This window comes from Narcine bancroftii, chromosome 4 (genome assembly GCF_036971445.1).
Source record: "Narcine bancroftii isolate sNarBan1 chromosome 4, sNarBan1.hap1, whole genome shotgun sequence".
In the NCBI taxonomy this organism is placed as follows: Eukaryota; Metazoa; Chordata; class Chondrichthyes; order Torpediniformes; family Narcinidae; genus Narcine; species Narcine bancroftii.
In genome coordinates, this window is record NC_091472.1 from 150,115,580 (window position 1) to 150,187,668 (window position 72,089).

The following is a 72,089-nucleotide window of genomic DNA, read 5'->3' on the forward strand; positions in this document are numbered from 1 at the left end:
AGCTCTGATACCCCGCCTCAGATTCCCCGCGTCTGATTCCCTGCCTGTGATTCCCCGCCTCTGATTCCCCATCTCTGATTCCCCACCTCTGATTCCCCGTGTCTAATTCCCTGCCTCTGATTCCCCGCATCTGATTCCCCGCCTCTGATTCCCCGCCTCTGTTTCCCCATATCTAATTTCCCACCTCTGATGCCCCAACTCTGATTCCCCGCCTCTGATTCCCCATCTCTGATTCCCCTCCTCTAATTCGCCAGCTATGATTCCCCGCCTCTGATTCCCTGCATCTGATTTCCCGCCTCTGATTCCCCGCCTCTGTTTCCCCATATCTGATTCCCCGCCTCTGATTCCCCAGCTCTGATACCCTGCCTCTGATTCCCCGCGTTCTATTCCCTGCCTCTGATTCCCCGCCTGTGATTCCCCATCTCTGATTCACCACCTCTGATTCCCCATATATGATTCCCCGCCTCTCATTCCCCAACTCTGATTCCCTGCGTCTGATTCCCTGCCTCTGATTCCCAGCCTCTGATTCCCCTTCTCTGATTCACCACCTCTGAATCCCCACCTCTGATTCCCCATCTCTGATTCCGCACATCCAATTCCCTGCCTCTGATTCCCCGCCTCTGATTCCCCGCCTCTGATTCCCCGCCTCTGATTCCCCGCGTCTGATTCCCTGCCACTGATTCCCTGCCCCTGATTCCCCACCTCTGATTCCCCATATCTGATTCCCCGCCTCTGTTTCAACACCTCTGATTCCCCACCTCTGATTCCCCAGCTCTGATTCCCTGCCACTGATTCCCCACCCCTGATTCCCCACCTCTGATTCCCCATATCTGATTCCCGGCCTCTGTTTCCCCAGCTGTGATTCCCTGCCTCTGATTCCCTGCCCTGATTCCCCATCTCTGTTTCACCGCCTTTGATTCGCCACCTCTGATTCCCCATATCTGATTCCCCGCCTCTGTTTCCCCGCCTCTGATTCCCTGCCTCTGATTCCCAACCTCTGATTCCACACCTCTGATTCCCCATATCTGATTCCCCGCCTCTATTACCCCATATCTGATTCCCCGCCTCTGATTCCCCAACTCTGATTCCCCGCCTCTGATTCCCCAGCTCTGATTCCCCGCCTCTGATTCCCGGCGTCTGATTCCCTGCCTCTGATTCCCCGCCTCTGATTCCCCATCTCTGATTCCCCGCCTCTGATTCCCCGTGTCTGATTCCCTGCCTCTGATTCCCCGCCTCTGATTCCCCGCCTCTGATTCCCTGCCACTGATTCCCTGCCCCTGATTCCCCACCTCTGATTCCCCATATCTGATTCCCCGCCTCTGTTTCCCCGCCTCTGATTCCCCGCCTCTGATTCCCCATATCTGATTCCCTGCCTCTGATTCCCCAACTCTGATTCCCCGCCTCTGATTCCCCAGCTCTGAATCCCCGCCTCTGATTCCCCGCGTCTGATTCCCTGCCTCTGATTCCCCGCCTTGATTCCCCATCTCTGATTCACAACCTCTGATTCCCCACCTCTGATTCCCCAACTCTGATTCCCTGCGTCTGATTCCCTGCCTCTGATTCCCAGCCTCTGATTCCCCTTCTCTGATTCACCACCTCTGAATCCCCACCTCTGATTCCCCATCTCTGATTCCGCACATCCGATTCCCTGCCTCTGATTCCCCGCCTCTGATTCCCCGCCTCTGATTCCCCGCGTCTGATTCCCTGCCACTGATTCCCTGCCCCTGATTCCCCACCTCTGATTCCCCATATCTGATTCCCCGCCTCTGTTTCAACACCTCTGATTCCCCGCCTCTGTTTCCCCATATCTGATTCCCCGCCTCTGATTCCCCAACTCTGATTCCCCTCCTCTAATTCGCCAGCTATGATTCCCCGCCTCTGATTCCCTGCATCTGATTCCCTGACTCTGATTCCCAGCCTCTGATTCCCCTTCACTGATTCACCACCTCTGAATCCCCACCTCTGATTCCCCATCTCTGATTCCGCACATCCGATTCCCTGCCTCTGATTCCCCGCCTCTGATTCCCCGCCTCTGATTCGCAACCTCTAATTCCCCACCTCTGATTCCCCATATCTGATTCCCCGCCTCTGTTTCCCTGCCTCTGATTCCCGGTCTCTGTTTCCCCATATCTGATTCCCCTCCTCTGATTCCCCAACTCTGATTCCCCGCCTCTGATTCCCCAGCTCTGATTCCCCGCCTTTTATTCCCGGCCTCTGATTCCCTGCCACTGATTCCCCGCCCCTGATTCCCCACCTCTGATTCCCAATATCTGATTCCCCGCCTCTGTTTCCCCAGCTCTGATTCCCCACCTCTGATTCCCCAGCTCTGATTCCCTGCCACTGATTCCCCGCCCCTGATTCCCCACCTCTGATTCCCCATATCTGATTCCCCGCCTCTGTTTCCCCAGCTGTGATTCCCTGCCTCTGATTCCCTGCCCTGATTCCCCATCTCTGTTTCACCGCCTTTGATTCGCCACCTCTGATTCCCCATATCTGATTCCCCGCCTCTGTTTCCCCGCCTCTGATTCCCTGCCTCTGATTCCCAACCTCTGATTCCACACCTCTGATTCCCCATATCTGATTCCCCGCCTCTATTACCCCATATCTGATTCCCCGCCTCTGATTCCCCAACTCTGATTCCCCGCCTCTGATTCCCCAGCTCTGATTCCCCGCCTCTGATTCCCCAGCTCTGAATCCCCGCCTCTGATTCCCCGCGTCTGATTCCCTGCCTCTGATTCCCCGCCTTGATTCCCCATCTCTGATTCACAACCTCTGATTCCCCACCTCTGATTCCCCAACTCTGATTCCCTGCGTCTGATTCCCTGCCTCTGATTCCCAGCCTCTGATTCCCCTTCTCTGATTCACCACCTCTGAATCCCCACCTCTGATTCCCCATCTCTGATTCCGCACATCCGATTCCCTGCCTCTGATTCCCCGCCTCTGATTCCCCGCCTCTGATTCCCCGCCTCTGATTCCCCGCGTCTGATTCCCTGCCACTGATTCCCTGCCCCTGATTCCCCACCTCTGATTCCCCATATCTGATTCCCCGCCTCTGTTTCAACACCTCTGATTCCCCGCCTCTGTTTCCCCATATCTGATTCCCCGCCTCTGATTCCCCAACTCTGATTCCCCTCCTCTAATTCGCCAGCTATGATTCCCCGCCTCTGATTCCCTGCATCTGATTCCCTGACTCTGATTCCCAGCCTCTGATTCCCCTTCACTGATTCACCACCTCTGAATCCCCACCTCTGATTCCCCATCTCTGATTCCGCACATCCGATTCCCTGCCTCTGATTCCCCGCCTCTGATTCCCCGCCTCTGATTCGCAACCTCTAATTCCCCACCTCTGATTCCCCATATCTGATTCCCCGCCTCTGTTTCCCTGCCTCTGATTCCCGGTCTCTGTTTCCCCATATCTGATTCCCCTCCTCTGATTCCCCAACTCTGATTCCCCGCCTCTGATTCCCCAGCTCTGATTCCCCGCCTTTTATTCCCGGCCTCTGATTCCCTGCCACTGATTCCCCGCCCCTGATTCCCCACCTCCGATTCCCCATATCTGATTCCCCGCCTCTGTTTCCCCAGCTCTGATTCCCCACCTCTGATTCCCCAGCTCTGATTCCCTGCCACTGATTCCCCGCCCCTGATTCCCCACCTCTGATTCCCCATATCTGATTCCCCGCCTCTGTTTCCCCAGCTGTGATTCCCTGCCTCTGATTCCCTGCCCTGATTCCCCATCTCTGTTTCACCGCCTTTGATTCGCCACCTCTGATTCCCCATATCTGATTCCCCGCCTCTGTTTCCCCGCCTCTGATTCCCTGCCTCTGATTCCCAACCTCTGATTCCACACCTCTGATTCCCCATATCTGATTCCCCGCCTCTATTACCCCATATCTGATTCCCCGCCTCTGATTCCCCAACTCTGATTCCCCGCCTCTGATTCCCCAGCTCTGATTCCCCGCCTCTGATTCCCGGCGTCTGATTCCCTGCCTCTGATTCCCCGCCTCTGATTCCCCATCTCTGATTCCCCGCCTCTGATTCCCCGTGTCTGATTCCCTGCCTCTGATTCCCCGCCTCTGATTCCCCGCCTCTGATTCCCTGCCACAGATTCCCTGCCCCTGATTCCCCACCTCTGATTCCCCATATCTGATTCCCCGCCTCTGTTACCCCGCCTCTGATTCCCCGCCTCTGATTCCCCATATCTGATTCCCTGCCTCTGATTCCCCAACTCTGATTCCCCGCCTCTGATTCCCCAGCTCTGAATCCCCGCCTCTGATTCCCCGCGTCTGATTCCCTGCCTCTGATTCCCCGCCTTGATTCCCCATCTCTGATTCACAACCTCTGATTCCCCACCTCTGATTCCCCATATCTGATTCCCCGCCTCTGTTTCCCCGCCTCTGATTCCCCGCCTCTGATTCCCCATATCTGATTCCCCGGCTCTGATTGCCCACCTCTGATTCCCCGCCTCTGATTCGCCAGCTCTGATTCCCCGTCTCTGAATCCCCGCATCTGATTCCCTGCCTCTGATTCCCCGCCTCTGATTCCACATCTCTGATTCACCGCCTTTGATTCGCCACCTCTGATTCCCCATATCTGATTCCCCACCTCTGTTTCCCCGCCTCTGATTCCCCGCCTCTGATTCTCCATATCTCATTCTCCGCCTCTGAATCCCCATCTCTGATTCCCGGACTCTGATGCCCCACCTCTGATTCCCGGCCTCTTATTCCAAGCATCTGATTCCCGGCCTCTGATTCCCGGCCTCTGATTCCCCGCTTCTGATTCTGATTCCCTGCCTCTGATTCCCCATCTCTGATTCCCCATATCTGATTCCCCGCCTCTGTTTCCCCGCCTCTGATTCCCCGCCTCTGTTTCCCCATATCTAATTCCCCACCTCTGATGCCCCAACTCTGATTCCCCGCCTCTGATTCCCCAGCTCTGATTCCCCACCTCTGATTCCCGGCATCCGATTCCCCATGTCTGATTACCCGCCTCTGATTCCCCATCTCTGATTCCCCACCTCTGATTCCCCGTGTCTAATTCCCTGCCTCTGATTCCCCGCATCTGATTCCCCGCCTCTGATTCCCCGCCTCTGTTTCCCCATATCTAATTCACCACCTCTGATGCCCCAACTCTGATTCCCCGCCTCTGATTCCCCATCTCTGATTCCCCGCCTCTGATTCCCCGCATCCGATTCCCCATGTCTGATTACCCGCCTCTGTTTCCCCGCCTCTGATTCCCCGCCTCTGTTTCCCCATATCTGATTCCCCGCCTCTGATTCCCCGGCTCCGATACCCTGCCTCTGATTCCCCACGTTCTATTCCCTGCCTCTGATTCCCCGCCTGTGATTCCCCATCTCTGATTCACCACCTCTGATTCCCCACCTCTGATTCCCCATATCTAATTCCCCGCCTCTGTTTGCCCGCCTCTGATTCCCCGCCTCTGTTTCCCCACCTCTGATTCCCCAGCTCTGATACCCCGCCTCAGATTCCCCGCGTCTGATTCCCTGCCTGTGATTCCCCGCCTCTGATTCCCCATCTCTGATTCCCCACCTCTGATTCCCCGTGTCTAATTCCCTGCCTCTGATTCCCCGCATCTGATTCCCCGCCTCTGATTCCCCGCCTCTGTTTCCCCATATCTAATTCCCCACCTCTGATGCCCCAACTCTGATTCCCCGCCTCTGATTCCCCATCTCTGATTCCCCGCCTCTGATTCCCCGCATCCGATTCCCCATGTCTGATTACCCGCCTCTGATTCCCCGCCTCTGATTCCCCGCCTCTGTTTCCCCATATCTGATTCCCCGCCTCTGATTCCCCAGCTCTGATTCCCTGCCTCTGATTCCCCGCATTCTATTCCCTGCCTCTGATTCCCCGCCTCTGATTCCCCATCTCTGATTCACTGCCTCTGATTCCCCACCTCTGATTCCCCATCTCTGATTCCGCACATCCGATTCCCTGCCTCTGATTCCCCGACTCTGATTCCCCACCTCTGATTCCCCAGCTCTGATACCCCGCCTCTGATTCACCGCGTCTGATTCCCTGCCTGTGATTCCCCGCCTCTGATTCCCCATCTCTGATTCCCCACCTCTGATTCCCCGTGTCTAATTCCCTGCCTCTGATTCCCCGCATCTGATTCCCCGCCTCTGATTCCCTGCCACTGATTCCCCGCCCCTGATTCCCCACCTCTGATTCCCCATATCTTATTCCCCGCCTCTGTTTCCCCCCCTCTGATTCCCAGCCTCTGATTCCCCATATCTGATTCCACGCCTCTGATTCCCCATATCTGATTCCCCGCCTCTATTTCCCCATATCTGCTTCGCCGCCTCTGATTCCCCAACTCTGATTCCCCGCCTCTGATTCCCCAGCTCTGATTTCCCGCCTCTGATTCCCGGCATCCGATTCCCTGCCTCTGATTCCCCGCCTCTGATTCCCCATCTCTGATTCCCCGCCTCTGATTCCCCGTGTCTGATTCCCTGCCTCTGATTCCCCGCCTCTGATTCCCCATATCTGATTCCCCGCCTCTGTTTTCCCGCCTCTGATTCCCTGCCTCTGATTCCCCATATCTGATTCCCCGCCTCTGATTCCCCAACTCTGATTCCCCACCTCTGATTCACCAGCTCTGAATCCCCGCCTCTGATTCCCCGCGTCTGATTCCCTGCCTCTCATTCCCCGCCTCTGATTCCCCATCTGTGATTCACAACCTCTGATGCCCCACCTCTGATTCCCCATATCTGATTCCCGGCCTCTGTTTCCCCGCCTCTGATTCCCCGCCTCTGATTCCCCATATCTGATTCCCCGCCTCTGATTGCCCACCTCTGATTCCCCACGTCTGATTCCCTGCCTCTGATTCCCCGCCTCTGATTCCCCATCTCTGATTCACCACCTCTGATTCCCGGCCTCTGATTCCCCATCTCTGATTCCGCACATCCGATTCCCTGCCTATGATTCCCCACCTCTGAATCCCCGCCTCTGATTCCCCATATCTGATTCCCTGCCTCTGTTTCCCCGCCTCTGATTCCCCATCTCTGATTCCCCACCTCTGATTCCCCGTGTCTGATTCCCTGCCTCTGAATCCCCGCCTCTGATTCCCCGCCTCTGATTCCCTGCCACTGATTACCCGCCACTGATTCCCCACCTCTGATTCCCCATATCTTATTCCCCGCCTCTGTTTCCCCCCCTCTAATTCCCAGCCTCTGATTCCCCATATCTGATTCCCCGCCCCTGATTCCCCATATCTGATTCCCCGCCTCTATTTCCCCATATCGGCTTCGCCGCCTCTGATTCCCCAACTCTGATTCCCCGCCTCTGATTCCCCAGCTCTGATTTCCCGCCTCTGATTTCCGGCATCCGATTCCCTGTCTCTGATTCCCCGCCTCTGATTCCCCATCTCTGATTCCCCTCCTCTGATTCCCCGTGTCTGACTCCCTGCCTCTGATTCCCCGCCTCTGATTCCCCGCGTCTGATTCCCTGCCACTGATTCCCTGCCCCTGATTCCCCACCTCTGATTCCCCATATCTGATTCCCCGCCTCTGTTTCCCCAACTCTGATTCCCCTCCTCTAATTCGCCAGCTATGATTCCCCGCCTCTGGATCCCTGCCACTGATTAATTGCCCCTGATTCCCCACCTCTGATTCCCCATATATGATTCCCCGCCTCTCATTCCCCAACTCTGATTCCCTGCGTCTGATTCCCTGCCTCTGATTCCCAGCCTCTGATTCCCCTTCTCTGATTCACCACCTCTGAATCCCCACCTCTGATTCCCCATCTCTGATTCCGCACATCCGATTCCCTGCCTCTGATTCCCCGCCTCTGATTCCCCGCCTCTGATTCCCCGCCTCTGATTCCCCGCGTCTGATTCCCTGCCACTGATTCCCTGCCCCTGATTCCCCACCTCTGATTCCCCATATCTGATTCCCCGCCTCTGTTTCAACACCTCTGATTCCCCGCCTCTGTTTCCCCATATCTGATTCCCCGCCTCTGATTCCCCAACTCTGATTCCCCTCCTCTAATTCGCCAGCTATGATTCCCCGCCTCTGATTCCCTGCATCTGATTCCCTGCCTCTGATTCCCAGCCTCTGATTCCCCTTCTCTGATTCACCACCTCTGAATCCCCACCTCTGATTCCCCATCTCTGATTCCGCACATCCGATTCCCTGCCTCTGATTCCCCGCCTCTGATTCCCCGCCTCTGATTCGCAACCTCTAATTCCCCACCTCTGATTCCCCATATCTGATTCCCCGCCCCTGATTCCCCACCTCTGATTCCCCATATCTGATTCCCCGTGTCTGATACCCTGCCTCTGATTCCCCGCCTCTGATTCCCCATATCTGATTCCCCGCCTCTGTTTTCCCGCCTCTGATTCCCTGCCTCTGATTCCCCATATCTGATTCCCCGCCTCTGATTCCCCAACTCTGATTCCCCACCTCTGATTCCCCAGCTCTGAATCCCCGCCTCTGATTCCCCACGTCTGATTCCCTGCCTCTCATTCCCCGCCTCTGATTCCCCATCTGTGATTCACAACCTCTGATGCCCCACCTCTGATTCCCCATATCTGATTCCCGGCCTCTGTTTCCCCGCCTCTGATTCCCCGCCTCTGATTCCCCATATCTGATTCCCCGCCTCTGATTGCCCACCTCTGATTCCCCACGTCTGATTCCCTGCCTCTGATTCCCCGCCTCTGATTCCCCATCTCTGATTCACCACCTCTGATTCCCGGCCTCTGATTCCCCATCTCTGATTCCGCACATCCGATTCCCTGCCTATGATTCCCCACCTCTGAATCTCCGCCTCTGATTCCCCATATCTGATTCCCTGCCTCTGTTTCCCCGCCTCTGATTCCCCACCTCTGTTTCCCCATATCTGATTCCCTGCCTCTGATTCCCCAACTCTAATACCCCGCCTCTGATTCGCCAGCTCTGATTCCCCGCCTCTGATTCCCCGCATCTGATTCCCTGCCTCTGATTCCCCGCCTCTGATTCCAGGCCTCTGATTCCCAGCATCTGATTCCGGCCTCTGATTCCCGGCATCTGATTCCCTGCTTCTGATTCTGATTCCCTGCCTCTGATTCCCCATCTCTGATTCCGCAAATCTGATTCCCTTCCTCTGATTCCCCAACTCTGATTCCCCATATCTGAATCCCCGCCTCTGTTTCCCCGCCTCTGATTCCTCGCCTCTGTTTCCCAATATCTAAGTCCCCGCCTCTGATTCCCCAAATCTGATTCCCCACCTCTGATTCCCCAGCTCTGATTCCCCGCCTCTGATTCCCCGCATCTGATTCCCTGCATCTGATTCCAAGCCTCTGATTCCCTGCCTCTGATTCCCAACCTCTGATTCCCCACCTCTGTTTCCCCATATCTGATTCCCCGCCTCTGATTCCCCAGCTCTGATACCCTGCCTCTGATTCCCCGCGTTCTATTCCCTGCCTCTGATTCCCCGCCTGTGATTCCCCATCTCTGATTCACCACCTCTGATTCCCCACCTCTGATTCCCCATATCTTATTCCCCGCCTCTGTTTGCCCGCCTCTGATTCCCCGCCTCTGTTTCCCCACCTCTGATTCCCCAGCTCTGATACCCCGCCTCTGATTCCCCGCGTCTGATTCCCTGCCTGTGATTCCCCGCCTCTGATTCCCCATCTCTGATTCCCCACCTCTGATTCCCCGTGTCTAATTCCCTGCCTCTGATTCCCCGCATCTGATTCCCCGCCTCTGATTCCCCGCCTCTGTTTCCCCATATCTAATTCCCCACCTCTGATGCCCCAACTCTGATTCCCCGCCTCTGATTCCCCAGCTCTGATTCCCCGCCTCTGATTCCCCGCATCCGATTCCCCATGTCTGTGTACCCGCCTCTGTTTCCCCGCCTCTGATTCCCCGCCTCTGTTTCCCCATATCTGATTCCCAGCCTCTGATTCCCCAGCTCTGATTCCCTGCCTCTGATTCCCCGCATTCTATTCCCTGCCTCTGATTCCCCGCCTCTGATTCCCCATCTCTGATTCACTGCCTCTGATTCCCCACCTCTGATTCCCCATCTCTGATTCCGCACATCCGATTCCCTGCCTCTGATTCCCCGACTCTGATTCCCCACCTCTGATTCCCCAGCTCTGATACCCCGCCTCTGATTCCCCGCGTCCGATTCCCTGCCTGTGATTCCCCGCCTCTGATTCCCCATCTCTGATTCCCCACCTCTGATTCCCCGTGTCTAATTCCCTGCCTCTGATTCCCCGCATCTGATTCCCCGCCTCTGATTCCCTGCCACTGATTCCCCGCCCCTGATTCCCCACCTCTGATTCCCCATATCTTATTCCCCGCATCTGTTTCCCCCCCTCTGATTCCCAGCCTCTGATTCCCCATATCTGATTCCACGCCTCTGATTCCCCATATCTGATTCCCCGCCTCTATTTCCCCATATCTGCTTCGCCGCCTCTGATTCCCCAACTCTGATTCCCCGCCTCTGATTCCCCAGCTCTGATTTCCCGCCTCTGATTCCCGGCATCCGATTCCCTGCCTCTGATTCCCCGCCTCTGATTCCCCATCTCTGATTCCCCGCCTCTGATTCCCCGTGTCTGATACCCTGCCTCTGATTCCCCGCCTCTGATTCCCCATATCTGATTCCCCGCCTCTGTTTTCCCGCCTCTGATTCCCTGCCTCTGATTCCCCATATCTGATTCCCCGCCTCTGATTCCCCAACTCTGATTCCCCACCTCTGATTCCCCAGCTCTGAATCCCCGCCTCTGATTCCCCACGTCTGATTCCCTGCCTCTCATTCCCCGCCTCTGATTCCCCATCTGTGATTCACAACCTCTGATGCCCCACCTCTGATTCCCCATATCTGATTCCCGGCCTCTGTTTCCCCGCCTCTGATTCCCCGCCTCTGATTCCCCATATCTGATTCCCCGCCTCTGATTGCCCACCTCTGATTCCCCACGTCTGATTCCCTGCCTCTGATTCCCCGCCTCTGATTCCCCATCTCTGATTCACCACCTCTGATTCCCGGCCTCTGATTCCCCATCTCTGATTCCGCACATCCGATTCCCTGCCTATGATTCCCCACCTCTGAATCTCCGCCTCTGATTCCCCATATCTGATTCCCTGCCTCTGTTTCCCCGCCTCTGATTCCCCACCTCTGTTTCACCATATCTGATTCCCTGCCTCTGATTCCCCAACTCTAATACCCCGCCTCTGATTCGCCAGCTCTGATTCCCCGCCTCTGATTCCCCGCATCTGATTCCCTGCCTCTGATTCCCCGCCTCTGATTCCAGGCCTCTGATTCCCAGCATCTGATTCCGGCCTCTGATTCCCGGCATCTGATTCCCTGCTTCTGATTCTGATTCCCTGCCTCTGATTCCCCATCTCTGATTCCGCAAATCTGATTCCCTTCCTCTGATTCCCCAACTCTGATTCCCCATATCTGAATCCCCGCCTCTGTTTCCCCGCCTCTGATTCCCCGCCTCTGTTTCCCAATATCTAAGTCCCCGCCTCTGATTCCCCAAATCTGATTCCCCACCTCTGATTCCCCAGCTCTGATCCCCCGCCTCTGATTCCCCGCATCTGATTCCCTGCATCTGATTCCAAGCCTCTGATTCCCTGCCTCTGATTCCCAACCTCTGATTCCCCACCTCTGATTCCCCATATCTGATTCCCCGCCTCTGTTTCCCCGCCTCGGATTCCCCGCCTCTGTTTCCCCATATCTGATTCCCGGCCTCTGATTCCCCGCCTCTGATTCCCCGCCTCTGATTCCCTGCCTCTGATTCCCCATCTCCGATTCAGCAATCTGATTCCCTTCCTCTGATTCTCCGCCTCTGATTCCCCGCCTCTGATTCCCTGCCTCAGATTCCCAACCTCTGATTCCACACCTCTGATTCCCCATATCCGATTCCCCGCCTCTATTTCCCCATATCTGATTCCCCGCCTCTGATTCCCCAACTCTGATTCCCCGCCTCTGATTCCCCAGCTCTGATTCCCCGACTCTGATTCCCGGCATCCGATTCCCTGCCTCTGATTCCCCGCCTCTGATTCCCCATCTCTGATTCCCCGCCTCTGATTCCCCGTGTCTGATTCCCTGCCTCTGATTCCCCGCCTCTGATTCCCCGCCTCTGATTCCCTGCCACTGATTCCCTGCCCCTGATTCCCCACCTCTGATTCCCCATATCTGATTCCCCGCCTCTGTTACCCCGCCTCTGATTCCCCGCCTCTGATTCCCCATATCTGATTCCCTGCCTCTGATTCCCCAACTCTGAATCCCCGCCTCTGATTCCCCAGCTCTGAATCCCCGCCTCTGATTCCCCGCGTCTGATTCCCTGCCTCTGATTCCCCGCCTTGATTCCCCATCTCTGATTCACAACCACTGATTCCCCACCTCTGATTCCCTATATTTGATTCCCCGCCTCTGTTTCCCCGCCTCTGATTCCCCGCCTCTGATTCCCCATATCTGATTCCCCGCCTCTGATTGCCCACCTCTGATTCCCCGCCTCTGATTCGCCAGCTCTGATTCCCCGCCTCTGATTCCCCGCATCTGATTCCCTGCCTCTGATTCCCCGCCTCTGATTCCCCATCTCTGATTCACCGCCTTTGATTCGCCACCTCTGATTCCCCATATCTGATTCCCCACCTCTGTTTCCCCGCCTCTGATTCCCCGCCTCTGATTCTCCATATCTCATTCCCCGCCTCTGAATCCCCATCTCTGATTCCCGGACTCTAATTCCCCACCTCTGGTTCCCGGCCTCTTATTCCCAGCATCTGATTCCCGGCCTCTGATTCCCGGCCTCTGATTCCCCGCTTCTGATTCTGATTCCCTGCCTCTGATTCCCCATCTCTGATTCCGCACATCTGATTCCCTGCCTCTGATTCCCCACCTCTGATTCCCCATATCTGATTCCCCGCCTCTGTTTCCCCGCCTCTGATTCCCCGCCTCTGTTTCCCTATATCTAATTCCCCACCTCTGATGCCCCAACTCTGATTCCCCGCCTCTGATTCCCCAGCTCTGATTCCCCGCCTCTGATTCCCTGCATCCGATTCCCCATATCTGATTCCCCGCCTCTGTTTCCCCGCCACTGATTCCCCGCCTCTGTTTCCCCATATCTGATTCCCCGCCTCTGATTCCCAACAATGATTCCCCGCCTCTGATTCCCCAGCTCTGATTCCCTGCCTCTGATTCCCCGCGTTCTATTCCCTGCCTCTGATTCCCCGCCTGTGATTCCCCATCACTGATTCAGCACCTCTGATTCCCCACCTCTGATTCCCCATATCTAATTCCCCGCCTCTGATTTCCCACCTCTGATTCCCCGCCTCTGTTTCCCCATATCTGATTCCCCGCCTCTGAATCCCCAACTCTGATTCCCTGCCTCAGATTCCCCAGCTCTGATTCCCCGCCTTTGATTCCCACCGTCTGATTCCCAGCCTCTGAATCCCCGTGTCTGATTTCCTGCCTCTGATTCCCCGCCTCTGATTCCCCATTTCTGATTCACCGCCTCTGATTCCCCACCTCTGATTCCCCATCTCTGATTCCGCACATCCAATTCCCTGCCTCTGATTCCCCAACCCTGATTCCCCACCTCTGATTCCCCAGCTCTGATTCCCCGCCTCAGATTCCCCGCGTCTGATTCCCTGCCTCTGATTCCCCGCCTCTGATTCCCTGCCTCTGATTCCCCATATCTGATTCGCCGCCTCTGATTCCCCAACTCTGATTCCCCGCTTCTGATTCCCCAGCTCAGAATCCCCGCCTCTGATTCCCCGCGTCTGATTCCCTGCCTCTGATTCCCAGCCTCTAATTCCCCATCTGTGATTCACAACCTCTGATGCCCCACCTCTGATTCCCCATATCTGATTCCCCGCCTCTGTTTCCCCGCCTCTGATTCCCCACCACTGATTCCCCATATCTGATTCCCCGCCTCTGATTGCCCACCTCTGATTCCCCGCGTCTGATTCCCTTCCTCTGATTCCCCGCCTCTGATTCCCCTTATCTGATTCACCACCTCTGATTCCCGGCCTCTGATTCCCCATCTCTGATTCCGCACATCCGATTCCCTGCCTATGATTCCCCACCTCTGATTCCCCGCCTCTGATTCCCCATATCTGATTCCCTGCCTCTGTTTCCCCGCCTCTGATTCCCCACCTCTGTTTCCCCATATCTGATTCCCCGCCTCTGATTCCCCAACTCTAATACCCTGCCTCTGATTCCCCAGCTCTGATTCCCCGCCTCTGATTCCCCGCATCTGATTCCCTGCCTCTGATTCCCCGCCTCTGATTCCAGGCCTCTGATTCCCAGCATCTGATTCCGGCCTCTGATTCCCGGCCTCTGATTCCCTGCTTCTGATTCTGATTCCCTGCCTCTGATTCCCCATCTCTGATTCCGCACATCTGATTCCCTGCCTCTGATTCCCCACCTCTGATTCCCCATATCTGATTCCCCGCCTCTGTTTCAACACCTCTGATTCCCCGCCTCTGTTTCCCCATATCTGATTCCCCGCCTCTGATTCCCCAACTCTGATTCCCCTCCTCTAATTCGCCAGCTATGATTCCCCGCCTCTGATTCCCTGCGTCTGATTCCCTGCCTCTGATTCCCAGCCTCTGATTCCCCTTCTCTGATTCACCACCTCTGAATCCCCACCTCTGATTCCCCATCTCTGATTCCGCACATCCGATTCCCTGCCTCTGATTCCCCGCCTCTGATTCCCCGCCTCTGATACGCAACCTCTAATTCCCCACCTCTGATTCCCCATATCTGATTCCCCGCCTCTGTTTCCCTGCCTCTGATTCCCGGCCTCTGTTTCCCCATATCTGATTCCCCTCCTCTGATTCCCCAACTCTGATTCCCCGCCTCTGATTCCCCAGCTCTGATTCCCCGCCTTTTATTCCCGGCCTCTGATTCCCTGCCACTGATTCCCCGCCCCTGATTCCCCACCTCTGATTCCCCATATCTGATTCCCCGCCTCTGTTTCCCCACCTCTGATTCCCGGCCTCTTATTCCCAGCATCTGATTCCCGGCCTCTGATTCCCTGCCTCTGATTCCCCGCCTCTGATTACCCGCCTCTGATTCCCCAGCTCTGATTCCCCGACTCTGATTCCCGGCATCCGATTCCCTGCCTCTGATTCCCCGCCTCTGCTTCCCCATCTCTGATTCCCCGCCTCTGATTCCCCGTGTCTTATTCCCTGCCTCTGATTCCCCGCCTCTGATTCCCCGCCTCTGATTCCCTGCCACTGATTCCCTGCCCCTGATTCCCCACCTCTGATTCCCCATATCTGATTCCCCGCCTCTGTTTCCCCGCCTCTGATTCCCCGCCTCTGATTCCCCATATCTGATTCCCTGCCTCTGATTCCCCAACTCTGATTCCCCGCCTCTGATTCCCCAGCTCTGAATCCCCGCCTCTGATTCCCCGCGTCTGATTCCCTGCCTCTGATTCCCCGCCTTGATTCCCCATCTCTGATTCACAACCTCTGATTCCCCACCTCTGATTCCCTATATTTGATTCCCCGCCTCTGATTCCCCACCTCTGATTCCCTATATTTGATTCCCCGCCTCTGTTTCCCCGCCTCTGATTGCCCACCTCTGATTCCCCGCGTCTGATTCCCTGCCTCTGATTCCCCGCCTCTGATTCCCCATATCTGAATCACCACCTCTGATTCCCGGCCTCTGATTCCCCATCTCTGATTCCGCACATCCGATTCCCTGCCTATGATTCCCCACCTCTGATTCCCCGCCTCTGATTCCCCATATTTGATTCCCTGCCTCTGTTTCCCCGCCTCTGATTACCCACCTCTGTTTCCCCATATCTGATTCCCCGCCTCTGATTCCCCAACTCTAATACCCTGCCTCTGATTCCCCAGCTCTGATTCCCCGCCTCTGATTCCCCGCATCTGATTCCCTGCCTCTGATTCCCCGCCTCTGATTCCAGGCCTCTGATTCCCAGCATCTGATTCCGGCCTCTGATTCCCGGCCTCTGATTCCCTGCTTCTGATTCTGATTCCCTGCCTCTGATTCCCCATCTCTGATTCCGCACATCTGATTCCCTGCCTCTGATTCCCCACCTCAGATTCCCCATATCTGATTCCCCGCCTCTGTTTCCCCGCCTCTGATTCCCCGCCTCTGTTTCCCCATATCTGATTCCCCGCCTCTGATTCCCCAACTCTGATTCCCCTCCTCTAATTCGCCAGCTATGATTCCCCACCTCTGATTCCCTGCGTCTGATTCCCTGCCTCTGATTCCCAGCCTCTGATTCCCCTTCTCTGATTCACCACCTCTGAATCCCCACCTCTGATTCCCCATCTCTGATTCCGCACATCCGATTCCCTGCCTCTGATTCCCCGCCTCTGATTCCCCGCCTCTGATTCGCAACCTCTAATTCCCCACCTCTGATTCCCCATATCTGATTCCCCGCCTCTGTTTCCCTGCCTCTGATTCCCGGCCTCTGTTTCCCCATATCTGATTCCCCTCCTCTGATTCCCCAACTCTGATTCCCCGCCTCTGATTCCCCAGCTCTGATTCCCCGCCTTTTATTCCCGGCCTCTGATTCCCTGCCACTGATTCCCCGCCCCTGATTCCCCACCTCTGATTCCCCATATCTGATTCCCCGCCTCTGTTTCCCCACCTCTGATTCCCGGCCTCTTATTCCCAGCATCTGATTCCCGGCCTCTGATTCCCTTCCTCTGATTCCCCGCCTCTGATTCCCCGCCTCTGATTCCCCAGCTCTGATTCCCCGACTCTGATTCCCGGCATCCGATTCCCTGCCTCTGATTCCCCGCCTCTGATTCCCCATCTCTGATTCCCCGCCTCTGATTCCCCGTGTCATATTCCCTGCCTCTGATTCCCCGCCTCTGATTCCCCGCCTCTGATTCCCTGCCACTGATTCCCTGCCCCTGATTCCCCACATCTGATTCCCCACCTCTGTTTCCCCGCCTCTGATTCCCCACCTCTGATTCCCCATATCTGATTCCCTGCCTCTGATTCCCCAACTCTGATTCCCCGCCTCTGATTCCCCAGCTCTGAATCCCCGCCTCTGATTCCCCGCGTCTGATTCCCTGCCTCTGATTCCCCGCCTTGATTCCCCATCTCTGATTCACAACCTCTGATTCCCCACCTCTGATTCCCTATATTTGATTCCCCGCCTCTGTTTCCCCGCCTCTGATACCCCGCCTCTGATTCCCCATATCTGATTCCCCGCCTCTGATTGCCCACCTCTGATTCCCCGCCTGTGATTCGCCAGCTCCGATTCCCCGCCTCTGATTCCCCGCATCTGATTCCCTGCCTCTGATTCCCCGCCTCTGATTCTCCATATCTCATTCCCCGCCTCTGAATCCCCATCTCTGATTCCCGGACTCTAATTCCCCACCTCTGGTTCCCGGCCTCTTATTCCCAGCATCTGATTCCCGGCCTCTGATTCCCGGCCTCTGATTCCCCGCTTCTGATTCTGATTCCCTGCCTCTGATTCCCCATCTCTGATTCCGCACATCTGATTCCCTGCCTCTGATTCCCCACCTCTGATTCCCCATATCTGATTCCCCGCCTCTGTTTCCCCGCCTCTGATTCCCCGCCTCTGTTTCCCTATATCTAATTCCCCACCTCTGATGCCCCAACTCTGATTCCCCGCCTCTGATTCCCCAGCTCTGATTCCCCGCCTCTGATTCCCTGCATCCGATTCCCCATATCTGATTCCCCGCCTCTGTTTCCCCGCCACTGATTCCCCGCCTCTGTTTCCCCATATCTGATTCCCCGCCTCTGATTCCCAACAATGATTCCCCGCCTCTGATTCCCCAGCTCTGATTCCCTGCCTCTGATTCCCCGCGTTCTATTCCCTGCCTCTGATTCCCCGCCTGTGATTCCCCATCACTGATTCAGCACCTCTGATTCCCCACCTCTGATTCCCCATATCTAATTCCCCGCCTCTGATTTCCCACCTCTGATTCCCCGCCTCTGTTTCCCCATATCTGATTCCCCGCCTCTGAATCCCCAACTCTGATTCCCTGCCTCAGATTCCCCAGCTCTGATTCCCCGCCTTTGATTCCCACCGTCTGATTCCCAGCCTCTGAATCCCCGTGTCTGATTTCCTGCCTCTGATTCCCCGCCTCTGATTCCCCATTTCTGATTCACCGCCTCTGATTCCCCACCTCTGATTCCCCATCTCTGATTCCGCACATCCAATTCCCTGCCTCTGATTCCCCAACCCTGATTCCCCACCTCTGATTCCCCAGCTCTGATTCCCCGCCTCAGATTCCCCGCGTCTGATTCCCTGCCTCTGATTCCCCGCCTCTGATTCCCTGCCTCTGATTCCCCATATCTGATTCGCCGCCTCTGATTCCCCAACTCTGATTCCCCGCTTCTGATTCCCCAGCTCAGAATCCCCGCCTCTGATTCCCCGCGTCTGATTCCCTGCCTCTGATTCCCAGCCTCTAATTCCCCATCTGTGATTCACAACCTCTGATGCCCCACCTCTGATTCCCCATATCTGATTCCCCGCCTCTGTTTCCCCGCCTCTGATTCCCCACCACTGATTCCCCATATCTGATTCCCCGCCTCTGATTGCCCACCTCTGATTCCCCGCGTCTGATTCCCTTCCTCTGATTCCCCGCCTCTGATTCCCCTTATCTGATTCACCACCTCTGATTCCCGGCCTCTGATTCCCCATCTCTGATTCCGCACATCCGATTCCCTGCCTATGATTCCCCACCTCTGATTCCCCGCCTCTGATTCCCCATATCTGATTCCCTGCCTCTGTTTCCCCGCCTCTGATTCCCCACCTCTGTTTCCCCATATCTGATTCCCCGCCTCTGATTCCCCAACTCTAATACCCTGCCTCTGATTCCCCAGCTCTGATTCCCCGCCTCTGATTCCCCGCATCTGATTCCCTGCCTCTGATTCCCCGCCTCTGATTCCAGGCCTCTGATTCCCAGCATCTGATTCCGGCCTCTGATTCCCGGCCTCTGATTCCCTGCTTCTGATTCTGATTCCCTGCCTCTGATTCCCCATCTCTGATTCCGCACATCTGATTCCCTGCCTCTGATTCCCCACCTCTGATTCCCCATATCTGATTCCCCGCCTCTGTTTCAACACCTCTGATTCCCCGCCTCTGTTTCCCCATATCTGATTCCCCGCCTCTGATTCCCCAACTCTGATTCCCCTCCTCTAATTCGCCAGCTATGATTCCCCGCCTCTGATTCCCTGCGTCTGATTCCCTGCCTCTGATTCCCAGCCTCTGATTCCCCTTCTCTGATTCACCACCTCTGAATCCCCACCTCTGATTCCCCATCTCTGATTCCGCACATCCGATTCCCTGCCTCTGATTCCCCGCCTCTGATTCCCCGCCTCTGATACGCAACCTCTAATTCCCCACCTCTGATTCCCCATATCTGATTCCCCGCCTCTGTTTCCCTGCCTCTGATTCCCGGCCTCTGTTTCCCCATATCTGATTCCCCTCCTCTGATTCCCCAACTCTGATTCCCCGCCTCTGATTCCCCAGCTCTGATTCCCCGCCTTTTATTCCCGGCCTCTGATTCCCTGCCACTGATTCCCCGCCCCTGATTCCCCACCTCTGATTCCCCATATCTGATTCCCCGCCTCTGTTTCCCCACCTCTGATTCCCGGCCTCTTATTCCCAGCATCTGATTCCCGGCCTCTGATTCCCTGCCTCTGATTCCCCGCCTCTGATTACCCGCCTCTGATTCCCCAGCTCTGATTCCCCGACTCTGATTCCCGGCATCCGATTCCCTGCCTCTGATTCCCCGCCTCTGCTTCCCCATCTCTGATTCCCCGCCTCTGATTCCCCGTGTCTTATTCCCTGCCTCTGATTCCCCGCCTCTGATTCCCCGCCTCTGATTCCCTGCCACTGATTCCCTGCCCCTGATTCCCCACCTCTGATTCCCCATATCTGATTCCCCGCCTCTGTTTCCCCGCCTCTGATTCCCCGCCTCTGATTCCCCATATCTGATTCCCTGCCTCTGATTCCCCAACTCTGATTCCCCGCCTCTGATTCCCCAGCTCTGAATCCCCGCCTCTGATTCCCCGCGTCTGATTCCCTGCCTCTGATTCCCCGCCTTGATTCCCCATCTCTGATTCACAACCTCTGATTCCCCACCTCTGATTCCCTATATTTGATTCCCCGCCTCTGATTCCCCACCTCTGATTCCCTATATTTGATTCCCCGCCTCTGTTTCCCCGCCTCTGATTGCCCACCTCTGATTCCCCGCGTCTGATTCCCTGCCTCTGATTCCCCGCCTCTGATTCCCCATATCTGAATCACCACCTCTGATTCCCGGCCTCTGATTCCCCATCTCTGATTCCGCACATCCGATTCCCTGCCTATGATTCCCCACCTCTGATTCCCCGCCTCTGATTCCCCATATTTGATTCCCTGCCTCTGTTTCCCCGCCTCTGATTACCCACCTCTGTTTCCCCATATCTGATTCCCCGCCTCTGATTCCCCAACTCTAATACCCTGCCTCTGATTCCCCAGCTCTGATTCCCCGCCTCTGATTCCCCGCATCTGATTCCCTGCCTCTGATTCCCCGCCTCTGATTCCAGGCCTCTGATTCCCAGCATCTGATTCCGGCCTCTGATTCCCGGCCTCTGATTCCCTGCTTCTGATTCTGATTCCCTGCCTCTGATTCCCCATCTCTGATTCCGCACATCTGATTCCCTGCCTCTGATTCCCCACCTCAGATTCCCCATATCTGATTCCCCGCCTCTGTTTCCCCGCCTCTGATTCCCCGCCTCTGTTTCCCCATATCTGATTCCCCGCCTCTGATTCCCCAACTCTGATTCCCCTCCTCTAATTCGCCAGCTATGATTCCCCACCTCTGATTCCCTGCGTCTGATTCCCTGCCTCTGATTCCCAGCCTCTGATTCCCCTTCTCTGATTCACCACCTCTGAATCCCCACCTCTGATTCCCCATCTCTGATTCCGCACATCCGATTCCCTGCCTCTGATTCCCCGCCTCTGATTCCCCGCCTCTGATTCGCAACCTCTAATTCCCCACCTCTGATTCCCCATATCTGATTCCCCGCCTCTGTTTCCCTGCCTCTGATTCCCGGCCTCTGTTTCCCCATATCTGATTCCCCTCCTCTGATTCCCCAACTCTGATTCCCCGCCTCTGATTCCCCAGCTCTGATTCCCCGCCTTTTATTCCCGGCCTCTGATTCCCTGCCACTGATTCCCCGCCCCTGATTCCCCACCTCTGATTCCCCATATCTGATTCCCCGCCTCTGTTTCCCCACCTCTGATTCCCGGCCTCTTATTCCCAGCATCTGATTCCCGGCCTCTGATTCCCTTCCTCTGATTCCCCGCCTCTGATTCCCCGCCTCTGATTCCCCAGCTCTGATTCCCCGACTCTGATTCCCGGCATCCGATTCCCTGCCTCTGATTCCCCGCCTCTGATTCCCCATCTCTGATTCCCCGCCTCTGATTCCCCGTGTCATATTCCCTGCCTCTGATTCCCCGCCTCTGATTCCCCGCCTCTGATTCCCTGCCACTGATTCCCTGCCCCTGATTCCCCACATCTGATTCCCCACCTCTGTTTCCCCGCCTCTGATTCCCCACCTCTGATTCCCCATATCTGATTCCCTGCCTCTGATTCCCCAACTCTGATTCCCCGCCTCTGATTCCCCAGCTCTGAATCCCCGCCTCTGATTCCCCGCGTCTGATTCCCTGCCTCTGATTCCCCGCCTTGATTCCCCATCTCTGATTCACAACCTCTGATTCCCCACCTCTGATTCCCTATATTTGATTCCCCGCCTCTGTTTCCCCGCCTCTGATACCCCGCCTCTGATTCCCCATATCTGATTCCCCGCCTCTGATTGCCCACCTCTGATTCCCCGCCTGTGATTCGCCAGCTCCGATTCCCCGCCTCTGATTCCCCGCATCTGATTCCCTGCCTCTGATTCCCCGCCTCTGATTCCCCATCTCTGATTCACCGCCTTTGATTCGCCACCTCTGATTCCCCATATCTGATTCCACACCTCTGTTTCCCCGCCTCTGATTCCCCGCCTCTGATTCTCCATATCTTATTCCCTGCCTCTGAATCCCCATCTCTGATTCCCGGACTCTGATTCCCCACCTCTGATTCCCGGCCTCTTATTCCCAGCATCTGATTCCCGGCCTCTGATTCCCGGCCTCTGATTCCCTGCGTCTGATTCTGATTCCCTGCCTCTGATTCCCCATCTCTGATTCCGCACATCTGATTCCCTGCCTCTGATTCCCCACCTCTGATTCCCCATATCTGATTCCCCGCCTCTGTTTCCCCGCCTCTGATTCCCCGCCTCTGTTTCCCTATATCTAATTCCCCACCTCTGATGCCCCAACTCTGATTCCCCGCCTCTGATTCCCCAGCTCTGTTTCCCCGCCTCTGATTCCCTGCATCCGATTCCCCATATCTGATTCCCCGCCTCTGTTTCCCCGCCTCTGATTCCCCGCCTCTTTTTCCCCATATCTGATTCCCCGCCTCTGATTCCCAACTATGATTCCCCGCCTCTGATTCCCCAGATCTGATTCCCTGCCTCTGATTCCCCGCGTTCTATTCCCTGCCTCTGATTCCCCGCCTGTGATTCCCCATCACTGATTCACCACCTCTGATTCCCCACCTCTGATTCCCCATATCTAATTCCCCGCCTCTGTTTTCCCGCCGCTGATTCCCCGCCTCTGTTTCCCCATATCTGATTCCCCGCCTCTGAATCCCCAACTCTGATTCCCTGCCTCAGATTCCCCAGCTCTGATTCCCCGCCTTTGATTCCCACCGTCTGATTCCCACCCTCTGAATCCCCGTGTCTGATTTCCTGCCTCTGATTCCCCGCCTCTGATTCCCCATCTCCGATTCCCTGCCTATGATTCCCCACCTCTGATTCCCCGCCTCTGATTCCCCATATCTGATTCCCTGCCTCTGTTTCCCCGCCTCTGATTCCCCACCTCTGTTTCCCCATATCTGATTCCCCGCCTCTGATTCCCCAACTCTAATACCCTGCCTCTGATTCCCCAGCTCTGATTCCCTGCCTCTGATTCCCCGCCTCTGATTCCAGGCCTCTGATTCCCAGCATCGGATTCCGGCCTCTGATTCCCGGCCTCTGATTCCCTGCTTCTGATTCTGATTCCCTGCCTCTGATTCCCCATCTCTGATTCCGCACATCTGATTCCCTGCCTCTGATTCCCCACCTCTGATTCCCCATATCTGATTCCCCGTCTCTGTTTCCCCGCCTCTGATTCCCCGCCTCTGTTTCCCCATATCTGATTCCCCGCCTCTGATTCCCCAACTCTGATTCCCCTCCTCTAATTCGCCAGCTATGATTCCCCGCCTCTGATTCCCTGCGTCTGATTCCCTGCCTCTGATTCCCCATCTCTGATTCCGCACATCCGATTCCCTGCCTCTGATTCCCCGCCTCTGATTCCCCGCCTCTGATTCGCAACCTCTAATTCCCCACCTCTGATTCCCCATAACTGATTCCCCGCCTCTGTTTCCCTGCCTCTGATTCCCGGCCTCTGTTTCCCCATATCTGATTCCCCTCCTCTGATTCCCCAACTCTGATTCCCCGCCTCTGATTCCCCAGCTCTGATTCCCCGCCTTTTATTCCCGGCCTCTGATTCCCTGCCACTGATTCCCCGCCCCTGATTCCCCACCTCTGCTTCCCCATATCTGATTCCCCGCCTCTGTTTCCCCACCTCTGATTCCCGGCCTCTTATTCCCAGCATCTGATTCCCGGCCTCTGATTCCCTGCCTCTGATTCCCCGCCTCAGATTCCCCGCCTCTGATTCCCCAGCTCTGATTCCCCGACTCTGATTCCCGGCATCCGATTCCCTGCCTCTGATTCCCCGCCTCTGATTCCCCATCTCTGATTCCCCGCCTCTGATTCCCCGTGTCTTATTCCCTGCCTCTGATTCCCCGCCTCTGATTCCCCGCCTCTGATTCCCTGCCACTGATTCCCTGCCCCTGATTCCCCACCTCTGATTCCCCATATCTGATTCCCCGCCTCTGTTTCCCCGCCTCTGATTCCCCGCCTCTGATTCCCCATATCTGATTCCCTGCCTCTGATTCCCCAACTCTGATTCCCCGCCTCTGATTCCCCAGCTCTGAATCCCCGCCTCTGATTCCCGCGTCTGATTCCCTGCCTCTGATTCCCCGCCTTGATTCCCCATCTCTGATTCACAACCTCTGATTCCCCACCTCTGATTCCCTATATTTGATTCCCCGCCTCTGTTTCCCCGCCTCTGATTCCCCACCTCTGATTCCCCATATCTGATTCCCCGCCTCTGATTGCCCACCACTGATTCCCCGCGTCTGATTCCCTGCCTCTGATTCCCCGCCTCTGATTCCCCATATCTGATTCACCACCTCTGATTCCCGGCCTCTGATTCCCCATCTCTGATTCCGCACATCCGATTCCCTGCCTATGATTCCCCACCTCTGATTCCCCGCCTCTGATTCCCAATATCTGATTCCCTGCCTCTGTTTCCCCGCCTCTGATTCCCCACCTCTGTTTCCCCATATCTGATTCCCCGCCTCTGATTCCCCAACTCTAATACCCTGCCTCTGATTCCCCAGCTCTGATTCCCCGCCTCTGATTCCCCGCATCTGATTCCCTGCCTCTGATTCCCCGCCTCTGATTCCCCTTATCTGATTCACCACCTCTGATTCCCGGCCTCTGATTCCCCATCTCTGATTCCGCACATCCGATTCCCTGCCCATGATTCCCCAGCTCTGATTCCCCGCCTCTGATTCCCCGCATCTGATTCCCGGCCTCTGATTCCCCATATCTGATTCCCTGCCTCTGTTTCCCCGCCTCTGATTCCCCACCTCTGTTTCCCCATATCTGATTCCCCGCCTCTGATTCCCCAACTCTAATACCCTGCCTCTGATTCCCCAGCTCTGATTCCCCGCCTCTGATTCACCACTTCTGATTCCCGGCCTCTGATTCCCCATCTCTGATTCCGCACATCCGATTCCCTGCCTATGATTCCCCACCTCTGATTCCCCGCCTCTGATTCCCCATATCTGATTCCCTGCCTCTGTTTCCCCGCCTCTGATTCCCCACCTCTGTTTCCCCACCTCTGATTCCCCATCTCTGATTCCGCACATCCGATTCCCTGCCTCTGATTCCCCGCCTCTGATTCCCCGCCTCTGATACGCAACCTCTAATTCCCCACCTCTGATTCCCCATATCTGATTCCCCGCCTCTGTTTCCCTGCCTCTGATTCCCGGCCTCTGTTTCCCCATATCTGATTCCCCTCCTCTGATTCCCCAACTCTGATTCCCCGCCTCTGATTCCCCATATCTGATTCCCTGCCTCTGATTCCCCAACTCTGATTCCCCGCCTCTGATTCCCCAGCTCTGAATCCCCGCCTCTGATTCCCCGCGTCTGATTCCCTGCCTCTGATTCCCCGCCTTGATTCCCCATCTCTGATTCACAACCTCTGATTCCCCACCTCTGATTCCCTATATTTGATTCCCCGCCTCTGTTTCCCCGCCTCTGATTCCCCACCTCTGATTCCCCATATCTGATTCCCCGCCTCTGATTGCCCACCTCTGATTCCCCGCGTCTGATTCCCTGCCTCTGATTCCCCGCCTCTGATTCCCCATATCTGATTCACCACCTCTGATTCCCGGCCTCTGATTCCCCATCTCTGATTCCGCACATCCGATTCCCTGCCTATGATTCCCCACCTCTGATTCCCCGCCTCTGATTCCCCATATTTGATTCCCTGCCTCTGTTTCCCCGCCTCTGATTACCCACCTCTGTTTTCCCATATCTGATTCCCCGCCTCTGATTCCCCAACTCTAATACCCTGCCTCTGATTCCCCAGCTCTGATTCCCCGCCTCTGATTCCCCGCATCTGATTCCCTGCCTCTGATTCCCCGCCTCTGATTCCAGGCCTCTGATTCCCAGCATCTGATTCCGGCCTCTGATTCCCGGCCTCTGATTCCCTGCTTCTGATTCTGATTCCCTGCCTCTGATTCCCCATCTCTGATTCCGCACATCTGATTCCCTGCCTCTGATTCCCCACCTCAGATTCCCCATATCTGATTCCCCGCCTCTGTTTCCCCGCCTCTGATTCCCCGCCTCTGTTTCCCCATATCTGATTCCCCGCCTCTGATTCCCCAACTCTGATTCCCCTCCTCTAATTCGCCAGCTATGATTCCCCACCTCTGATTCCCTGCGTCTGATTCCCTGCCTCTGATTCCCAGCCTCTGATTCCCCTTCTCTGATTCACCACCTCTGAATCCCCACCTCTGATTCCCCATCTCTGATTCCGCACATCCGATTCCCTGCCTCTGATTCCCCGCCTCTGATTCCCCGCCTCTGATTCGCAACCTCTAATTCCCCACCTCTGATTCCCCATATCTGATTCCCCGCCTCTGTTTCCCTGCCTCTGATTCCCGGCCTCTGTTTCCCCATATCTGATTCCCCTCCTCTGATTCCCCAACTCTGATTCCCCGCCTCTGATTCCCCAGCTCTGATTCCCCGCCTTTTATTCCCGGCCTCTGATTCCCTGCCACTGATTCCCCGCCCCTGATTCCCCACCTCTGATTCCCCATATCTGATTCCCCGCCTCTGTTTCCCCACCTCTGATTCCCGGCCTCTTATTCCCAGCATCTGATTCCCGGCCTCTGATTCCCTTCCTCTGATTCCCCGCCTCTGATTCCCCGCCTCTGATTCCCCGCATCTGATTCCCTGCCTCTGATTCCCCGCCTCTGATTCCCCATCTCTGATTCACCGCCTTTGATTCGCCACCTCTGATTCCCCATATCTGATTCCCCACCTCTGTTTCCCCGCCTCTGATTCCCCGCCTCTGATTCTCCATATCTCATTCCCCGCCTCTGAATCCCCATCTCTGATTCCCTGACTCTGATTCCCCTCCTCTGATTCCCGGCCTCTTATTCCCATCATATGATTCCCGGCCTCTGATTCCCCGCTTCTGATTCCCTGCCTCTGATTCCCCATCTCTGATTCCGCACATCTGATTCCCTGCCTCTGATTCCCCACCTCTGATTCCCCATATCTGATTCCCCGCCTCTGTTTCCCCGCCTCTGATTCCCCGCCTCTGTTTCCCTATATCTAATTCACCACCTCTGATGCCCCAACTCTGATTCCCCGCCTCTGATTCCCCAGCTCTGATTCCCCGCCTCTGATTCCCTGCATCCGATTCCCCATATCTGATTCCCCGCCTCTGTTTCCCCGCCTCTGATTCCCCGCCTCTGTTTCCCCATATCTGATTCCCGCCTCTGATTCCCAACTATGATTCCCCGCCTCTGATTCCCCAGCTCTGATTCCCTGCCTCTGATTCCCCGCGTTCTATTCCCTGCCTCTGATTCCCCGCCTGTGATTCCCCATCACTGATTCACCACCTCTGAATCCCTACCTCTGATTCCCCATATCTAATTCCCCGCCTCTGTTTGCCCGCCTCTGATTCCCCGCCTCCGTTTCCCCATATCTGATTCCCCGCCTCTGAATCCCCAACTCTGATACCCTGCCTCAGATTCCCCAGCTCTGATTCCCCGCCTTTGATTCCCCCCGTCTGATTCCCAGCCTCTGAATCCCCGTGTCTGCTTTCCTGCCTCTGATTCCCCGCCTCTGATTCCCCATCTCTGATTCACCGCCTCTGATTCCCCACCTCTGATTCCCCATCTCTGATTCCGCACATCCAATTCCCTGCCTCTGATTCCCCAACTCTGATTCCCCACCTCTGATTCCCCAGCTCTGATTCCCCGCCTCAGATTCCCCGCGTCTGATTCCCTGCCTCTGATTCCCCACCTCTGATTCCCTGCCTCTGATTCCCCATATCTGATTCCCCGCCTCTGATTCCCCAACTCTGATTCCCCGCTTCTGATTCCCCAGCTCTGAATCCCCGCCTCTGATTCCCCGCGTCTGATTCCCTGCCTCTGATTCCCCGCCTCTGATTCCCCATCTGTGATTCACAACCTCTGATGCCCCACCTCTGATTCCCCATATCTGATTCCCCGCCTCTGTTTCCCCGCCTCTGATTCCCCACCTCTGATTCCCCATATCTGATTCCCCGCCTCTGATTGCCACCTCTGATTCCCCGCGTCTGATACCCTGCCTCTGATTCCCCGCCTCTGATTCCCCATCTCTGATTCACCCCCTCTGATTCCCGGCCTCTGATTCCCCATCTCTGATTCCGCACATCCGATTCCCTGCCTATGATTCCCCACCTCTGATTCCCCGCCTCTGAATCCCCATATCTGATTCCCTGCCTCTGTTTCCCCACCTCTGATTCCCTACCTCTGTTTCCCCATATCTGATTCCCCGCCTCTGATTCCCCAACTCTAATACCCCGCCTCTGATTCCCCAGCTCTGATTCCCCGCCTCTGATTCCCCGCATCTGATTCCCTGCCTCTGATTCCCCGCCTCTGATTCCAGGCCTCTGATTCCCATCATCTGATTCCGGCCTCTGATTCCCGGCCTCCGATTCCCTGCTTCTGATTCTGATTCCCTGCCTCTGATTCCCCATCTCTGATTCCGCACATCTGATTCCCTACCTCTGATTCCCCACCTCTGATTCCCCATATCTGATTCCCCGCCTCTGTTTCACCGCCTCTGATTCCCCGCCTCTGTTTCCCAATATCTAAGTCCCCACCTCTGATTCCCCAAATCTGATTCCCCACCTCTGATTCCCCAGCTCTGATTCCCCGCCTCTGATTCCCCGCATCTGATTCCCTGCATCTGATTCCAAGCCTCTGATTCCCTGCCTCTGATTCCCAACCTCTGATTCCCCACCTCTGATTCCCCATATCTGATTCCCCGCCTCTGTTTCCCCGCCTCGGATTCCCTGCCTCAGTTTCCCCATATCTGATTCCCGGCCTCTGATTCCCGGCCTCTGATTCCCCGCCTCTGATTCCCTGCCTCTGATTCCCCATCTCCGATTCCCTGCCTCTGATTCCCAAACTCTGATTCCCCACCTCTGATTCCCCATATCTGATTCCCCGCCTCTGTTTCCCCGCCTCTGATTCCCCGCCGCTGATTCCCAACTCTGATTCCCCGCCTCTGATTCCCCAGCTCTGATTCCCCGTGTTTGATTCCCTGCCTCTGATTCCCTGCCCTGATTCCCCATTTCTGTTTCACCGCCTTTGATTCGCCACCTCTGATTCCACATATCTGATTCCCCGCCTCTGTTTCCCCGACTCTGATTCCCTTCCTCTGATTCCCAACCTCTGATTCCACACCTCTGATTCCCCATATCTGATTCCCCGCCTCTATTTCCCCATATCTGAATCCCCGCCTCTGATTCCCCAACTCTGATTCCCCGCCTCTGATTCCCCAGCTCTGATTCCCCGACTCTGATTCCCGGCGTCCAATTCCCTGCCTCTGATTCCCCGCCTCTGATTCCCCATCTCTGATTCCCCGCCTCTGATTCCCCGTGTCTGATTACCTGCCTCTGATTCCCCGCCTCTGATTCCCCGCCTCTGATTCCCTGACACTGAATCCCTTCCCCTGATTCCCCACCTCTGACTCCCCATATCTGATTCCCCGCCTCTGTTTCCCAGCCTCTGATTCCCCGCCTCTGATTCCCCATATCTGAATCCCTGCCTCTGATTCCCCAACTCTGATTCCCCGCCTCTGATTCCCCAGCTCTGAATCCCCGCCTCTGATTCCCCGTGTCTGATTCCCTGCCTCTGATTCCCCGCCTTGATTCCCCATCTCTGATTCACAACCTCTGATTCCCCACCTCTGATTCCCTATATTTGATTCCCCGCCTCTGTTTCCCCTCCTCTGATTCCCCGCCTCTGATTCCCCATATCTGATTCCCCGCCTCTGATTGCCCACCTCTGATTCCCCGCCTCTGATTCGCCAGCTCTGATTCCCCGCCTCTGATTCCCCGCATCTGATTCCCTGCCTCTGATTCCCCGCCTCTGATTCCCCATCTCTGATACACCGCCTTTGATTCGCCACCTCTGATTCCCCATATCTGATTCCCCACCTCTGTTTCCCGGCATCTGATTCCCCGCCTCTGATTCTCCATATCTCATTCCCCGCCTCTGAATCCCCATCTCTGATTCCCGGACTCTGATTCCCCACCTCTGATTCCCGGCCTCTTATTCCCAGCATCTGATTCCCGGCCTCTGATTCCCGGCCTCTTATTCCCCGCTTCTGATTCTGATTACCTGCCTCTGATTCCCCATCTCTGATTCCGCACATCTGATTCCCTGCCTCTGATTCCCCACCTCTGATTCCCCATATCTTATTCCCCGCCTCTGTTTCCCCGCCTCTGATTCCCCGCCTCTGTTTCCCTATTTCTAATTCCCCACCTCTGATTCCCCATATCTGATTCCCCACCTCTGATTCCCCACCTCTGATTCCCCGCCTCTGATTCCACGCCTCTGATTCCCCACCTCTGATTCCCCTCCTCTGATACCCCGCCTCTGATTCCCCACCTCTGATTCCCCGCCTCTGATTCCCCGCGTCTGATTCCCTGCCTCTGATTCCCCGCTTTGATTCCCCATCTCTGATTCACAACCTCTGATTCCCCACCTCTGATTCCCTATATTTGATTCCCCGCCTCTGTTTCCCCGCCTCTGATTCCCCGCCTCTGATTCCCCATATCTGATTCCCCACCTCTGATTGCCCACCTCTGATTCCCAGCCTCTGATTCGCCAGCTCTGATTCCCCGCCTCTGATTCCCCGCATCTGATTCCCTGCCTCTGATTCCCCGCCTCTGATTCCCCATCTCTGATTCACCGCCTTTGATTCGCCACCTCTGATTCCCCATATCGGATTCCCCACCTCTGTTTCCCCGCCTCTGATTCCCCGCCTCTGATTCTCCATATCTCATTCCCCGCCTCTGAATCCCCATCTCTGATTCCCTGACTCTGATTCCCCTCCTCTGATTCCCGGCCTCTTATTCCCATCATCTGATTCCCGGCCTCTGATTCCCGGCCTCTGATTCCCCGCTTCTGATTCCCTGCCTCTGATTCCCCATCTCTGATTCCGCACATCTGATTCCCTGCCTCTGATTCCCCACCTCTGATTCCCCATATCTGATTCCCCGCCTCTGTTTCCCCGCCTCTGATTCCCCGCCTCTGTTTCCCTATATCTAATTCACCACCTCTGATGCCCCAACTCTGATTCCCCGCCTCTGATTCCCCAGCTCTGATTCCCCGCCTCTGATTCCCTGCATCCGATTCCCCATATCTGATTCCCCGCCTCTGTTTCCCCGCCTCTGATTCCCCGCCTCTGTTTCCCCATATCTGATTCCCGCCTCTGATTCCCAACTATGATTCCCCGCCTCTGATTCCCCAGCTCTGATTCCCTGCCTCTGATTCCCCGCGTTCTATTCCCTGCCTCTGATTCCCCGCCTGTGATTCCCCATCACTGATTCACCACCTCTGAATCCCTACCTCTGATTCCCCATATCTAATTCCCCGCCTCTGTTTGCCCGCCTCTGATTCCCCGCCTCTGTTTCCCCATATCTGATTCCCCGCCTCTGAATCCCCAACTCTGATACCCTGCCTCAGATTCCCCAGCTCTGATTCCCCGCCTTTGATTCCCCCCGTCTGATTCCCAGCCTCTGAATCCCCGTGTCTGCTTTCCTGCCTCTGATTCCCCGCCTCTGAGTCCCCATCTCTGATTCACCGCCTCTGATTCCCCACCTCTGATTCCCCATCTCTGATTCCGCACATCCAATTCCCTGCCTCTGATTCCCCAACTCTGATTCCCCACCTCTGATTCCCCAGCTCTGATTCCCCGCCTCAGATTCCCCGCGTCTGATTCCCTGCCTCTGATTCCCCACCTCTGAATCCCTGCCTCTGATTCCCCATATCTGATTCCCCGCCTCTGATTCCCCAACTCTGATTCCCCGCTTCTGATTCCCCAGCTCTGAATCCCCGCCTCTGATTCCCCGCGTCTGATTCCCTGCCTCTGATTCCCCGCCTCTGATTCCCCATCTGTGATTCACAACCTCTTATGCCCCACCTCTGATTCCCCATATCTGATTCCTCGCCTCTGTTTCCCCGCCTCTGATTCCCCACCTCTGATTCCCCATATCTGATTCCCCGCCTCTGATTGCCACCTCTGATTCCCCGCGTCTGATACCCTGCCTCTGATTCCCCGCCTCTGATTCCCCATCTCTGATTCACCCCCTCTGATTCCCGGCCTCTGATTCCCCATATCTGATTCCCCGCCTCTGATTCCCCAACTCTAATACCCTGCCTCTGATTCCCCAGCTCTGATTCCCCGCCTCTGATTCCCCGCATCTGATTCCCTGCCTCTGATTCCCCGCCTCTGATTCCAGGCCTCTGATTCCCAGCATCTGATTCCGGCCTCTGATTCCCGGCCTCTGATTCCCTGCTTCTGATTCTGATTCCCTGCCTCTGATTCCCCATCTCTGATTCCGCACATCTGATTCCCTGCCTCTGATTCCCCACCTCAGATTCCCCATATCTGATTCCCCGCCTCTGTTTCCCCGCCTCTGATTCCCCGCCTCTGTTTCCCCATATCTGATTCCCCGCCTCTGATTCCCCAACTCTGATTCCCCTCCTCTAATTCGCCAGCTATGATTCCCCACCTCTGATTCCCTGCGTCTGATTCCCTGCCTCTGATTCCCAGCCTCTGATTCCCCTTCTCTGATTCACCACCTCTGAATCCCCACCTCTGATTCCCCATCTCTGATTCCGCACATCCGATTCCCTGCCTCTGATTCCCCGCCTCTGATTCCCCGCCTCTGATTCGCAACCTCTAATTCCCCACCTCTGATTCCCCATATCTGATTCCCCGCCTCTGTTTCCCTGCCTCTGATTCCCGGCCTCTGTTTCCCCATATCTGATTCCCCTCCTCTGATTCCCCAACTCTGATTCCCCGCCTCTGATTCCCCAGCTCTGATTCCCCGCCTTTTATTCCTGGCCTCTGATTCCCTGCCACTGATTCCCCGCCCCTGATTCCCCACCTCTGATTCCCCATATCTGATTCCCCGCCTCTGTTTCCCCACCTCTGATTCCCGGCCTCTTATTCCCAGCATCTGATTCCCGGCCTCTGATTCCCTTCCTCTGATTCCCCGCCTCTGATTCCCCGCCTCTGATTCCCCAGCTCTGATTCCCCGACTCTGATTCCCGGCATCCGATTCCCTGCCTCTGATTCCCCGCCTCTGATTTCCCATCTCTGATTCCCCGCCTCTGATTCCCCGTGTCTTATTCCCTGCCTCTGATTCCCCGCCTCTGATTCCCCGCCTCTGATTCCCTGCCACTGATTCCCTGCCCCTGATTCCCCACCTCTGATTCCCCATATCTGATTCCCCACCTCTGTTTCCCCGCCTCTGATTCCCCGCCTCTGATTCCCCATATCTGATTCCCTGCCTCTGATTCCCCAACTCTGATTCCCCGCCTCTGATTCCCCAGCTCTGAATCCCCGCCTCTGATTCCCCGCGTCTGATTCCCTGCCTCTGATTCCCCGCCTTGATTCCCCATCTCTGATTCACAACCTCTGATTCCCCACCTCTGATTCCCTATATTTGATTCCCCGCCTCTGTTTCCCCGCCTCTGATACCCCGCCTCTGATTCCCCATATCTGATTCCCCGCCTCTGATTGCCCACCTCTGATTCCCCGCCTGTGATTCGCCAGCTCCGATTCCCCGCCTCTGATTCCCCGCATCTGATTCACTGCCTCTGATTCCCCGCCTCTGATTCCCCATCTCTGATTCACCGCCTTTGATTCGCCACCTCTGATTCCCCATATCTGATTCCACACCTCTGTTTCCCCGCCTCTGATTCTCCATATCTTATTCCCTGCCTCTGAATCCCCATCTCTGATTCCCGGACTCTGATTCCCCACCTCTGATTCCCGGCCTCTTATTCCCAGCATCTGATTCCCGGCCTCTGATTCCCGGCCTCTGATTCCCTGCTTCTGATTCTGATTCCCTGCCTCTGATTCCCCATCTCTGATTCCGCACATCTGATTCCCTGCCTCTGATTCCCCACCTCTGATTCCCCATATCTGATTCCCCGCCTCTGTTTCCCCGCCTCTGATTCCCCGCCTCTGTTTCCCTATATCTAATTCCCCACCTCTGATGCCCCAACTCTGATTCCCCACCTCTGATTCCCCAGCTCTGATTCCCCGCCTCTGATTCCCTGCATCCGATTCCCCATATCTGATTCCCCGCCTCTGTTTCCCCGCCTCTGATTCCCCGCCTCTTTTTCCCCATATCTGATTCCCCGCCTCTGATTCCCAACTATGATTCCCCGCCTCTGATTCCCCAGATCTGATTCCCTGTCTCTGATTCCCCGCGTTCTATTCCCTGCCTCTGATTCCCCGCCTGTGATTCCCCATCACTGATTCACCACCTCTGATTCCCCACCTCTGATTCCCCATATCTAATTCCCCGCCTCTGTTTTCCCGCCGCTGATTCCCCGCCTCTGTTTCCCCATATCTGATTCCCCGCCTCTGAATCCCCAACTCTGATTCACTGCCTCAGATTCCCCAGCTCTGATTCCCCGCCTTTGATTCCCACCGTCTGATTCCCAGCCTCTGAATCCCCGTGTCTGATTTCCTGCCTCTGATTCCCCGCCTCTGATTCCCCATCTCCGATTCCCTGCCTATGATTCCCCACCTCTGATTCCCCGCCTCTGATTCCCCATATCTGATTCCCTGCCTCTGTTTCCCCGCCTCTGATTCCCCACCTCTGTTTCCCCATATCTGATTCCCCGCCTCTGATTCCCCAACTCTAATACCCTGCCTCTGATTCCCCAGCTCTGATTCCCCGCCTCTGATTCCCCGCATCTGATTCCCTGCCTCTGATTCCCCGCCTCTGATTCCAGGCCTCTGATTCCCAGCATCTGATTCCGGCCTCTGATTCCCGGCCTCTGATTCCCTGCTTCTGATTCTGATTCCCTGCCTCTGATTCCCCATCTCTGATTCCGCACATCTGATTCCCTGCCTCTGATTCCCCACCTCTGATTCCCCATATCTGATTCCCCGCCTCTGTTTCCCCGCCTCTGATTCCCCGCCTCTGTTTCCCCATATCTGATTCCCCGCCTCTGATTCCCCAACTCTGATTCCCCTCCTCTAATTCGCCAGCTATGATTCCCCGCCTCTGATTCCCTGCGTCTGATTCCCTGCCTCTGATTCCCAGCCTCTGATTCCCCTTCTCTGATTCACCACATCTGAATCCCCACCTCTGATTCCCCATCTCTGATTCCGCACATCCGATTCCCTGCCTCTGATTCCCCGCCTCTGATTCCCCGCCTCTGATTCGCAACCTCTAATTCCCCACCTCTGATTCCCCACAACTGATTCCCCGCCTCTGTTTCCCTGCCTCTGATTCCCGGCCTCTGTTTCCCCATATCTGATTCCCCTCCTCTGATTCCCCAACTCTGATTCCCCGCCTCTGATTCCCCAGCTCTGATTCCCCGCCTTTTATTCCCGGCCTCTGATTCCCTGCCACTGATTCCCCGCCCCTGATTCCCCACCTCTGCTTCCCCATATCTGATTCCCCGCCTCTGTTTCCCCACCTCTGATTCCCGGCCTCTTATTCCCAGCATCTGATTCCCGGCCTCTGATTCCCTGCCTCTGATTCCCCGCCTCAGATTCCCCGCATCTGATTCCCCAGCTCTGATTCCCCGACTCTGATTCCCGGCATCCGATTCCCTGCCTCTGATTCCCCGCCTCTGATTCCCCATCTCTGATTCCCCGCCTCTGATTCCCCGTGTCTTATTCCCTGCCTCTGATTCCCCGCCTCTGATTCCCCGCCTCTGATTCCCTGCCACTGATTCCCTGCCCCTGATTCCCCACCACTGATTCCCCATATCTGATTCCCCGCCTCTGTTTCCCCGCCTCTGATTCCCCATATCTGATTCCCTGCCTCTGATTCCCCAACTCTGATTCCCCGCCTCTGATTCCCCAGCTCTGAATCCCCGCCTCTGATTCCCGCGTCTGATTCCCTGCCTCTGATTCCCCGCCTTGATTCCCCATCTCTGATTCACAACCTCTGATTCCCCACCTCTGATTCCCTATATTTGATTCCCCGCCTCTGTTTCCCCGCCTCTGATTCCCCACCTCTGATTCCCCATATCTGATTCCCCGCCTCTGATTGCCCACCACTGATTCCCCGCGTCTGATTCCCTGCCTCTGATTCCCCGCCTCTGATTCCCCATATCTGATTCACCACCTCTGATTCCCGGCCTCTGATTCCCCATCTCTGATTCCGCACATCCGATTCCCTGCCTATGATTCCCCACCTCTGATTCCCCGCCTCTGATTCCCAATATCTGATTCCCTGCCTCTGTTTCCCCGCCTCTGATTCCCCACCTCTGTTTCCCCATATCTGATTCCCCGCCTCTGATTCCCCAACTCTAATACCCTGCCTCTGATTCCCCAGCTCTGATTCCCCGCCTCTGATTCCCCGCATCTGATTCCCTGCCTCTGATTCCCCGCCTCTGATTCCCCTTATCTGATTCACCACCTCTGATTCCCGGCCTCTGATTCCCCATCTCTGATTCCGCACATCCGATTCCCTGCCCATGATTCCCCAGCTCTGATTCCCCGCCTCTGATTCCCCGCATCTGATTCCCGGCCTCTGATTCCCCATATCTGATTCCCTGCCTCTGTTTCCCCGCCTCTGATTCCCCACCTCTGTTTCCCCGCCTCTGATTCCCCACCTCTGTTTCCCCATATCTGATTCCCCGCCTCTGATTCCCCAACTCTAATACCCTGCCTCTGATTCCCCAACTCTAATACCCTGCCTCTGATTCCCCAGCTCTGATTCCCCGCCTCTGATTCCCCACCTCTGATTCCCCGCCTCCGATTCCCCATATCTGATTCCCTGCCTCTGTTTCCCCGCCTCTGATTCCCCACCTCTGTTTCCCCATATCTGATTCCCCGCCTCTGATTCCCCAACTCTAATACCCTGCCTCTGATTCCCCAGCTCTGATTCCCCGCCTCTGATTCACCACCTCTGATTCCCGGCCTCTGATTCCCCATCTCTGATTCCGCACATCCGATTCCCTGCCTATGATTCCCCACCTCTGATTCCCCGCCTCTGATTCCCCATATCTGATTCCCTGCCTCTGTTTCCCCGCCTCTGATTCCCCACCTCTGTTTCCCCATATCTGATTCCCCGCCTCTGATTCCCCAACTCTAATACCCTGCCTCTGAATCCCCACCTCTGATTCCCCATCTCTGATTCCGCACATCCGATTCCCTGCCTCTGATTCCCCGCCTCTGATTCCCTGCCTCTGATACGCAACCTCTAATTCCCCACCTCTGATTCCCCATATCTGATTCCCCGCCTCTGTTTCCCTGCCTCTGATTCCCGGCCTCTGTTTCCCCATATCTGATTCCCCTCCTCTGATTCCCCAACTCTGATTCCCCGCCTCTGATTCCCCATATCTGATTCCCTGCCTCTGATTCCCCAACTCTGATTCCCCGCCTCTGATTCCCCAGCTCTGAATCCCCGCCTCTGATTCCCCGCGTCTGATTCCCTGCCTCTGATTCCCCGCCTTGATTCCCCATCTCTGATTCACAACCTCTGATTCCCCACCTCTGATTCCCTATATTTGATTCCCCGCCTCTGTTTCCCCGCCTCTGATTCCCCACCTCTGATTCCCCATATCTGATTCCCTGCCTCTGATTGCCCACCTCTGATTCCCCGCGTCTGATTCCCTGCCTCTGATTCCCCGCCTCTGATTCCCCATATCTGATTCACCACCTCTGATTCCCGGCCTCTGATTCCCCATCTCTGATTCCGCACATCCGATTCCCTGCCTATGATTCCCCACCTCTGATTCCCCGCCTCTGATTCCCAATATCTGATTCCCTGCCTCTGTTTCCCCGCCTCTGATTCCCCACCTCTGTTTCCCCATATCTGATTCCCCGCCTCTGATTCCCCAACTCTAATACCCTGCCTCTGATTCCCCAGCTCTGATTCCCCGCCTCTGATTCCCCGCATCTGATTCCCTGCCTCTGATTCCCCGCCTCTGATTCCCCTTATCTGATTCACCACCTCTGATTCCCGGCCTCTGATTCCCCATCTCTGATTCCGCACATCCGATTCCCTGCCCATGATTCCCCAGCTCTGATTCCCCGCCTCTGATTCCCCGCATCTGATTCCCGGCCTCTGATTCCCCATATCTGATTCCCTGCCTCTGTTTCCCCGCCTCTGATTCCCCACCTCTGTTTCCCCGCCTCTGATTCCCCACCTCTGTTTCCCCATATCTGATTCCCCGCCTCTGATTCCCCAACTCTAATACCCTGCCTCTGATTCCCCAACTCTAATACCCTGCCTCTGATTCCCCAGCTCTGATTCCCCGCCTCTGATTCCCCACCTCTGATTCCCCGCCTCCGATTCCCCATATCTGATTCCCTGCCTCTGTTTCCCCGCCTCTGATTCCCCACCTCTGTTTCCCCATATCTGATTCCCCGCCTCTGATTCCCCAACTCTAATACCCTGCCTCTGATTCCCCAGCTCTGATTCCCCGCCTCTGATTCACCACCTCTGATTCCCGGCCTCTGATTCCCCATCTCTGATTCCGCACATCCGATTCCCTGCCTATGATTCCCCACCTCTGATTCCCCGCCTCTGATTCCCCATATCTGATTCCCTGCCTCTGTTTCCCCGCCTCTGATTCCCCACCTCTGTTTCCCCATATCTGATTCCCCGCCTCTGATTTCCCAACTCTAATACCCTGCCTCTGAATCCCCACCTCTGATTCCCCATCTCTGATTCCGCACATCCGATTCCCTGCCTCTGATTCCCCGCCTCTGATTCCCTGCCTCTGATACGCAACCTCTAATTCCCCACCTCTGATTCCCCATATCTGATTCCCCGCCTCTGTTTCCCTGCCTCTGATTCCCGGCCTCTGTTTCCCCATATCTGATTCCCCTCCTCTGATTCCCCAACTCTGATTCCCCGCCTCTGATTCCCCATATCTGATTCCCTGCCTCTGATTCCCCAACTCTGATTCCCCGCCTCTGATTCCCCAGCTCTGAATCCCCGCCTCTGATTCCCCGCGTCTGATTCCCTGCCTCTGATTCCCCGCCTTGATTCCCCATCTCTGATTCACAACCTCTGATTCCCCACCTCTGATTCCCTATATTTGATTCCCCGCCTCTGTTTCCCCGCCTCTGATTCCCCACCTCTGATTCCCCATATCTGATTCCCCGCCTCTGATTGCCCACCTCTGATTCCCCGCGTCTGATTCCCTGCCTCTGATTCCCCGCCTCTGATTCCCCATATCTGATTCACCACCTCTGATTCCCGGCCTCTGATTCCCCATCTCTGATTCCGCACATCCGATTCCCTGCCTATGATTCCCCACCTCTGATTCCCCGCCTCTGATTCCCCATATTTGATTCCCTGCCTCTGTTTCCCCGCCTCTGATTACCCACCTCTGTTTCCCCATATCTGATTCCCCGCCTCTGATTCCCCAACTCTAATACCCTGCCTCTGATTCCCCAGCTCTGATTCCAGGCCTCTGATTCCCAACATCTGATTCCGGCCTCTGATTCCCGGCCTCTGATTCCCTGCTTCTGATTCTGATTCCCTGCCTCTGATTCCCCATCTCTGATTCCGCACATCTGATTCCCTGCCTCTGATTCCCCACCTCAGATTCCCCATATCTGATTCCCCGCCTGTGTTTCCCCGCCTCTGATTCCCCGCCTCTGTTTCCCCATATCTGATTCCCCGCCTCTGATTCCCCAACTCTGATTCCCCTCCTCTAATTCGCCAGCTATGATTCCCCACCTCTGATTCCCTGCGTCTGATTCCCTGCCTCTGATTCCCAGCCTCTGATTCCCCTTCTCTGATTCACCACCTCTGAATCCCCACCTCTGATTCCCCATCTCTGATTCCGCACATCCGATTCCCTGCCTCTGATTCCCCGCCTCTGATTCCCCGCCTCTGATTCGCAACCTCTAATTCCCCACCTCTGATTCCCCATATCTGATTCCCCGCCTCTGTTTCCCTGCCTCTGATTCCCGGCCTCTGTTTCCCCATATCTGATTCCCCTCCTCTGATTCCCCAACTCTGATTCCCCGCCTCTGATTCCCCAGCTCTGATTCCCCGCCTTTTATTCCCGGCCTCTGATTCCCTGCCACTGATTCCCCGCCCCTGATTCCCCACCTCTGATTCCCCATATCTGATTCCCCGCCTCTGTTTCCCCACCTCTGATTCCCGGCCTCTTATTCCCAGCATCTGATTCCCGGCCTCTGATTCCCTTCCTCTGATTCCCCGCCTCTGATTCCCCGCCTCTGATTCCCCGCATCTGATTCCCTGCCTCTGATTCCCCGCCTCTGATTCCCCATCTCTGATTCACCGCCTTTGATTCGCCACCTCTGATTCCCCATATCTGATTCCCCACCTCTGTTTCCCCGCCTCTGATTCCCCGCCTCTGATTCTCCATATCTCATTCCCCGCCTCTGAATCCCCATCTCTGATTCCCTGACTCTGATTCCCCTCCTCTGATTCCCGGCCTCTTATTCCCATCATCTGATTCCCGGCCTCTGATTCCCCGCTTCTGATTCCCTGCCTCTGATTCCCCATCTCTGATTCCGCACATCTGATTCCCTGCCTCTGATTCCCCACCTCTGATTCCCCATATCTGATTCCCCGCCTCTGTTTCCCCGCCTCTGATTCCCCGCCTCTGTTTCCCTATATCTAATTCACCACCTCTGATGCCCCAACTCTGATTCCCCGCCTCTGATTCCCCAGCTCTGATTCCCCGCCTCTGATTCCCTGCATCCGATTCCCCATATCTGATTCCCCGCCTCTGTTTCCCCGCCTCTGATTCCCCGCCTCTGTTTCCCCATATCTGATTCCCGCCTCTGATTCCCAACTATGATTCCCCGCCTCTGATTCCCCAGCTCTGATTCCCTGCCTCTGATTCCCCGCGTTCTATTCCCTGCCTCTGATTCCCCGCCTGTGATTCCCCATCACTGATTCACCACCTCTGAATCCCTACCTCTGATTCCCCATATCTAATTCCCCGCCTCTGTTTGCCCGCCTCTGATTCCCCGCCTCTGTTTACCCATATCTGATTCCCAGCCTCTGAATCCCCAACTCTGATACCCTGCCTCAGATTCCCCAGCTCTGATTCCCCGCCTTTGATTCCCCCCGTCTGATTCCCAGCCTCTGAATCCCCGTGTCTGCTTTCCTGCCTCTGATTCCCCGCCTCTGAGTCCCCATCTCTGATTCACCGCCTCTGATTCCCCACCTCTGATTCCCCATCTCTGATTCCGCACATCCAATTCCCTGCCTCTGATTCCCCAACTCTGATTCCCCACCTCTGATTCCCCAGCTCTGATTCCCCGCCTCAGATTCCCCGCGTCTGATTCCCTGCCTCTGATTCCCCACCTCTGATTCCCTGCCTCTGATTCCCCATATCTGATTCCCCGCCTCTGATTCCCCAACTCTGATTCCCCGCTTCTGATTCCCCAGCTCTGAATCCCCGCCTCTGATTCCCCGCGTCTGATTCCCTGCCTCTGATTCCCCGCCTCTGATTCCCCATCTGTGATTCACAACCTCTGATGCCCCACCTCTGATTCCCCATATCTGATTCCCCGCCTCTGTTTCCCCGCCTCTGATTCCCCACCTCTGATTCCCCATATCTGATTCCCCGCCTCTGATTGCCACCTCTGATTCCCCGCGTCTGATACCCTGCCTCTGATTCCCCGCCTCTGATTCCCCATCTCTGATTCACCCCCTCTGATTCCCGGCCTCTGATTCCCCATCTCTGATTCCGCACATCCGATTCCCTGCCTATGATTCCCCACCTCTGATTCCCCGCCTCTGAATCCCCATATCTGATTCCCTGCCTCTGTTTCCCCACCTCTGATTCCCTACCTCTGTTTCCCCATATCTGATTCCCCGCCTCTGATTCCCCAACTCTAATACCCCGCCTCTGATTCCCCAGCTCTGATTCCCCGCCTCTGATTCCCCGCATCTGATTCCCTGCCTCTGATTCCCCGCCTCTGATTCCAGGCCTCAGATTCCCATCATCTGATTCCGGCCTCTGATTCCCGGCCTCCGATTCCCTGCTTCTGATTCTGATTCCCTGCCTCTGATTCCCCATCTCTGATTCCGCACATCTGATTCCCTACCTCTGATTCCCCACCTCTGATTCCCCATATCTGATTCCCCGCCTCTGTTTCCCCGCCTCTGATTCCCCGCCTCTGTTTCCCAATATCTAAGTCCCCACCTCTGATTCCCCAAATCTGATTCCCCACCTCTGATTCCCCAGCTCTGATTCCCCGCCTCTGATTCCCCGCATCTGATTCCCTGCATCTGATTCCAAGCCTCTGATTCCCTGCCTCTGATTCCCAACCTCTGATTCCCCACCTCTGATTCCCCATATCTGATTCCCCGCCTCTGTTTCCCCGCCTCGGATTCCCTGCCTCAGTTTCCCCATATCTGATTCCCGGCCTCTGATTCCCGGCCTCTGATTCCCCGCCTCTGATTCCCTGCCTCTGATTCCCCATCTCCGATTCCCTGCCTCTGATTCCCAAACTCTGATTCCCCACCTCTGATTCCCCATATCTGATTCCCCGCCTCTGTTTCCCCGCCTCTGATTCCCCGCCTCTGATTCCCAACTCTGATTCCCCGCCTCTGATTCCCCAGCTCTGATTCCCCGTGTTTGATTCCCTGCCTCTGATTCCCTGCCCTGATTCCCCATCTCTGTTTCACCGCCTTTGATTCGCCACCTCTGATTCCACATATCTGATTCCCCGCCTCTGTTTCCCCGACTCTGATTCCCTTCCTCTGATTCCCAACCTCTGATTCCACACCTCTGATTCCCCATATCTTATTCCCCGCCTCTATTTCCCCATATCTGAATCCCCGCCTCTGATTCCCCAACTCTGATTCCCTGCCTCTGATTCCCCAGCTCTGATTCCCCGACTCTGATTCCCCAACTCTGATTCCCCGCCTCTGATTCCCCAGCTCTGATTCCCCGACTCTGATTCCCGGCGTCCGATTCCCTGCCTCTGATTCCCCGCCTCTGATTCCCCATCTCTGATTCCCCGCCTCTGATTCCCCGTGTCTGATTCCCTGCCTCTGATTCCCCGCCTCTGATTCCCCGCCTCTGATTCCCTGACACTGAATCCCTTCCCCTGATTCCCCACCTCTGATTCCCCATATCTGATTCCCCGCCTCTGTTTCCCAGCCTCTGATTCCCCGCCTCTGATTCCCCATATCTGAATCCCTGCCTCTGATTCCCCAACTCTGATTCCCCGCCTCTGATTCCCCAGCTCTGAATCCCCGCCTCTGATTCCCCGTGTCTGATTCCCTGCCTCTGATTCCCCGCCTTGATTCCCCATCTCTGATTCACAACCTCTGATTCCCCACCTCTGATTCCCTATATTTGATTCCCCGCCTCTGTTTCCCCGCCTCTGATTCCCCGCCTCTGATTCCCCATATCTGATTCCCCGCCTCTGATTGCCCACCTCTGATTCCCCGCCTCTGATTCGCCAGCTCTGATTCCCCGCCTCTGATTCCCCGCATCTGATTCCCTGCCTCTGATTCCCCGCCTCTGATTCCCCATCTCTGATACACCGCCTTTGATTCGCCACCTCTGATTCCCCATATCTGATTCCCCACCTCTGTTTCCCGGCCTCTGATTCCCCGCCTCTGATTCTCCATATCTCATTCCCCGCCTCTGAATCCCCATCTCTGATTCCCGGACTCTGATTCCCCACCTCTGATTCCCGGCCTCTTATTCCCAGCATCTGATTCCCGGCCTCTGATTCCCGGCCTCTGATTCCCCGCTTCTGATTCTGATTACCTGCCTCTGATTCCCCATCTCTGATTCCGCACATCTGATTCCCTGCCTCTGATTCCCCACCTCTGATTCCCCATATCTTATTCCCCGCCTCTGTTTCCCCGCCTCTGATTCCCCGCCTCTGTTTCCCTATATCTAATTCCCCACCTCTGATTCCCCATATCTGATTCCCCACCTCTGATTCCCCACCTCTGATTCCCCGCCTCTGATTCCACGCCTCTGATTCCCCACCTCTGATTCCCCTCCTCTGATACCCCGCCTCTGATTCCCCACCTCTGATTCCCCGCCTCTGATTCCCCGCGTCTGATTCCCTGCCTCTGATTCCCCGCTTTGATTCCCCATCTCTGATTCACAACCTCTGATTCCCCACCTCTGATTCCCTATATTTGATTCCCCGCCTCTGTTTCCCCGCCTCTGATTCCCCGCCTCTGATTCCCCATATCTGATTCCCCGCCTCTGATTGCCCACCTCTGATTCCCAGCCTCTGATTCGCCAGCTCTGATTCCCCGCCTCTGATTCCCCGCATCTGATTCCCTGCCTCTGATTCCCCGCCTCTGATTCCCCATCTCTGATTCACCGCCTTTGATTCGCCACCTCTGATTCCCCATATCTGATTCCCCACCTCTGTTTCCCCGCCTCTGATTCCCCGCCTCTGATTCTCCATATCTCATTCCCCGCCTCTGAATCCCCATCTCTGATTCCCTGACTCTGATTCCCCTCCTCTGATTCCCGGCCTCTTATTCCCATCATCTGATTCCCGGCCTCTGATTCCCGGCCTCTGATTCCCCGCTTCTGATTCCCTGCCTCTGATTCCCCATCTCTGATTCCGCACATCTGATTCCCTGCCTCTGATTCCCCACCTCTGATTCCCCATATCTGATTCCCCGCCTCTGTTTCCCCGCCTCTGATTCCCCGCCTCTGTTTCCCTATATCTAATTCACCACCTCTGATGCCCCAACTCTGATTCCCCGCCTCTGATTCCCCAGCTCTGATTCCCCGCCTCTGATTCCCTGCATCCGATTCCCCATATCTGATTCCCCGCCTCTGTTTCCCCGCCTCTGATTCCCCGCCTCTGTTTCCCCATATCTGATTCCCGCCTCTGATTCCCAACTATGATTCCCCGCCTCTGATTCCCCAGCTCTGATTCCCTGCCTCTGATTCCCCGCGTTCTATTCCCTGCCTCTGATTCCCCGCCTGTGATTCCCCATCACTGATTCACCACCTCTGAATCCCTACCTCTGATTCCCCATATCTAATTCCCCGCCTCTGTTTGCCCGCCTCTGATTCCCCGCCTCTGTTTCCCCATATCTGATTCCCCGCCTCTGAATCCCCAACTCTGATACCCTGCCTCAGATTCCCCAGCTCTGATTCCCCGCCTTTGATTCCCCCCGTCTGATTCCCAGCCTCTGAATCCCCGTGTCTGCTTTCCTGCCTCTGATTCCCCGCCTCTGAGTCCCCATCTCTGATTCACCGCCTCTGATTCCCCACCTCTGATTCCCCATCTCTGATTCCGCACATCCAATTCCCTGCCTCTGATTCCCCAACTCTGATTCCCCACCTCTGATTCCCCAGCTCTGATTCCCCGCCTCAGATTCCCCGCGTCTGATTCCCTGCCTCTGATTCCCCACCTCTGAATCCCTGCCTCTGATTCCCCATATCTGATTCCCCGCCTCTGATTCCCCAACTCTGATTCCCCGCTTCTGATTCCCCAGCTCTGAATCCCCGCCTCTGATTCCCCGCGTCTGATTCCCTGCCTCTGATTCCCCGCCTCTGATTCCCCATCTGTGATTCACAACCTCTGATGCCCCACCTCTGATTCCCCATATCTGATTCCCCGCCTCTGTTTCCCCGCCTCTGATTCCCCACCTCTGATTCCCCATATCTGATTCCCCGCCTCTGATTGCCACCTCTGATTCCCCGCGTCTGATACCCTGCCTCTGATTCCCCGCCTCTGATTCCCCATCTCTGATTCACCCCCTCTGATTCCCGGCCTCTGATTCCCCATCTCTGATTCCGCACATCCGATTCCCTGCCTATGATTCCCCACCTCTGATTCCCCACCTCTGATTCCCCGCCTCTGATTCCCCGCGTCTGATTCCCTGCCTCTGATTCCCCGCTTTGATTCCCCATCTCTGATTCACAACCTCTGATTCCCCACCTCTGATTCCCTATATTTGATTCCCCGCCTCTGTTTCCCCGCCTCTGATTCCCCGCCTCTGATTCCCCATATCTGATTCCCCGCCTCTGATTGCCCACCTCTGATTCCCAGCCTCTGATTCGCCAGCTCTGATTCCCCGCCTCTGATTCCCCGCATCTGATTCCCTGCCTCTGATTCCCCGCCTCTGATTCCCCATCTCTGATTCACCGCCTTTGATTCGCCACCTCTGATTCCCCATATCTGATTCCCCACCTCTGTTTCCCCGCCTCTGATTCCCCGCCTCTGATTCTCCATATCTCATTCCCCGCCTCTGAATCCCCATCTCTGATTCCCTGACTCTGATTCCCCTCCTCTGATTCCCGGCCTCTTATTCCCATCATCTGATTCCCGGCCTCTGATTCCCGGCCTCTGATTCCCCGCTTCTGATTCCCTGCCTCTGATTCCCCATCTCTGATTCCGCACATCTGATTCCCTGCCTCTGATTCCCCACCTCTGATTCCCCATATCTGATTCCCCGCCTCTGTTTCCCCGCCTCTGATTCCCCGCCTCTGTTTCCCTATATCTAATTCACCACCTCTGATGCCCCACTCTGATTCCCCGCCTCTGATTCCCCAGCTCTGATTCCCCGCCTCTGATTCTCCATATCTCATTCCCCGCCTCTGAATCCCCATCTCTGATTCCCTGCCACTGATTCCCTGCCCCTGATTCCCCGCCTCTGATTTCCCATCTCTGATTCCCCGCCTCTGATTCCCCGTGTCTTATTCCCTGCCTCTGATTCCCCGCCTCTGATTCCCCGCCTCTGATTCCCTGCCACTGATTCCCTGCCCCTGATTCCCCACCTCTGATTCCCCATATCTGATTCCCCACCTCTGTTTCCCCGCCTCTGATTCCCCGCCTCTGATTCCCCATATCTGATTCCCTGCCTCTGATTCCCCAACTCTGATTCCCCGCCTCTGATTCCCCAGCTCTGAATCCCCGCCTCTGATTCCCCGCGTCTGATTCCCTGCCTCTGATTCCCCGCCTTGATTCCCCATCTCTGATTCACAACCTCTGATTCCCCACCTCTGATTCCCTATATTTGATTCCCCGCCTCTGTTTCCCCGCCTCTGATACCCCGCCTCTGATTCCCCATATCTGATTCCCCGCCTCTGATTGCCCACCTCTGATTCCCCGCCTGTGATTCGCCAGCTCCGATTCCCCGCCTCTGATTCCCCGCATCTGATTCCCTGCCTCTGATTCCCCGCCTCTGATTCCCCATCTCTGATTCACCGCCTTTGATTCGCCACCTCTGATTCCCCATATCTGATTCCACACCTCTGTTTCCCCGCCTCTGATTCCCCGCCTCTGATTCTCCATATCTTATTCCCTGCCTCTGAATCCCCATCTCTGATTCCCGGACTCTGATTCCCCACCTCTGATTCCCGGCCTCTTATTCCCAGCATCTGATTCCCGGCCTCTGATTCCCGGCCTCTGATTCCCTGCTTCTGATTCTGATTCCCTGCCTCTGATTCCCCATCTCTGATTCCGCACATCTGATTCCCTGCCTCTGATTCCCCACCTCTGATTCCCCATATCTGATTCCCCGCCTCTGTTTCCCCGCCTCTGATTCCCCGCCTCTGTTTCCCTATATCTAATTCCCCACCTCTGATGCCCCAACTCTGATTCCCCGCCTCTGATTCCCCAGCTCTGATTCCCCGCCTCTGATTCCCTGCATCCGATTCCCCATATCTGATTCCCCGCCTCTGTTTCCCCGCCTCTGATTCCCCGCCTCTTTTTCCCCATATCTGATTCCCCGCCTCTGATTCCCAACTATGATTCCCCGCCTCTGATTCCCCAGATCTGATTCCCTGTCTCTGATTCCCCGCGTTCTATTCCCTGCCTCTGATTCCCCGCCTGTGATTCCCCATCACTGATTCACCACCTCTGATTCCCCACCTCTGATTCCCCATATCTAATTCCCCGCCTCTGTTTTCCCGCCGCTGATTCCCCGCCTCTGTTTCCCCATATCTGATTCCCCGCCTCTGAATCCCCAACTCTGATTCACTGCCTCAGATTCCCCAGCTCTGATTCCCCGCCTTTGATTCCCACCGTCTGATTCCCAGCCTCTGAATCCCCGTGTCTGATTTCCTGCCTCTGATTCCCCGCCTCTGATTCCCCATCTCCGATTCCCTGCCTATGATTCCCCACCTCTGATTCCCCGCCTCTGATTCCCCATATCTGATTCCCTGCCTCTGTTTCCCCGCCTCTGATTCCCCACCTCTGTTTCCCCATATCTGATTCCCCGCCTCTGATTCCCCAACTCTAATACCCTGCCTCTGATTCCCCAGCTCTGATTCCCCGCCTCTGATTCCCCGCATCTGATTCCCTGCCTCTGATTCCCCGCCTCTGATTCCAGGCCTCTGATTCCCAGCATCTGATTGCGGCCTCTGATTCCCGGCCTCTGATTCCCTGCTTCTGATTCTGATTCCCTGCCTCTGATTCCCCATCTCTGATTCCGCACATCTGATTCCCTGCCTCTGATTCCCCACCTCTGATTCCCCATATCTGATTCCCCGCCTCTGTTTCCCCGCCTCTGATTCCCCGCCTCTGTTTCCCCATATCTGATTCCCCGCCTCTGATTCCCCAACTCTGATTCCCCTCCTCTAATTCGCCAGCTATGATTCCCCGCCTCTGATTCCCTGCGTCTGATTCCCTGCCTCTGATTCCCAGCCTCTGATTCCCCTTCTCTGATTCACCACATCTGAATCCCCACCTCTGATTCCCCATCTCTGATTCCGCACATCCGATTCCCTGCCTCTGATTCCCCGCCTCTGATTCCCCGCCTCTGATTCGCAACCTCTAATTCCCCACCTCTGATTCCCCACAACTGATTCCCCGCCTCTGTTTCCCTGCCTCTGATTCCCGGCCTCTCTTTCCCCATATCTGATTCCCCTCCTCTGATTCCCCAACTCTGATTCCCCGCCTCTGATTCCCCAGCTCTGATTCCCCGCCTTTTATTCCCGGCCTCTGATTCCCTGCCACTGATTCCCCGCCCCTGATTCCCCACCTCTGCTTCCCCATATCTGATTCCCCGCCTCTGTTTCCCCACCTCTGATTCCCGGCCTCTTATTCCCAGCATCTGATTCCCGGCCTCTGATCCCTGCCTCTGATTCCCCGCCTCAGATTCCCCGCATCTGATTCCCCAGCTCTGATTCCCCGACTCTGATTCCCGGCATCCGATTCCCTGCCTCTGATTCCCCGCCTCTGATTCCCCATCTCTGATTCCCCGCCTCTGATTCCCCGTGTCTTATTCCCTGCCTCTGATTCCCCGCCTCTGATTCCCCGCCTCTGATTCCCTGCCACTGATTCCCTGCCCCTGATTCCCCACCTCTGATTCCCCATATCTGATTCCCCGCCTCTGTTTCCCCGCCTCTGATTCCCCGCCTCTGATTCCCCATATCTGATTCCCTGCCTCTGATTCCCCAACTCTGATTCCCCGCCTCTGATTCCCCAGCTCTGAATCCCCGCCTCTGATTCCCGCGTCTGATTCCCTGCCTCTGATTCCCCGCCTTGATTCCCCATCTCTGATTCACAACCTCTGATTCCCCACCTCTGATTCCCTATATTTGATTCCCCGCCTCTGTTTCCCCGCCTCTGATTCCCCACCTCTGATTCCCCATATCTGATTCCCCGCCTCTGATTGCCCACCACTGATTCCCCGCGTCTGATTCCCTGCCTCTGATTCCCCGCCTCTGATTCCCCATATCTGATTCACCACCTCTGATTCCCGGCCTCTGATTCCCCATCTCTGATTCCGCACATCCGATTCCCTGCCTATGATTCCCCACCTCTGATTCCTCCGCCTCTGATTCCCAATATCTGATTCCCTGCCTCTGTTTCCCCGCCTCTGATTCCCCACCTCTGTTTCCCCATATCTGATTCCCCGCCTCTGATTCCCCAACTCTAATACCCTGCCTCTGATTCCCCAGCTCTGATTCCCCGCCTCTGATTCCCCGCATCTGATTCCCTGCCTCTGATTCCCCGCCTCTGATTCCCCTTATCTGATTCACCACCTCTGATTCCCGGCCTCTGATTCCCCATCTCTGATTCCGCACATCCGATTCCCTGCCCATGATTCCCCAGCTCTGATTCCCCGCCTCTGATTCCCCGCATCTGATTCCCGGCCTCTGATTCCCCATATCTGATTCCCTGCCTCTGTTTCCCCGCCTCTGATTCCCCACCTCTGTTTCCCCGCCTCTGATTCCCCACCTCTGTTTCCCCATATCTGATTCCCCGCCTCTGATTCCCCAACTCTAATACCCTGCCTCTGATTCCCCAACTCTAATACCCTGCCTCTGATTCCCCAGCTCTGATTCCCCGCCTCTGATTCCCCACCTCTGATTCCCCGCCTCCGATTCCCCATATCTGATTCCCTGCCTCTGTTTCCCCGCCTCTGATTCCCCACCTCTGTTTCCCCATATCTGATTCCCCGCCTCTGATTCCCCAACTCTAATACCCTGCCTCTGATTCCCCAGCTCTGATTCCCCGCCTCTGATTCACCACCTCTGATTCCCGGCCTCTGATTCCCCATCTCTGATTCCGCACATCCGATTCCCTGCCTATGATTCCCCACCTCTGATTCCCCGCCTCTGATTCCCCATATCTGATTCCCTGCCTCTGTTTCCCCGCCTCTGATTCCCCACCTCTGTTTCCCCATATCTGATTCCCCGCCTCTGATTCCCCAACTCTAATACCCTGCCTCTGAATCCCCACCTCTGATTCCGCATCTCTGATTCCGCACATCCGATTCCCTGCCTCTGATTCCCCGCCTCTGATTCCCTGCCTCTGATACGCAACCTCTAATTCCCCACCTCTGATTCCCCATATCTGATTCCCCGCCTCTGTTTCCCTGCCTCTGATTCCCGGCCTCTGTTTCCCCATATCTGATTCCCCTCCTCTGATTCCCCAACTCTGATTCCCCGCCTCTGATTCCCCATATCTGATTCCCTGCCTCTGATTCCCCAACTCTGATTCCCCGCCTCTGATTCCCCAGCTCTGAATCCCCGCCTCTGATTCCCCGCGTCTGATTCCCTGCCTCTGATTCCCCGCCTTGATTCCCCATCTCTGATTCACAACCTCTGATTCCCCACCTCTGATTCCCTATATTTGATTCCCCGCCTCTGTTTCCCCGCCTCTGATTCCCCACCTCTGATTCCCCATATCTGATTCCCCGCCTCTGATTGCCCACCTCTGATTCCCCGCGTCTGATTCCCTGCCTCTGATTCCCCGCCTCTGATTCCCCATATCTGATTCACCACCTCTGATTCCCGGCCTCTGATTCCCCATCTCTGATTCCGCACATCCGATTCCCTGCCTATGATTCCCCACCTCTGATTCCCCGCCTCTGATTCCCCATATTTGATTCCCTGCCTCTGTTTCCCCGCCTCTGATTACCCACCTCTGTTTCCCCATATCTGATTCCCCGCCTCTGATTCCCCAACTCTAATACCCTGCCTCTGATTCCCCAGCTCTGATTCCAGGCCTCTGATTCCCAACATCTGATTCCGGCCTCTGATTCCCGGCCTCTGATTCCCTGCTTCTGATTCTGATTCCCTGCCTCTGATTCCCCATCTCTGATTCCGCACATCTGATTCCCTGCCTCTGATTCCCCACCTCAGATTCCCCATATCTGATTCCCCGCCTGTGTTTCCCCGCCTCTGATTCCCCGCCTCTGTTTCCCCATATCTGATTCCCCGCCTCTGATTCCCCAACTCTGATTCCCCTCCTCTAATTCGCCAGCTATGATTCCCCACCTCTGATTCCCTGCGTCTGATTCCCTGCCTCTGATTCCCAGCCTCTGATTCCCCTTCTCTGATTCACCACCTCTGAATCCCCACCTCTGATTCCCCATCTCTGATTCCGCACATCCGATTCCCTGCCTCTGATTCCCCGCCTCTGATTCCCCGCCTCTGATTCGCAACCTCTAATTCCCCACCTCTGATTCCCCATATCTGATTCCCCGCATCTGTTTCCCTGCCTCTGATTCCCGGCCTCTGTTTCCCCATATCTGATTCCCCTCCTCTGATTCCCCAACTCTGATTCCCCGCCTCTGATTCCCCAGCTCTGATTCCCCTCCTTTTATTCCCGGCCTCTGATTCCCTGCCACTGATTCCCCGCCCCTGATTCCCCACCTCTGATTCCCCATATCTGATTCCCCGCCTCTGTTTCCCCACCTCTGATTCCCGGCCTCTTATTCCCAGCATCTGATTCCCGGCCTCTGATTCCCTTCCTCTGATTCCCCGCCTCTGATTCCCCGCCTCTGATTCCCCGCATCTGATTCCCTGCCTCTGATTCCCCGCCTCTGATTCCCCATCTCTGATTCACCGCCTTTGATTCGCCACCTCTGATTCCCCATATCTGATTCCCCACCTCTGTTTCCCCGCCTCTGATTCCCCGCCTCTGATTCTCCATATCTCATTCCCCGCCTCTGAATCCCCATCTCTGATTCCCTGACTCTGATTCCCCTCCTCTGATTCCCGGCCTCTTATTCCCATCATCTGATTCCCGGCCTCTGATTCCCCGCTTCTGATTCCCTGCCTCTGATTCCCCATCTCTGATTCCGCACATCTGATTCCCTGCCTCTGATTCCCCACCTCTGATTCCCCATATCTGATTCCCCGCCTCTGTTTCCCCGCCTCTGATTCCCCGCCTCTGTTTCCCTATATCTAATTCACCACCTCTGATGCCCCAACTCTGATTCCCCGCCTCTGATTCCCCAGCTCTGATTCCCCGCCTCTGATTCCCTGCATCCGATTCCCCATATCTGATTCCCCGCCTCTGTTTCCCCGCCTCTGATTCCCCGCCTCTGTTTCCCCATATCTGATTCCCGCCTCTGATTCCCAACTATGATTCCCCGCCTCTGATTCCCCAGCTCTGATTCCCTGCCTCTGATTCCCCGCGTTCTATTCCCTGCCTCTGATTCCCCGCCTGTGATTCCCCATCACTGATTCACCACCTCTGAATCCCTACCTCTGATTCCCCATATCTAATTCCCCGCCTCTGTTTGCCCGCCTCTGATTCCCCGCCTCTGTTTACCCATATCTGATTCCCCGCCTCTGAATCCCCAACTCTGATACCCTGCCTCAGATTCCCCAGCTCTGATTCCCCGCCTTTGATTCCCCCCGTCTGATTCCCAGCCTCTGAATCCCCGTGTCTGCTTTCCTGCCTCTGATTCCCCGCCTCTGAGTCCCCATCTCTGATTCACCGCCTCTGATTCCCCACCTCTGATTCCCCATCTCTGATTCCGCACATCCAATTCCCTGCCTCTGATTCCCCAACTCTGATTCCCCACCTCTGATTCCCCAGCTCTGATTCCCCGCCTCAGATTCCCCGCGTCTGATTCCCTGCCTCTGATTCCCCACCTCTGATTCCCTGCCTCTGATTCCCCATATCTGATTCCCCGCCTCTGATTCCCCAACTCTGATTCCCCGCTTCTGATTCCCCAGCTCTGAATCCCCGCCTCTGATTCCCCGCGTCTGATTCCCTGCCTCTGATTCCCCGCCTCTGATTCCCCATCTGTGATTCACAACCTCTGATGCCCCACCTCTGATTCCCCATATCTGATTCCCCGCCTCTGTTTCCCCGCCTCTGATTCCCCACCTCTGATTCCCCATATCTGATTCCCCGCCTCTGATTGCCACCTCTGATTCCCCGCGTCTGATACCCTGCCTCTGATTCCCCGCCTCTGATTCCCCATCTCTGATTCACCCCCTCTGATTCCCGGCCTCTGATTCCCCATCTCTGATTCCGCACATCCGATTCCCTGCCTATGATTCCCCACCTCTGATTCCCCGCCTCTGAATCCCCATATCTGATTCCCTGCCTCTGTTTCCCCACCTCTGATTCCCTACCTCTGTTTCCCCATATCTGATTCCCCGCCTCTGATTCCCCAACTCTAATACCCCGCCTCTGATTCCCCAGCTCTGATTCCCCGCCTCTGATTCCCCGCATCTGATTCCCTGCCTCTGATTCCCCGCCTCTGATTCCAGGCCTCAGATTCCCATCATCTGATTCCGGCCTCTGATTCCCGGCCTCCGATTCCCTGCTTCTGATTCTGATTCCCTGCCTCTGATTCCCCATCTCTGATTCCGCACATCTGATTCCCTACCTCTGATTCCCCACCTCTGATTCCCCATATCTGATTCCCCGCCTCTGTTTCCCCGCCTCTGATTCCCCGCCTCTGTTTCCCAATATCTAAGTCCCCACCTCTGATTCCCCAAATCTGATTCCCCACCTCTGATTCCCCAGCTCTGATTCCCCGCCTCTGATTCCCCGCATCTGATTCCCTGCATCTGATTCCAAGCCTCTGATTCCCTGCCTCTGATTCCCAACCTCTGATTCCCCACCTCTGATTCCCCATATCTGATTCCCCGCCTCTGTTTCCCCGCCTCGGATTCCCTGCCTCAGTTTCCCCATATCTGATTCCCGGCCTCTGATTCCCCGCCTCTGATTCCCTGCCTCTGATTCCCCATCTCCGATTCCCTGCCTCTGATTCCCAAACTCTGATTCCCCACCTCTGATTCCCCATATCTGATTCCCCGCCTCTGTTTCCCCGCCTCTGATTCCCCGCCTCTGATTCCCAACTCTGATTCCCCGCCTCTGATTCCCCAGCTCTGATTCCCCGTGTTTGATTCCCTGCCTCTGATTCCCTGCCCTGATTCCCCATCTCTGTTTCACCGCCTTTGATTCCCCATCTCTGATTCACAACCTCTGATTCCCCACCTCTGATTCCCTATATTTGATTCCCCGCCTCTGTTTCCCCGCCTCTGATTCCCCGCCTCTGATTCCCCATATCTGATTCCCCGCCTCTGATTGCCCACCTCTGATTCCCCGCCTCTGATTCGCCAGCTCTGATTCCCCGCCTCTGATTCCCCGCATCTGATTCCCTGCCTCTGATTCCCCGCCTCTGATTCCCCATCTCTGATACACCGCCTTTGATTCGCCACCTCTGATTCCCCATATCTGATTCCCCACCTCTGTTTCCCGGCCTCTGATTCCCCGCCTCTGATTCTCCATATCTCATTCCCCGCCTCTGAATCCCCATCTCTGATTCCCGGACTCTGATTCCCCACCTCTGATTCCCGGCCTCTTATTCCCAGCATCTGATTCCCGGCCTCTGATTCCCGGCCTCTGATTCCCCGCTTCTGATTCTGATTACCTGCCTCTGATTCCCCATCTCTGATTCCGCACATCTGATTCCCTGCCTCTGATTCCCCACCTCTGATTCCCCATATCTTATTCCCCGCCTCTGTTTCCCCGCCTCTGATTCCCCGCCTCTGTTTCCCTATATCTAATTCCCCACCTCTGATTCCCCATATCTGATTCCCCACCTCTGATTCCCCACCTCTGATTCCCCGCCTCTGATTCCACGCCTCTGATTCCCCACCTCTGATTCCCCTCCTCTGATACCCCGCCTCTGATTCCCCACCTCTGATTCCCCGCCTCTGATTCCCCGCGTCTGATTCCCTGCCTCTGATTCCCCGCTTTGATTCCCCATCTCTGATTCACAACCTCTGATTCCCCACCTCTGATTCCCTATATTTGATTCCCCGCCTCTGTTTCCCCGCCTCTGATTCCCCGCCTCTGATTCCCCATATCTGATTCCCCGCCTCTGATTGCCCACCTCTGATTCCCAGCCTCTGATTCGCCAGCTCTGATTCCCCGCCTCTGATTCCCCGCATCTGATTCCCTGCCTCTGATTCCCCGCCTCTGATTCCCCATCTCTGATTCACCGCCTTTGATTCGCCACCTCTGATTCCCCATATCTGATTCCCCACCTCTGTTTCCCCGCCTCTGATTCCCCGCCTCTGATTCTCCATATCTCATTCCCCGCCTCTGAATCCCCATCTCTGATTCCCTGACTCTGATTCCCCTCCTCTGATTCCCGGCCTCTTATTCCCATCATCTGATTCCCGGCCTCTGATTCCCGGCCTCTGATTCCCCGCTTCTGATTCCCTGCCTCTGATTCCCCATCTCTGATTCCGCACATCTGATTCCCTGCCTCTGATTCCCCACCTCTGATTCCCCATATCTGATTCCCCGCCTCTGTTTCCCCGCCTCTGATTCCCCGCCTCTGTTTCCCTATATCTAATTCACCACCTCTGATGCCCCAACTCTGATTCCCCGCCTCTGATTCCCCAGCTCTGATTCCCCGCCTCTGATTCCCTGCATCCGATTCCCCATATCTGATTCCCCGCCTCTGTTTCCCCGCCTCTGATTCCCCGCCTCTGTTTCCCCATATCTGATTCCCGCCTCTGATTCCCAACTATGATTCCCCGCCTCTGATTCCCCAGCTCTGATTCCCTGCCTCTGATTCCCCGCGTTCTATTCCCTGCCTCTGATTCCCCGCCTGTGATTCCCCATCACTGATTCACCACCTCTGAATCCCTACCTCTGATTCCCCATATCTAATTCCCCGCCTCTGTTTGCCCGCCTCTGATTCCCCGCCTCTGTTTCCCCATATCTGATTCCCCGCCTCTGAATCCCCAACTCTGATACCCTGCCTCAGATTCCCCAGCTCTGATTCCCCGCCTTTGATTCCCCCCGTCTGATTCCCAGCCTCTGAATCCCCGTGTCTGCTTTCCTGCCTCTGATTCCCCGCCTCTGAGTCCCCATCTCTGATTCACCGCCTCTGATTCCCCACCTCTGATTCCCCATCTCTGATTCCGCACATCCAATTCCCTGCCTCTGATTCCCCAACTCTGATTCCCCACCTCTGATTCCCCAGCTCTGATTCCCCGCCTCAGATTCCCCGCGTCTGATTCCCTGCCTCTGATTCCCCACCTCTGAATCCCTGCCTCTGATTCCCCATATCTGATTCCCCGCCTCTGATTCCCCAACTCTGATTCCCCGCTTCTGATTCCCCAGCTCTGAATCCCCGCCTCTGATTCCCCGCGTCTGATTCCCTGCCTCTGATTCCCCGCCTCTGATTCCCCATCTGTGATTCACAACCTCTGATGCCCCACCTCTGATTCCCCATATCTGATTCCCCGCCTCTGTTTCCCCGCCTCTGATTCCCCACCTCTGATTCCCCATATCTGATTCCCCGCCTCTGATTGCCACCTCTGATTCCCCGCGTCTGATACCCTGCCTCTGATTCCCCGCCTCTGATTCCCCATCTCTGATTCACCCCCTCTGATTCCCGGCCTCTGATTCCCCATCTCTGATTCCGCACATCCGATTCCCTGCCTATGATTCCCCACCTCTGATTCCCCACCTCTGATTCCCCGCCTCTGATTCCCCGCGTCTGATTCCCTGCCTCTGATTCCCCGCTTTGATTCCCCATCTCTGATTCACAACCTCTGATTCCCCACCTCTGATTCCCTATATTTGATTCCCCGCCTCTGTTTCCCCGCCTCTGATTCCCCGCCTCTGATTCCCCATATCTGATTCCCCGCCTCTGATTGCCCACCTCTGATTCCCAGCCTCTGATTCGCCAGCTCTGATTCCCCGCCTCTGATTCCCCGCATCTGATTCCCTGCCTCTGATTCCCCGCCTCTGATTCCCCATCTCTGATTCACCGCCTTTGATTCGCCACCTCTGATTCCCCATATCTGATTCCCCACCTCTGTTTCCCCGCCTCTGATTCCCCGCCTCTGATTCTCCATATCTCATTCCCCGCCTCTGAATCCCCATCTCTGATTCCCTGACTCTGATTCCCCTCCTCTGATTCCCGGCCTCTTATTCCCATCATCTGATTCCCGGCCTCTGATTCCCGGCCTCTGATTCCCCGCTTCTGATTCCCTGCCTCTGATTCCCCATCTCTGATTCCGCACATCTGATTCCCTGCCTCTGATTCCCCACCTCTGATTCCCAATATCTGATTCCCCGCCTCTGTTTCCCCGCCTCTGATTCCCCGCCTCTGTTTCCCTATATCTAATTCACCACCTCTGATGCCCCAACTCTGATTCCCCGCCTCTGATTCCCCAGCTCTGATTCCCCGCCTCTGATTCCCTGCATCCGATTCCCCATATCTGATTCCCCGCCTCTGTTTCCCCGCCTCTGATTCCCCGCCTCTGTTTCCCCATATCTGATTCCCGCCTCTGATTCCCAACTATGATTCCCCGCCTCTGATTCCCCAGCTCTGATTCCCTGCCTCTGATTCCCCGCGTTCTATTCCCTGCCTCTGATTCCCCGCCTGTGATTCCCCATCACTGATTCACCACCTCTGAATCCCTACCTCTGATTCCCCATATCTAATTCCCCGCCTCTGTTTGCCCGCCTCTGATTCCCCGCCTCTGTTTCCCCATATCTGATTCCCCGCCTCTGAATCCCCAACTCTGATACCCTGCCTCAGATTCCCCAGCTCTGATTCCCCGCCTTTGATTCCCCCCGTCTGATTCCCAGCCTCTGAATCCCCGTGTCTGCTTTCCTGCCTCTGATTCCCCGCCTCTGAGTCCCCATCTCTGATTCACCGCCTCTGATTCCCCACCTCTGATTCCCCATCTCTGATTCCGCACATCCAATTCCCTGCCTCTGATTCCCCAACTCTGATTCCCCACCTCTGATTCCCCAGCTCTGATTCCCCGCCTCAGATTCCCCGTGTCTGATTCCCTGCCTCTGATTCCCCACCTCTGAATCCCTGCCTCTGATTCCCCATATCTGATTCCCCGCCTCTGATTCCCCAACTCTGATTCCCCGCTTCTGATTCCCCAGCTCTGAATCCCCGCCTCTGATTCCCCGCGTCTGATTCCCTGCCTCTGATTCCCCGCCTCTGATTCCCCATCTGTGATTCACAACCTCTGATGCCCCACCTCTGATTCCCCATATCTGATTCCCCGCCTCTGTTTCCCCGCCTCTGATTCCCCACCTCTGATTCCCCATATCTGATTCCCCGCCTCTGATTGCCACCTCTGATTCCCCGCGTCTGATACCCTGCCTCTGATTCCCCGCCTCTGATTCCCCATCTCTGATTCACCCCCTCTGATTCCCGGCCTCTGATTCCCCATCTCTGATTCCGCACATCCGATTCCCTGCCTATGATTCCCCACCTCTGATTCCCCGCCTCTGAATCCCCATATCTGATTCCCTGCCTCTGTTTCCCCACCTCTGATTCCCTACCTCTGTTTCCCCATATCTGATTCCCCGCCTCTGATTCCCCAACTCTAATACCCCGCCTCTGATTCCCCAGCTCTGATTCCCCGCCTCTGATTCCCCGCATCTGATTCCCTGCCTCTGATTCCCCGCCTCTGATTCCAGGCCTCTGATTCCCATCATCTGATTCCGGCCTCTGATTCCCGGCCTCTGATTCCCTGCTTCTGATTCTGATTCCCTGCCTCTGATTCCCCATCTCTGATTCCGCACATCTGATTCCCTACCTCTGATTCCCCACCTCTGATTCCCCATATCTGATTCCCCGCCTCTGTTTCCCCGCCTCTGATTCCCCGCCTCTGTTTCCCAATATCTAAGTCCCCATATCTGATTCCCCGCCTCTGTTTCCCCGCCTCTGATTCCCCGCCTCTGTTTCCCTATATCTAATTCACCACCTCTGATGCCCCAACTCTGATTCCCCGCCTCTGATTCCCCAGCTCTGATTCCCCGCCTCTGATTCCCTGCATCCGATTCCCCATATCTGATTCCCCGCCTCTGTTTCCCCGCCTCTGATTCCCCGCCTCTGTTTCCCCATATCTGATTCCCGCCTCTGATTCCCAACTATGATTCCCCGCCTCTGATTCCCCAGCTCTGATTCCCTGCCTCTGATTCCCCGCGTTCTATTCCCTGCCTCTGATTCCCCGCCTGTGATTCCCCATCACTGATTCACCACCTCTGAATCCCTACCTCTGATTCCCCATATCTAATTCCCCGCCTCTGTTTGCCCGCCTCTGATTCCCCGCCTCTGTTTCCCCATATCTGATTCCCCGCCTCTGAATCCCCAACTCTGATACCCTGCCTCAGATTCCCCAGCTCTGATTCCCCGCCTTTGATTCCCCCCGTCTGATTCCCAGCCTCTGAATCCCCGTGTCTGCTTTCCTGCCTCTGATTCCCCGCCTCTGAGTCCCCATCTCTGATTCACCGCCTCTGATTCCCCACCTCTGATTCCCCATCTCTGATTCCGCACATCCAATTCCCTGCCTCTGATTCCCCAACTCTGATTCCCCACCTCTGATTCCCCAGCTCTGATTCCCCGCCTCAGATTCCCCGCGTCTGATTCCCTGCCTCTGATTCCCCACCTCTGAATCCCTGCCTCTGATTCCCCATATCTGATTCCCCGCCTCTGATTCCCCAACTCTGATTCCCCGCTTCTGATTCCCCAGCTCTGAATCCCCGCCTCTGATTCCCCGCGTCTGATTCCCTGCCTCTGATTCCCCGCCTCTGATTCCCCATCTGTGATTCACAACCTCTGATGCCCCACCTCTGATTCCCCATATCTGATTCCCCGCCTCTGTTTCCCCGCCTCTGATTCCCCACCTCTGATTCCCCATATCTGATTCCCCGCCTCTGATTGCCACCTCTGATTCCCCGCGTCTGATACCCTGCCTCTGATTCCCCGCCTCTGATTCCCCATCTCTGATTCACCCCCTCTGATTCCCGGCCTCTGATTCCCCATCTCTGATTCCGCTCATCCGATTCCCTGCCTATGATTCCCCACCTCTGATTCCCCACCTCTGATTCCCCGCCTCTGATTCCCCGCGTCTGATTCCCTGCCTCTGATTCCCCGCTTTGATTCCCCATCTCTGATTCACAACCTCTGATTCCCCACCTCTGATTCCCTATATTTGATTCCCCGCCTCTGTTTCCCCGCCTCTGATTCCCCGCCTCTGATTCCCCATATCTGATTCCCCGCCTCTGATTGCCCACCTCTGATTCCCAGCCTCTGATTCGCCAGCTCTGATTCCCCGCCTCTGATTCCCCGCATCTGATTCCCTGCCTCTGATTCCCCGCCTCTGATTCCCCATCTCTGATTCACCGCCTTTGATTCGCCACCTCTGATTCCCCATATCTGTCTCCCCACCTCTGTTTCCCCGCCTCTGATTCCCCGCCTCTGATTCTCCATATCTCATTCCCCGCCTCTGAATCCCCATCTCTGATTCCCTGACTCTGATTCCCCTCCTCTGATTCCCGGCCTCTTATTCCCATCATCTGATTCCCGGCCTCTGATTCCCGGCCTCTGATTCCCCGCTTCTGATTCCCTGCCTCTGATTCCCCATCTCTGATTCCGCACATCTGATTCCCTGCCTCTGATTCCCCACCTCTGATTCCCAATATCTGATACCCCGCCTCTGTTTCCCCGCCTCTGATTCCCCGCCTCTGTTTCCCTATATCTAATTCACCACCTCTGATGCCCCAACTCTGATTCCCCGCCTCTGATTCCCCAGCTCTGATTCCCCGCCTCTGATTCCCTGCATCCGATTCCCCATATCTGATTCCCCGCCTCTGTTTCCCCGCCTCTGATTCCCCGCCTCTGTTTCCCCATATCTGATTCCCGCCTCTGATTCCCAACTATGATTCCCCGCCTCTGATTCCCCAGCTCTGATTCCCTGCCTCTGATTCCCCGCGTTCTATTCCCTGCCTCTGATTCCCCGCCTGTGATTCCCCATCACTGATTCACCACCTCTGAATCCCTACCTCTGATTCCCCATATCTAATTCCCCGCCTCTGTTTGCCCGCCTCTGATTCCCCGCCTCTGTTTCCCCATATCTGATTCCCCGCCTCTGAATCCCCAACTCTGATACCCTGCCTCAGATTCCCCAGCTCTGATTCCCCGCCTTTGATTCCCCCCGTCTGATTCCCAGCCTCTGAATCCCCGTGTCTGCTTTCCTGCCTCTGATTCCCCGCCTCTGAGTCCCCATCTCTGATTCACCGCCTCTGATTCCCCACCTCTGATTCCCCATCTCTGATTCCGCACATCCAATTCCCTGCCTCTGATTCCCCAACTCTGATTCCCCACCTCTGATTCCCCAGCTCTGATTCCCCGCCTCAGATTCCCCGCGTCTGATTCCCTGCCTCTGATTCCCCACCTCTGAATCCCTGCCTCTGATTCCCCATATCTGATTCCCCGCCTCTGATTCCCCAACTCTGATTCCCCGCTTCTGATTCCCCAGCTCTGAATCCCCGCCTCTGATTCCCCGCGTCTGATTCCCTGCCTCTGATTCCCCGCCTCTGATTCCCCATCTGTGATTCACAACCTCTGATGCCCCACCTCTGATTCCCCATATCTGATTCCCCGCCTCTGTTTCCCCGCCTCTGATTCCCCACCTCTGATTCCCCATATCTGATTCCCCGCCTCTGATTGCCACCTCTGATTCCCCGCGTCTGATACCCTGCCTCTGATTCCCCGCCTCTGATTCCCCATCTCTGATTCACCCCCTCTGATTCCCGGCCTCTGATTCCCCATCTCTGATTCCGCACATCCGATTCCCTGCCTATGATTCCCCACCTCTGATTCCCCGCCTCTGAATCCCCATATCTGATTCCCTGCCTCTGTTTCCCCACCTCTGATTCCCTACCTCTGTTTCCCCATATCTGATTCCCCGCCTCTGATTCCCCAACTCTAATACCCCGCCTCTGATTCCCCAGCTCTGATTCCCCGCCTCTGATTCCCCGCATCTGATTCCCTGCCTCTGATTCCCCGCCTCTGATTCCAGGCCTCTGATTCCCATCATCTGATTCCGGCCTCTGATTCCCAGCCTCTGATTCCCTGCTTCTGATTCTGATTCCCTGCCTCTGATTCCCCATCTCTGATTCCGCACATCTGATTCCCTACCTCTGATTCCCCACCTCTGATTCCCCATATCTGATTCCCCGCCTCTGTTTCCCCGCCTCTGATTCCCCGCCTCTGTTTCCCAATATCTAAGTCCCCACCTCTGATTCCCCAAATCTGATTCCCCACCTCTGATTCCCCAGCTCTGATTCCCCGCCTCTGATTCCCCGCATCTGATTCCCTGCATCTGAGTCCAAGCCTCTGATTCCCTGCCTCTGATTCCCAACCTCTGATTCCCCACCTCTGATTCCCTACCTCTGTTTCCCCATATCTGATTCCCCGCCTCTGATTCCCCAACTCTAATACCCCGCCTCTGATTCCCCAGCTCTGATTCCCCGCCTCTGATTCCCCGCATCTGATTCCCTGCCTCTGATTCCCCGCCTCTGATTCCAGGCCTCTGATTCCCATCATCTGATTCCGGCCTCTGATTCCCGGCCTCTGATTCCCTGCTTCTGATTCTGATTCCCTGCCTCTGATTCCCCATCTCTGATTCCGCACATCTGATTCCCTACCTCTGATTCCCCACCTCTGATTCCCCATATCTGATTCCCCGCCTCTGTTTCCCCGCCTCTGATTCCCCGCCTCTGTTTCCCAATATCTAAGTCCCCACCTCTGATTCCCCAAATCTGATTCCCCACCTCTGATTCCCCAGCTCTGATTCCCCGCCTCTGATTCCCCGCATCTGATTCCCTGCATCTGATTCCAAGCCTCTGATTCCCTGCCTCTGATTCCCAACCTCTGATTCCCCACCTCTGATTCCCCATATCTGATTCCCCGCCTCTGTTTCCCCGCCTCGGATTCCCTGCCTCAGTTTCCCCATATCTGATTCCCGGCCTCTGATTCCCGGCCTCTGATTCCCCGCCTCTGATTCCCTGCCTCTGATTCCCCATCTCCGATTCCCTGCCTCTGATTCCCAAACTCTGATTCCCCACCTCTGATTCCCCATATCTGATTCCCCGCCTCTGTTTCCCCGCCTCTGATTTCCCGCCTCTGATTCCCAACTCTGATTCCCCGCCTCTGATTCCCCAGCTCTGATTCCCCGTGTTTGATTCCCTGCCTCTGATTCCCTGCCCTGATTCCCCATCTCTGTTTCACCGCCTTTGATTCGCCACCTCTGATTCCACATATCTGATTCCCCGCCTCTGTTTCCCCGACTCTGATTCCCTTCCTCTGATTCCCAACCTCTGATTCCACACCTCTGATTCCCCATATCTGATTCCCCGCCTCTATTTCCCCATATCTGAATCCCCGCCTCTGATTCCCCAACTCTGATTCCCCGCCTCTGATTCCCCAGCTCTGATTCCCCGACTCTGATTCCCGGCGTCCGATTCCCTGCCTCTGATTCCCCGCCTCTGATTCCCCATCTCTGATTCCCCGCCTCTGATTCCCCGTGTCTGATTCCCTGCCTCTGATTCCCCGCCTCTGATTCCCCGCCTCTGATTCCCTGACACTGAATCCCTTCCCCTGATTCCCCACCTCTGATTCCCCATATCTGATTCCCCGCCTCTGTTTCCCAGCCTCTGATTCCCCGCCTCTGATTCCCCATATCTGAATCCCTGCCTCTGATTCCCAAAGTCTGATTCCCCGCCTCTGATTCCCCAGCTCTGAATCCCCGCCTCTGATTCCCCGTGTCTGATTCCCTGCCTCTGATTCCCCGCCTTGATTCCCCATCTCTGATTCACAACCTCTGATTCCCCACCTCTGATTCCCTATATTTGATTCCCCGCCTCTGTTTCCCCGCCTCTGATTCCCCGCCTCTGATTCCCCATATCTGATTCCCCGCCTCTGATTGCCCACCTCTGATTCCCCGCATCTGATTCGCCAGCTCTGATTCCCCGCCTCTGATTCCCCGCATCTGATTCCCTGCCTCTGATTCCCCGCCTCTGATTCCCCATCTCTGATACACCGCCTTTGATTCGCCACCTCTGATTCCCCATATCTGATTCCCCACCTCTGTTTCCCGGCCTCTGATTCCCCGCCTCTGATTCTCCATATCTCATTCCCCGCCTCTGAATCCCCATCTCTGATTCCCGGACTCTGATTCCCCACCTCTGATTCCCGGCCTCTTATTCCCAGCATCTGATTCCCGGCCTCTGATTCCCGGCCTCTGATTCCCCGCTTCTGATTCTGATTACCTGCCTCTGATTCCCCATCTCTGATTCCGCACATCTGATTCCCTGCCTCTGATTCCCCACCTCTGATTCCCCATATCTTATTCCCCGCCTCTGTTTCCCCGCCTCTGAATCCCCGCCTCTGTTTCCCTATATCTAAATCCCCACCTCTGATTCCCCATATCTGATTCCCCACCTCTGTTTCCCCGCCTCTGATTCCCCGCCTCTGTTTCCCTATATCTAATTCACCACCTCTGATGCCCCAACTCTGATTCCCCGCCTCTGATTCCCCAGCTCTGATTCCCCGCCTCTGATTCCCTGCATCCGATTCCCCATATCTGATTCCCCGCCTCTGTTTCCCCGCCTCTGATTCCCTGCCTCTGTTTCCCCATATCTGATTCCCGCCTCTGATTCCCAACTATGATTCACCGCCTCTGATTCCCCAGCTCTGATTCCCTGCCTCTGATTCCCCGCGTTCTATTCCCTGCCTCTGATTCCCCGCCTGTGATTCCCCATCACTGATTCACCACCTCTGATTCCCTACCTCTGATTCCCCATATCTAATTCCCCGCCTCTGTTTGCCCGCCTCTGATTCCCCGCCTCTGTTTCCCCATATCTGATTCCCCGCCTCTGAATCCCCAACTCTGATTCCCTGCCTCAGATTCCCCAGCTCTGATTCCCCGCCTTTGATTCCCCCCGTCTGATTCCCAGCCTCTGAATCCCCGTGTCTGATTTCCTGCCTCTGATTCCCCGCCTCTGATTCCCCATCTCTGATTCACCGCCTCTGATTCCCCACCTCTGATTCCCCATCTCTGATTCCGCACATCCAATTCCCTGCCTCTGATTCCCCAACTCTGATTCCCCACCTCTGATTCCCCGCCTCAGATTCCCCGCGTCTGATTCCCTGCCTCTGATTCCCCGCCTCTGATTCCCTGCCTCTGATTCCCCATATCTGATTCCCCGCCTCTGATTCCCCAACTCTGATTCCCCGCTTCTGATTCCCCAGCTCTGAATCCCCGCCTCTGATTCCCCGCGTCTGATTCCCTGCCTCTGATTCCCCGCCTCTGATTCCCCATCTGTGATTCACAACCTCTGATGCCCCACCTCTGATTCCCCATATCTGATTCCCCGCCTCTGTTTCCCCGCCTCTGATTCCCCACCTCTGATTCCCCATATCTGATTCCCCGCCTCTGATTGCCCAACTTTGATTCCCCGCGTCTGATACCCTGCCTCTGATTCCCCGCCTCTGATTCCCCATCTCTGATTCACCCCCTCTGATTCCCGGCCTCTGATTCCCCATCTCTGATTCCGCACATCCGATTCCCTGCCTATGATTCCCCACCTCTGATTCCCCGCCTCTGAATCCCCATATCTGATTCCCTGCCTCTGTTTCCCCACCTCTGATTCCCTACCTCTGTTTCCCCATATCTGATTCCCCGCCTCTGATTCCCCAACTCTAATACCCCGCCTCTGATTCCCCAGCTCTGATTCCCCGCCTCTGATTCCCCGCATCTGATTCCCTGCCTCTGATTCCCCGCCTCTGATTCCAGGCCTCTGATTCCCATCATCTGATTCCGGCCTCTGATTCCCGGCCTCTGATTCCCTGCTTCTGATTCTGATTCCCTGCCTCTGATTCCCCATCTCTGATTCCGCACATCTGATTCCCTACCTCTGATTCCCCACCTCTGATTCCCCATATCTGATTCCCCGCCTCTGTTTCCCCGCCTCTGATTCTCCGCCTCTGTTTCCCAATATCTAAGTCCCCACCTCTGATTCCCCAAATCTGATTCCCCACCTCTGATTCCCCAGCTCTGATTCCACGTCTCTGATTCCCCGCATCTGATTCCCTGCATCTGATTGCAGTCCTCTGATTCCCTGCCTCTGATTCCCAACCTCTGATTCCCCATCTCTGATTCCCCATATCTGATTCCCCGCCTCTGTTTCCCCGCCTCGGATTCCCCGCCTCAGTTTCCCCATATCTGATTCCCGGCCTCTGATTCCCGGCCTCTGATTCCCCGCCTCTGATTCCCTGCCTCTGATTCCCCATCTCCGATTCCCTGCCTCTGATTCCCAAACTCTGATTCCCCACCTCTGATTCCCCATATCTGATTCCCCGCCTCTGTTTCCCCGCCTCTGATTCCCCGCCTCTGATTCCCAACTCTGATTCCTCGCCTCTGATTCCCCAGCTCTGATTCCCCGTGTTTGATTCCCTGCCTCTGATTCCCTGCCCTGATTCCCCATCTCTGTTTCACCGCCTTTGATTCGCCACCTCTGATTCCACATATCTGATTCCCCGCCTCTGTTTCCCCGACTCTGATTCCCTTCCTCTGATTCCCAACCTCTGATTCCACACCTCTGATTCCCCATATCTGATTCCCCGCCTCTATTTCCCCATATCTGAATCCCCGCCTCTGATTCCCCAACTCTGATTCCCCGCCTCTGATTCCCCAGCTCTGATTCCCCGACTCTGATTCCCGGCGTCCGATTCCCTGCCTCTGATTCCCCGCCTCTGATTCCCCATCTCTGATTCCCCGCCTCTGATTCCCCGTGTCTGATTCCCTGCCTCTGATTCCCCGCCTCTGATTCCCCGCCTCTGATTCCCTGACACTGAATCCCTTCCCCTGATTCCCCACCTCTGATTCCCCATATCTGATTCCCCGCCTCTGTTTCCCCGCCTCTGATTCCCCGCCTCTGATTCCCCATATCTGAATCCCTGCCTCTGATTCCCCAACTCTGATTCCCCGCCTCTGATTCCCCAGCTCTGAATCCCCGCCTCTGATTCCCCGTGTCTGATTCCCTGCCTCTGATTCTCCGCCTTGATTCCCCATCTCTGATTCACAACCTCTGATTCCCTATATTTGATTCCCCGCCTCTGATTCCCCGCCTCTGATTCCCCATATCTGATTCCCGCCTCTGATTGCCCACCTCTGATTCCCCGCCTCTGATTCGCCAGCTCTGATTCCCCGCCTCTGATTCCCCGCATCTGATTCCCTGCCTCTGATTCCCCGCCTCTGATTCCCCATCTCTGATACAGCGCCTTTGATTCGCCACCTCTGATTCCCCATATCTGATTCCCCACCTCTGTTTCCCGGCCTCTGATTCCCCGCCTCTGATTCTCCATATCTCATTCCCCGCCTCTGAATCCCCATCTCTGATTCCCGGACTCTGATTCCCCACCTCTGATTCCCGGCCTCTTATTCCCAGCATCTGATTCCCGGCCTCTGATTCCCGGCCTCTGATTCCCCGCTTCTGATTCTGATTCCCTGCCTCTGATTCCCCATCTCTGATTCCGCACATCTGATTCCCTGCCTCTGATTCCCCACCTCTGATTCCCCATATCTTATTCCCCGCCTCTGTTTCCCCGCCTCTGATTCCCCGCCTCTGTTTCCCTATATCTAATTCCCCACCTCTGATGCCCCAACTCTGATTCCCCGCCTCTGATTCCCCAGCTCTGATTCCCCGCCTCTGATTCCCCGCATCCGATTCCCCATATCTGATTCCCCGCCTCTGTTTCCCCGCCTCTGATTCCCCGCCTCTGTTTCCCCATATCTGATTCCCCGCCTCTGATTCCCAACTATGATTCCCCGCCTCTGATTCCCCAGCTCTGATTCCCTGCGTCTGATTCCCTGCGTTCTATTCCCTGCCTCTGATTCCCCGCCTGTGATTCCCCATCACTGATTCACCACCTCTGATTCCCCACCTCTGATTCCCCATATCTAATTCCCCGCCTCTGTTTGCCCGCCTCTGATTCCCCGCCTCTGTTTCCCCATATCTGATTCCCCGTCTCTGAATCCCCAACTCTGATTCCCTGCCTCTGATTCCCCAGCTCTGATTCCCCGCCTTTGATTCCCCCCGTCTGATTCCCAGCCTCTGAATCCCCGTGTCTGATTTCCTGCCTCTGATTCCCCGCCTCTGATTCCCCATCTCTGATTCCTCTGATTCCCCACATCTGATTCCCCATCTCTGATTCCGCACATCCGATTCCCTGCCTCTGATTCCCCAACTCTGATTCCCCACCTCTGTTTCCCCATATCTGATTCCCCATCTCTGAATCCCCAACTCTGATTCCCTGCCTCTGATTCCCCAGCTCTGATTCCCCGCCTTTGATTCCCCCCGTCTGATTCCCAGCCTCTGAATCCCCGTGTCTGATTTCCTGCCTCTGATTCCCCGCCTCTGATTCCCCATCTCTGATTCCTCTGATTCCCCACATCTGATTCCCCATCTCTGATTCCGCACATCCGATTCCCTGCCTCTGATTCCCCAACTCTGATTCCCCACCTCTGATTCCCCAGCTCTGATTCCCCGCCTCAGATTCCCCGCGTCTGATTCCCTGCCTCTGATTCCCCGCCTCTGATTCCCCATCTCTGATTCCCCACCTCTGATTCCCCGTGTCTGATTCCCTGCCTCTGATTCCCCGCCTCTGAATCCCAGCCTCTGATTCCCCATATCTGATTCCCCGCCTCTGATTCCCTGCCTCTGATTCCCCATCTCTGATTCCGCACATCTGATTCCTTGCCTCTGATTCCCCATCTCTGATTCCCCATATCTGATTCCCCGCCTGGGTTTCCCCGCCTCTGATTCCCCGCCTCTGTTTCCCAATATCTAAGTCCCCGCCTCTGATTCCCTAAATCTGATTCCCCACCTCTGATTCCCCAGCTCTGATTCCCCGCCTCTGATTCCCCGCATCTGATTCCCTGCATCTGATTCCAAGCCTCTGATTCCCTGCCTCAGATTCCCAACCTCTGATTCCCCACCTCTGATTCCCCATATCTGATTCCCCGCCTCTGTTTCCCCGCCTCGGATTCCCCGCCTCTGTTTCCCCATATCTGATTCCCGGCCTCTGATTCCCCGCCTCTGATTCCCCGCCTCTGATTCCCTGCCTCTGATTCCCCATCTCCGATTCCCCTCGTCTAATACCACGCCTCTGATTCTCCGCCACTGATTCACCGCATCTGATTCCACGCCTCTGATTCCCCGCCTCGGATTCCCCGCCTCTGATTCCCCGCCTCTGATTCCCCGCCTCTGATTCCCCGCCTATGTTTACCCGCCTCTGATTCCCCGCCTCTGATTCCACGCCTCTGATTCCCCGCCTCTGATTCCCCGCCTCTAATTCCCCGCCTCTGATACCGCACCTCTGATGTCCCGCATCTGATTCCCTGCATCTGATTCCCCGCCTCAGATTCCCCGCCTCTGATTTCCCGGCTCTGATTCCCCGCCTCTGATTCCCCACCTATGTTTACCCGCCTCTGTTTACTCGCCTGTTTTCCCGCCTCTGGTTCCCCAACACAGATTCCCTGCCTCAGATTCCCTGCCTCTGATTCCCTGCCTCTGATTCCCTGCCTCTGATTCCCTGCATCTGATTGCCCGCCTCTGATTCCCCGCCTCTGATTCCCCGCCTCTGATTCCCCACCTCTGATTCCCCACTTCTGATTCCCCGCCTCTGATTCACCGCCTCTGATTCCACGCCTCTGATTCCCCGCCTCTGATTCCCCGCCTCTGATTCCCCGCCTCTGATTCCCCTCATCTAATACCCCACCTCTGATTCCCCGCCTCTGATTCCCCGCATCTGATTCCCCGCCTCTGATTCCCCGCCTTTGATTCACCGCCTCTGATTCCCCGCCTCTGATTCCCTGCCTCTGATTCCCCGCCTATGTTTACCCGCCTCTGTTTACCCACCTGTTTCCCCGCCTCTGATTCCCCACCTCAGATTCCCTACCTCAGATTCCGTGACTCTGATTCCCTGCCTCTGATTCCCTGCCTCTGATTCCCTGCATCTGAATGCCCATCTCTGATTCTCAACCTCTGATACCCCGCCTCTGATTCCCCACCTCTGATTCCCCGCTTCTGTTTCCCCGCCTCTGATTCCCCGCCTCTGATTCCCCGCCTCTGATTCCCCGCCTCTGATTCCCCACCTCTGATTCACTGCCTCACTTTCCGCTCAACTTTCCTGGCCTACGTTTCCCCACATATCTTTCCCCGCCTCTGATTCCCTGCCTCTGATTCCCCGCCTCTGATTCCCCGCCTCTGATTCCCCACCACTGTCTCTACGCCTCTCTTTTGCCTGCACTCTTTCCCCTCCACTCTTTCCGTGCCTCTCTTTCCCTCCCTCAATTTCAACAACTCTGTTTGATCTGTTCTGTGTAACTCATTTTCAACATACAAGTTCCAACCACTATGTTTCGCCCATCTCTTTCGCCGCCTCTATTTATGCACCTATGTTTACCCGCTTCTGTTTACCCGCCTGTTTCCCCACATCTCTTTCCCCACCTCTGATTCCACGCCTCTGATTCGCCGCCTCTGATTGCCCCCCTCTGATTCCCTGCCTCTGATTCCCCGCCTCTGATTCCCCGCCTCTGATTCACCGCCTCCCTTTCCGTGCATCTTTCCTGGCCTACGTTTCCCCACATCTCTTTCCCCACCTCTGATTCCACGCCTCAGATTCGCCGTCTCTGATTTCCCACCTCTGATTCCCTGCCTCTGATTCCCCGCCTCTGATTCCACGCCTCTGATTCCCCCCTCTGATTCCCCGCCTCTGATTCCCCGCCTCTGATTCCCCGCCTCTGATTCCCCGCCTCTGATTCCCAACTCTGATTCCCCGCCTCTGATTCCCCAGCTCTGATTCCCCGTGTTTGATTCACTGCCTCTGATTCCCTGCCCTGATTCCCCATCTCTGTTTCACCGCCTTTGATTCGCCACCTCTGATTCCACATATCTGATTCTCCGCCTCTGTTTCCCCGACTCTGATTCCCTTCCTCTGATTCCCAACCTCTGATTCCACACCTCTGATTCCCCATATCTGATTCCCCGCCTCTATTTCCCCACATCTGAATCCCCGCCTCTGATTCCCCAACTCTGATTCCCCGCCTCTGATTCCCCAGCTCTGATTCCCCGACTCTGATTCCCGGCGTCCGATTCCCTGCCTCTGATTCCCCGCCTCTGATTCCCCAACTCTGATTCCCCGCCTCTGATTCCCCGTGTCTGATTCCCTGCCTCTGATTCCCCGCCTCTGATTCCCCGCCTCTGATTCCCTGACACTGAATCCCTTCCCCTGATTCCCCACCTCTGATTCCCCATATCTGATTCCCCGCCTCTGTTTCCCCGCCTCTGATACCCCGCCTCTGATTCCCCATATCTGATTCCCCGCCTCTGATTGCCCACCTCTGATTCCCCGCCTCTGATTCGCCAGCTCTGATTCCCCGCCTCTGATTCCCCGCATCTGATTCCCTGCCTCTTATTCCCCGCCTCTGATTCCCCATCTCTGATACACCGCCTTTGATTCGCCACCTCTGATTCCCCATATCTGATTCCCCACCTCTGTTTCCCGGCCTCTGATTCCCCGCCTCTGATTCTCCATATCTCAGTCCCCGCCTCTGAATCCCCATCTCTGATTCCCGGACTCTGATTCCCCAC